Below are 60,948 nucleotides of genomic sequence, written 5' to 3'. Positions count from 1 at the left end.
CTTTGGCTTTCGGCATTGGAGATGGAGAGAACGAGCAAGCATATACATGGTTTTTCCAAAACCTGAAGGATGCCATCGGAGATTTTCCAGATTTGGTGTTTGTGAGTGATAGACACCCCGCTATTGAAAGGGCATTACGCAAAGTTTTTCCCAATGCATACCATGCGTTGTGCACGTACCATATAAGCAGAAATATTAAAGCAAATGGACATGCGAAAGATGAATCAATAATACAATGTTTCATGCTCGCAGCTAGTGCATATTTGGTTGAAGATTTTGAGTTTTATATGGGGCAAATTGAGGCAAAAAACAGTAGGGCTGCCCAGTACATTCGATCATGTGACCCTACAAGGTGGACACGTTCTCTTTGTCCATGTAGAAGGTACACTATCATGACCACCAATATTGCAGAAAGCTTGAATGGCATTCTGCTAGATGCTAGAGAGATGCCAATAGTAGCATTAATAGAGCACATACGGGATTTACTGCAAAGGTGGTTTTATGAGCGACGTACTACAGGTGCAAAATTGACAAAGCCTGTGACTGACCATATGGAAGAGCAACTCACACTACGAAATTTGGAGTCCATCGGACTACGTGTGAAAGCCATTAATATGCATGAATTTCTTGTGGAAGGTGGGAGTTTGAGGGGTACAGTTAATCTCCAATCAAAAACATGCTCATGCAAAGTCTTCGATCTTGATCAATATCCTTGTGATCATTGTATTGCCGCTTGCAGAGATCGAAAAATTGCTCCTTATGGCATGTGTTCTCATTACTACACCGCGGATGCATATCGTGCAGCTTATGCTGAGTCCATTTATCCTTTGTTAGATGAAAAACAGTGGCATGTCCCGGATGACGTGGCAAGTCGCATTGTTCTTCCACCAAGATGGACACGTAGGCGAGCCGGTAGACCGAGGATGCAACGCATACCATCCGAAGGTGAAGATGTTATTGGACGTAGATGTAGCCGATGCGGTGGTGTTGGACATTATAGGCAGAGATGTACGAATCCATTATCTTATGCTTCGAATTAAAAAGTTTTAATTTAGTGTTATGGTTTAATATGTTTTGATAATTATTTCATATCTTTTTTTTTTTTTTTGAATTTAATCCTAAATGAAAAGATGCTTTCTGGAATTGATTTTCAATCTTTAGTTTACATATCATTTTATGAAATGTTCAAATGATTTTGAAAATAAAAACAAACATACATCAATTTTATTTTTATTTAAAATGGTTATTGATTTTAAATGTCACTACATTTTTTGTTAATTCCATCTTCATCTTAATATAATATTTGTCTCCACTCCCAATTTTTTTTACCCTACTATTAACTTATATAATCTATTAGAAATTGATTTTCCAAGTGAAGGAAATTAGTTTCTAATAGGAGTAAAAATTATTCAACGATTTCCGCTTGGAGGAAATGTTTTCCAACAGGAGGAAAACTATTTCCGCTTGGAGGAAAATTTTTCCACCTGGCGGAAATTTATCAAGAGGCTTCAATTTTTCTTCATATGGGATTTCCGACTGGAGGAATGTTTTTCCTCCATTTTTCCTCCAGTAGGAAAATTTTTCGGCCTATAGGAAATATTTCCGACAAGCGGAAAATTTTTTAAAATTTGAAATTGAGCTCTTAAGGCGTTTGTGCATAACGGAATTCTAATAAATAAACATGGCACATTTCCTATAAGGTCAATTACTTATCATTACATCAATACCACATTGTTATCTTTGTTAAATGAACATTATAAGCCACCATTATATTTACAATTAAAAGTCAAATATAATAAATAATATGCATCTATAAACATGAAAAAAGGAAAGAAAAAAGCATCACCACGCAGCTCATATGCTAAGTTCTTTGTTGTAAACCTCATATGCATACTTCTTCCTAAAGAACTCCATGTTATCTTGTGTGAATGTCAATGGTAATCTAGCATGTAAGAATTCGATGGTCTTGAGTGTAAATATGCCACAGTCACCACTACAAAAACAAACAATTATTATAACATATATTAGTATTATTAGAACCATATTCAATAGTTAATATTTATTCAACAAACATGTAAGTATTAAGAGATTTTACCCGTTACTTTGCTGAGGGGTATTTTGTGCCAATTCACATGTAAACTCGTCAACGGAGTCTACAAAATCCGGCCGCTGCTCATAAAAGGATGCAGACCGCAGTAAATATGGTAACATTATGCATAATTTCTGGAAATAAATTTGTCCCTTGTATCGGTTACCAGTCTTATCTGAATCATATACAGTCATGCGACGCTCTTTTAAGTCCACGTGCCCTACCACCCAATGTATGTTGCGCTTGTTTAGTGGAATCAACAACTGTCAATACATTACAGAATTTCAGTTAGCACAATAAATAAAGGAAGGCACATGAATAAATGAATAGTTAACATTACACAATTTAGACATGTATATATTACATGATTTACGTATTTCCATGGCTTGGACTCCTTCATTCGAATCCCCAGCACATATTCTTGCATTGCGTATGAGAATTGGAACTTAGATGGATTGTCGATGAACTTTCCATGACATTGCTCAATGTATACCTACAACAAAATAATTTATTAGTTATCTAAAATCACAATAGCCACATATAGGACACCTGGCCGTTACTTACCCAAAATCCTCCATCTAGCACCTCAAAACTAGGATAAAAAATATCAGGAAATTGATTGGCACGTACACGAAATAGGTAAGGCAGGACTTCCATATGCTGCATTGAAAGACGAGTTAATTTTAAATTACATCCATGCAGTTGAACAACTATCTATGGAATTTATCAAATTATAAAATAAAAATCTTGATACTTACATCGTGATTCAGCCACTTTTCACTGTTTATAAGCAACTGGAAAAAGTCTTTACCCGCAGTCAAAATGTCCATATCAACCTTTGATGCCCAACCAGACTTCATAAATTTGTCAAAATTTTTTACAAGTCGCGTAGGTACTGGTTTGTATGGGTCGAACTTCAAAGTAGAAGATGCACCAGGTAAAGTGCGCTGTAGTTTTTTCCGCAAGCCTCCGACACTATAAGGAGTTGTAATAGCTGCTGCCGCCTTCCTATCCCTCCTCCCAATATCTATGTTTTGCTTAGCAGCTGCTACCTTTCTTGCACATCTCCCGGCAGGAAACTTTGATGGAGACACTTTCTCAATAATCGTAACACTTGGTCCTGCATCGTCGTCAACATATGGCTGTGACTGTCTATCAACGGGGGTCGCATCGGGACCATACTCTCCTTTATTTTCATCCCCTTGACCGTCCATTCCATCTCCCAACCCGTCAGCACTAACTCCCACTCCTTGGTGCTTCATTAACTTATCAAGCTTGGTGTCCAAACTTGCAAACTCTCTAAGCATGGCGATTCGTAAATCCTTAACGTCTTGCCGTACACTAGCCACTTCGCCTTCAAGGATTGTTAATCTCTCTCTCAAAGGTACCTAAAAGAAATAATAATTATTAATACTTGCAATAATGAAAAAAAGATAAACATTCATACAATTTATTCAAACCTCATCATGGGATGGAGTCGTTGGAGGTTGGGATGGAGTCGTTGGAGGTTGGGATGGAGTCATTGGTTTAACATGAACATGAGCAGCAACTCCTGCAGTCGATGAACAAGGCTGGTCTGTCGGCTTATGTCCCATTCGCCGCCTCCCTCCTTTTCCCATAATTTCCACAGACGCCTCTTTCCGTTTCTTACTTATTCCACTTCTTGTAAGTGGAATACCTTCATCTTTTTCATCATGACTTGCCTGTGGTGGCTTGTCTCGAATAGCAGGTGCAACATTGTATGGAGTACTGTCATGATGTACATCCAATGCCAAGTTGCCGATATATGCATGCTCAACTTCAGTCACATTCATTAAGCCATGAACGGGATACTGCAAAAGACAAAAGGGATTATAATCAAGTGATTAGCAAGTAATACTAATATTCATACAAATACTGCAAAAGTGTATAAATAATATTATTATGTTGGAATGTATATTTATATATATATATATATATATTTGTACATATAAGTGGAAGAACTCATAGACTTACATCACGATGATCGAAGAGTTCAGTGGCCTTCTCAAATCTTGGCACTTGTGAAAAATGCCAATTAAGAATTCGAGGGAATGCCATGTCCGACAACTTCTTTCCGAATGCTTGACCCAACGAAGGAACTGTCTCAAAACCCCAAATCTGTCAAACAATTAATTAGTAATCAATAAGTAACAAAATATACACCATACATACAAGTGTAACAAACTTTAAATAATAGTGTAACAAACTTACCATGAAAGCCAAAGGAAACCCACAAAGACTATAACTCTTTGACTTGTTTAAAGCGATGGACTCTCTATGCTCAAAAGCACTCTTCAACGATCTAATGGTGGTAGTATACGATAAAGTACCCCATGGATAGTTATTGAAGTACTCTAAATCGTCCACCATCTCCAAGTGATTATGAGGTGCGGTGGCCATGCTTTCTTTGCCTAGAAGAACCGTCTCTAGGAAATATAATAAAGCCAACTTCAATCTATCATCGTCGGCTTCATCATTGTCTTGACACTGTACAGTCAGGAAAGCTTCGGTTATCTCCGAATTAGTGACCTTTCACTTTCCGCCAAAATACGTGTCACTAATACGAGTAGAGATGTTAACCTGCCTATTGGGTTCGTAACCAAACCGTAGACCTGTAATTATGGTGAAGTCCCTCTGTGTAAATCTAGCACCACGCCCTCCAAAATTGAATACCATAGAGTCCTTGTCGTCGCAAACACATTGCCTATACAGCATGCTGTTGACGATGTGGCCACTAAATTGTATCTCGTTGGCCTTCAAAAAGTGGCCAAAACAGCTATCCTCAAACTTCTTTATTTGGGCTGGAGTCAGTTTGAACTTAATATCCGACACGGCTTTCCAGAAGTTCGATCTACAATTAACCTTTGCCCTCGATATCTCCGAGTCCCAAAACCTTCGTTGGTAATCTGAATCCATTTATCTGCAAATCAAATACAACAAAACATAACAGATGGAGGAAACGTTTTTTCCGACACGAGAAAAGCCTGAAGGACAATTTTTCCGCCTGGAGGAAAAGGTTTTCCGCCTGGAGGAAAACATTTCCTCCAGGAGGAAAAGGTTTTCCGCCTGGAGGAAAAAATTTCATCCAGGAGGAAAATGTTTTCCTCCTGGAGGAAATTCGCCTGGAGGAAAAAATTTCCTCCAGGAGGAAAACATTTTCCGCCTGGAGGAAATTTTTTCCTCTAGAAGTAAAAAAATTCCCACCAGGAGGAAAAAAAGAGAAAATATTTTCCTCGGGGTGGAAAATTTTCCAGAACCAAAATAACATACACCTAACGGGATTTTCAAACCAGCGCATAATACATTATACATTAGTAGTGTACATTATACATTGCTTCGTAAAGATAACCTATAGATATATTATGGTTTCACATTCAAACCTCCCATTATATTCAAACAAAAACACAACTTCACAATATTAGTAACCATGCAGCAATCAAATTTAGCATATTATATGTGTAAGATGTGCATATGAACAAGAGCATATGAGAAATTTGGAAATTTTCCACCAACAGAAAAAAACCACAAGAAGCATAAACCCTTTTAAACAAATATAATCCATACAATTAGTTATGTCTAACCAGTCATAAGCCAGATCTCAACATGAACACCAAGAAAAACAACTAACACTCCAGTTAAAATCTCTGTTCTGGTTGCCTAAATATGACCTATCAGTATCACAATAATGCAGCCTAGATACAAGTGAATCAATAGCCTTGCAAGAAAGAAAAATAAGAATAACAAACAATTGACAGAAATCTACTAGTAAATAAAAAAATAATAACAATAAATAAAATTAAAAATAACAAAACTAAGGAATCAGCAACGAGAAATTATTTGCCTTTTCATGTTTCTGAACATACAAAATGAACAAGGAGTATACACATGCAAAAGGAATCAGTTCAATAGGCATCCTTACAGCAGGACGAAGAGAGCAATACAAAGATTAAATGTCCACAATGGTGAATATTAGGAAGAATAATGCTAATTCACAAAGAACAAATTTCAAACAATGGAAAACTGTAACTTTTGCCCCAACAACTGAAGATAATTGTTACTGCAAGCCTACAACTATTTTGGTTGTACTCATGCTATAGGTGATGCATAAAAAATAAAAATTTCTATCCAATTAGTGATTAGACCAAGGACAGAGTATTATGTTGAAATGCAAGACAATAGAACTTGAGGTATAAAGAGAAGCGCACATCATAACTATTCCCTAGTCATGTTGCAACAAATGCTTTAAGCATGCAATTGAGGTTACCGGTGGGTCATTTTGAGCACAAGGAAAAACTTAAATCCAACCATCCATATAGAGTATCTACAGAGATCACATACTGGTGCAAAAAGTAATTAAAAAATAACACAATTTACATCATCATAGCTGTAATTGAATTTGCCTTGTACTCACCTGTATTTCACCATCAACATTTGGAGAATTACTGGCAATATGAGCATCTCCTTGAGACGTGGACTTAGTTTTGGATCTCTCTGTAGCTTTGGCCTTCTCCAATTGTAAAATTTACATCATAGTACATACTGATCTAATCCAAATAGAGCATATATATATATATATCAGAATTTTACCTGGCAAAAAGCTGTAATTAATTCTGGTCTCAAGATACAAAATCGAGACCCAAGTCCAGTGTAGTTTGCATCACGAGGAGTGACTCTCATCAAGTCAAGGAGATAATGCCTGAATCATAAGATATCAAAGAGAAAGAGAAAGATAGAGTTAGATGTTTAAGTTGTTAACACTTTAATACTACACCTAAGATTTTCCCCTGCAGAGACTTCAATATTAGTTAAAACATTTAATTGCAGAAAAAAACAGCAACAAAGAACGCTGAGAAACTGAGTCTAGAAATTTTTCACCATGATGCAAACTTCAAGCATCACATGAAAGGATATATGCAAGCACTAAACTGGGGTGAAAAGCCAAATACACAGAAAGAATAAGGTTTAAGGTGATCCGAAGTATGCAAGGATCGGGATAGAGGAAGACCCAACTTCAAGAGTAAGAAGTTTTTATGATAGAAAGACAATAGGGAATAGGGAAAGGGAAAGCAGAAAAAGTGGGTTCGCTGCACCTTCCTGTGTTTCAAAAAAGAATAGGGAAAGGGAAAGCAGAAAAAGTGTTTTGGTCGACGAAAAGAGATAAAAAATAAAATAAAAATAAAAAGAAAAATTAGTAATAGAGGGTATTTTAGTCCGGATATTTTAAAAGTGGGTTACTTTTAAAAAAAAAAAGAAAATTTGCTATTCTTCAACAAATGATTTATAAGATGGTTATTTTTGAAAAAAACCCTATATATAATACTATAGGCCGGCCCTAAAAGCATTAAACCAAGACATTAGACTCCAATTTTGTATATATAGTTCTTAACTTTGGATTCAGTTGGACCACCGATAAAATTGTTGAAAAATAATAAAAATAAAATAAATATTTTGTTATTAAAAGAATTATAAAATGTATACTCAAATCAGGGGGAAAAATGTTTCAGGTTTATTTTATCAGAGTAATTAGAATGGAAAGTAAAACAAAAGTTTGGGAGAAACAAAAGTTTGGAATGAGAATGTGGATTATGAAAATAAATATTGCCATGTAACAAATATGGACATCATTTTAAAAGAATTAGTTTTTAATAATAATGTTTAGAGTGTATATCAAATGGATGAGATTTAATATTATTCAGGTAAATATTTATATCAAAAGACCTTGTAAAGTTATTGACATTGTTGCACTCCAAACTATAAGGGGTAATTGCAATTTGCATTCCGATTTTTTTACAATTTTTTTTCACAATCTCAGCTCCCTGTTTGTTGTCCAGTGTTTAGCCAAAGTGTCTACGATTGATTTGCTCATCCTTGCAAAAACATTTGTTTATCCATCCCTTCCAAATGCCCCAGAGTTTTTTTGGTTTTTCAAGCGAGGTATCAACCAGCCCAGACAATAGAAATTGTGAAAAAGTTGACACACGAAGGTTTCTGAATCTTCATCTTGAGATTTCGATGTGCAATCATGTTCATAACAGCCTTTTGTCTGCCTCCGGCATCAAATGCTTCAGAGCTAGCCCTTCGAGGAGCGATATTGCCAAAAGGTTCTTTCGCTCTTCTTGTGCAGATCCTTCATTTGAGCTACCTTTACCGGACAAACTTCGTTCAGGCGGTTCAAATCCACCAATTATAACAGCCTTCTCAGGTATCGGCCATATTCCTGCTTTTTCAGTCAGCACAACCCATGGCCCTTCTTCACCATCATCAGTGGAAGGAAGAATTGAAGCATCTAGAACTTTTCCAGCATCATAAGGCAGGTTAAATTGATAGAGACTTGTAGAGTTTCTATAATAATGGGATACCGTTGCCATTCCATCACCAAAAAGTATAACTGCTGAGCTTGAAGGCTTGCCTCCTATGCAAAGTCTCATGGAGAACAGGAAGTCTTCATCTTCAACACTTGCTTTTGGAATTATCACTTGGATAGGAGCTTTCTTTTCTAAAACCCTTTCATGAATAGGTTCTTCAATCACCCCAGATTTATATTGCATGGTGAGAAGAGAATATTGTGTGTAGCTTGAACTGCTAACCCGATCCTTACAAAACGTAGCAACAAGAATGGTAATAACTTTACCATAATTATCTACCTGCACATCAAGAGGCCAAATTTTGTTTCTGTCCAGCCAGATCCTTTTTGATTCCCAAATCACCATCTATGCCAATAATTTCTTGAGACCACACTTTCGACACAGTTATATCAGGATTAAGCCCAACACTAAAACACTGTAACTCATGATTTGTGAGAAGAAAAAGCTGTTGTTTGGAGCCCTGTGCCGATAAATGTGAGTTAGACCAGATCAATGACCTTGGATACCCTTTGCTACATACAATTTGACCACTATCACTACATTGGAAGGATACACTTGGAGTATCCTGGTATACTTTGATACGGTTAATGCCAGAACGGCTGCGGTTGAACTGCTATAACTCACCGTTTCAACGGTTAATTCAACTCACAAGTCTTTAAAACGAATGTCAGCGTTAGCAACGAAGTGATTATGAATAGACTACTAACCATGAACACGCTTCTGCAGCAAACTAGTCTGCTCATCACGCACCACTTGGGGGAATTCTCCAACATATACAGGCTTAATTGGATCAATCTCCCCCCCTTTCTCATTTTTGCACACTGTTGGAATTCCAGTAAAAAAAGTTCATTTTGCAAAATTATTGAAAATTATCCAATTACATTGATAAAAAGGAACACAAAACAAACTCATTCTATATCTGGCCAATTAAGCTGAAACTCTATTATATTTAGTTTCAAAATATATATATATATATATTTCTTTTAATAACCCTAGAGATTTTGTTACGGACCTACAGCTACAACTTAGCTGCACAATATTTTGTAACCAAATAGCTTTCATCTACAAAAATCGTTAATTTGCTAAAAAAAGCTCGTAGTAGATGCTCACTTTTTTTTTTTTTTTTTTTTTTTTTTTTTTTTTTTAATGATAATCTAATTCTCTCATTTTCTTTCCTTTCATTTCATATCATTTTCTTCTATTAATTTTAACAAACCAAACAAAGAAACTGAATCATTTAGTTTCTTTTATCTCCTGTTCCATCAATCCATATTAACATGCGGAGACAGAAACGAAAGAGGAGCCAGGTGGCACAATTAATAAGATATGCAATTTCCATTGAAATAAACAGAAAAGACTAATATTATTATATTAATAAAACATCAACTAAAATACGAAATTATAACATGAAAAATAAAAAAGAAAAAGAAATAAACATTTAAAGTCCTCAATATTAATTATACCGTCAAAGTTCAAGAGTCAAGACTAAAAATTTATAGCTCTACAAGTTATTATTATTTTTATTCACCGAAAAGAGACTACAAATTTACAGTTTGTCTGCCCTTGAGCTGTTGGGATTTCCATCGGTGGTAAAAGCTGACAGATAAAAGGAACTGACCAAAGAAATATTACCGACGTGACAAAATCTAGATTGTAGGCGTCTGGTAGACTAGTATTCAATGCGTAATTATTGTTATGACCAGCGCAAATCCTTGACAAATTACAATGACATACTCATTCCCAAAGAGAATATATATAATAATAGTATATAGTTTAACAAAGTATATGTGTATATATATATATATATATATATGGAGACGAAGGTACATTATAATTAATTCCTCTAGTTAAAGTATAATACTATCAAGTTTTTAATTTTTCTAATAAATAAAAAAAAAAATTAAAACCATAAAACTTTTTTGATAAATGTTTTTTAGTTTTGTTCACTCAAAAGAACATATTGAAAAGAAGGCTTGACAAAATAATAATACTAATAATAGATAGATAGATAGATAGATAAATAGATGGAATGAGAATATTGTAGCAAAAAAATAATCATAATAAGATGAGACCAATAGAACTGTATATTTTTATTTATTGAATTGGTAGTGTATGCTGTAAAAGATGAGAGTTTACCCTTGGCCTATGCGGATCAAGGGCCCAGCTAACGTGTGAAAATTGACGGTGGCATGCATAAGGGTGGTGGAGCATATGGTTTAGTCCGATAACGCACAAAACTTGACCATATATGAGAGGGAGAAGAGAGAGAACAAGTGAAGAAAGAGAGGAGGGAAGGTAGAAAGTGCAAAGCGGTAGATACAAAGACTTGTGATCATTGTCAAACAATGGGAACATCTTAAAAGGGTATGAATTATCTCTCACAAATATTTTGGAGTTGGAAATTTTTGATGTGTGGGGGATAGACTTCATGGGTCCATTCCTAGCGTCTTATGGAAACTAATACATTTTGCTTGCAGTGGACTATGTATCAAAATGGGCTGAAGCAATTCCTATCACAACAAATGATGCAAAGGTTGTTTTGAAATTCCTTCAAAGGAATATATTCTCAAGGTTTGGAACACTGAGAGCAATTATTAGTGATGAAGCCGAAGTGTCTAACCGAGAAATTAAGCAAATTTTAGAGAAGATGATTAGGATAAACCGTAAGGATTGGTCTTCAAAGCTTGATGATGCTTTGTGGCCATATCTAACAGGCTTTCAAACTCCAATAGGCATGAGCCCATATCATCTAGTCTATGATAAGGCTTCTCATCTTCCAGTGGAGTTGGAACGTCTTTCGTTTTGGGCTATCAAGAAGCTGAATTTTTGATTTCCAAGTTGCAAGTGAAAATTCAATGGAATTTTTGATTTCCAAGTTGCAAGTTGCAACTGGTACTTTGACATCTAACTCAATGGAATTTGTCAAATGTTCTATAGCTGGCACTGCATATGGTCGCGGTATGACAGAGGTGGAGGTGGCGCTGGCAAGAAGGAGGACAGATGGGCCAACTGACGATATTCCATCTGATCGACTAAGCCATGATGCTGATACTAGGGGCTCTGAAAAGACAGTTAAGGGTTTCAACTTTATAGATGAGCGCATCAATAATAGCCAGTGGGTTAATGAACCTCATTGTGATGTTATCCAAAAGTTCTTTCGGGTTCTAGCAATATGTCATACAGTCATTCCAGATAAAAGTAAAGGTTCGGGAGAAATTTCTTATGAGGCTGAGTCGCCAGATGAAGCAGCTTTTGTCATAGCTGCCAGGGAGCTTGGATTTGAGTTTTTTGGAAGGACGCAGACAAGTATATCTTTGAATGAGTTTGATTTTAAAACTGGAAAAAGAGTTGACAGGCGAGCTCCTTCTGCAACCTTTCTATTTTATTTTATAGCTTCATTTATGTCTCCACGCATCTAGTTGGCTGTAAAAACTGTAGTTAGTTGCTTCATCTGTCATATCGAGGGAGCATTTTTAATTTAGTAAGAAATATTTGTTTATGAAAAAATTTGGACTGGATATCTTTTTCTTAGAAACATTTGCCGAATGGTAGTAGTCTTTATCAATATAATAGAAGAAGTTTTGGTTAACCATATTTTAGCAGATAATAAAGCTCTCTGTACTGGTATCTATTAATAGTCTTTCTGGGAGTAATCTCTAGGAAAATTTGTAATGTTTCAACCCTTTCAATTAGAAAGTGGCATTTTTATGAAATATCTAGAGACTTATAAAGGAGGGAAAATAATAAGTGAAAGACATTTCTGTCCTACAAACAACATGGAAGAAGTTAAATGTGCTTTATTGCATTTTATTTGATCTTGATGACATAGAAGTGTTCATATTGAGTAATTTTCTTATTGATTTATTTACTCTCTAATGGTTTCTTTGAGTTCCACGGTATCTTTGTCTGTATTACCATTCTGTCTTGATGTCACTTGTTTTCTATATGGCAGAGTATATCAGCTTCTTCATGTCTTAGAGTTCAGTAGCTCCCGCAAAAGAATGTCAGTAATTGTGAGGAATCCAGAAAATCAATTATTGCTCCTTTGCAAGGGTGCTGACAGGTTAGACTCTTGATGCATTCGTCTCTACTGTAATTATATAAAGTTGCAAGTTGGATGTCGCATTATCAGACTATTTATCTATCAGCATGTATACAGTGTAATGTTTGAAAGGCTTGCAAAGGATGGGAGGGCGTTTGAGGTTCAGACCAAGGATCATATCAACAATTATGCTGAAGCCGGTCTAAGAACCTTGGTAATTGCATATCGTGAGCTCAGTGAAGAAGAAAATAAAAAATGGAAAGAGGAGTTTCCGAAGGCGAAAACATCTGTCACTCTTGGCCGAGATGCATTGGTGGATGCAGCTGCTGATAAGATTGAAAGAGATATGATTCTTCTTGGTGCTACAGCCGTTGAGGAGAAACTGCAAAAGGGTGTAAGTATCAAATATGAATAATCTTAGATGGATTACATGGTGAACTTCTTGCTAATACTTTAATTTTTAGCACTTTTAAATATCGCATCGATATGAAGTGGAATCTTGCATGGTAGCATCAAAAATTGGATGCATTTCAATATCTAGCAGCATTTCCTTGTGTTTTCCTGATGGTTAAGTGCAAATTCTTTTTTCTGTGTTCCTGGATTTCAGGTCACTGAATGTATCAATAATTTGACCCGGGTTGGGATTAAGATATGGGTTTTAACTGGTGACAAGATGGAAAATGCAGTGAGCATAGGGTATGGGAGCAATTTTAATGTTGGATTGCTTTTCTAAAAGTTACATATTCAACTTTACGACAATTATATGGTTTACAGGTATGCTTGTAGTTTACTTAGCCAAGATATGAAACAAATCATCATCACTCTTGATTCACCAGATATTATTGCCTTGGAAAAACAAGGAGATAAAGAGGCAGTTGCCAAGGTAAAATTCTAATGTAACTTTGGAATGTTTTTTTCTAGTGATATCTGAAACCTTCATTTTTTTAGGCTTCTCTGGATAGCATAAAGAAACAGCTTAGAGAAGGAATTTCACAAATTCAATCAGCTAAAGAAAGTTCAAGCTCAGTCAATAAAGGTTCAATAGCATTTGGCTTACTAATTGATGGCAAGTCCTTAGAATTTTCACTCAAGAAGAAGTTTAGAAAGACATTTTTTGAGCTCGCTGTTAATTGTGCTTCTGTTATATGCTGCCGCTGTACACCCAAGCAGAAAGCTTGTGTAAGTTTCATCTGACCATGCTCAAGTTCTGTTTTATGTTAATCATCTAAGTTGTTTATGTCATAATGGTTTCTTTTGTTGCTTACAAAGGAATAATCTGATAGAATTATAGAAGATTTGCAGGTTACAAGATTGGTAAAGCTAGAAACAGGTAAAACAACACTATCAATTGGTGATGGGGCCAATGATGTGGGCATGCTTCAAGAAGCTGATATTGGAGTTGGCATTAGTGGTGAAGGGATGCAGGTGATCATGCTTTTGTTTTTGTTTATGTAGTATTTCTACATTTATGTATATAGTCCCATTTCTCCTATGTATATATATATATATATATTTATTGTAAAATTTTTATTTGTATTCTCAACTTGCCCTCGTTTACAATAATTTCCTTAGGAATTTAAAAATTGTCTTTTATGGGCATTCAACATTTTCGCTAAATGGGATCTTTTGGGGTTTCCATATTCGTGTTATTATTTCTGTTTTTACTGACTAGTGCACATTTGATACTGTAACTTCTTCTATTGACTTCTATGGATGCTAGAGTTTCATTCCGCGAATTTGAGAATGCCTTTTATTTCCAAATATTATCGCAGATCTTCTAATATTTAATTTCTGGACCTAGAGATGAAGACAATAAATTGATGTATAGTTTCTGGACTAAGAGGTGAAGACAGTAAATCGATGAAATGAATTTTGCACCATGATCTGACTCTTCTCTCTCAATTTGAAGCCTTTCCTTTTCTCATTCATTTTGTTTCTTTTTGCTCTTGTTTGCTGTCTGAATCAAACATCTGCCTGCATATTTCTTTCTCAAATTTTGTTGTCTAAAATTTTCTGTTATTAGTTTTGTATCTTGAGTTCCATATATATGACAATATTGGTTGCTTTTCCTTTGTTGCCCTGAATTGGAATTTGGTGATGATAAAGATCCAACTCCTGATTCCAATAAATTTTTTGATTGTAGGCGGTTATGGCAAGTGATTTTGCAATAGCTCAATTTCGATTTTTGGAACATCTCTTGCTGGTACATGGTCATTGGTACTATAGGAGCATATCAATGATGGTAAAAACCCTGCTTCAATGTTTCTTATAATTGCCTCCCCCTCACAAAACTTAGAAATGGTCTAACATAAGTTTAGGAAGGAAAGTCACTATTCTTAGGTCACTGTCTTTGTGGCCAATATTTCCTTTGTAGCTTTCTTTTGTCTTTAACTTTTATATACTGGGTGAAAAAAGGAAAATAAAATAAAAGAAAATATGATAAAGGGTGCGAGGATAGATAATCAGAAGTTATGCATGTTTCCTTTCCTGTTCATATTGGGAAAGATCTCATTTCACGTGAAGAATGTTTCTTTTTTTTTTTTTTTTTTTTTTTTTTTTTTTTTTTGACCAAATTTTTTTTCTTGTTTCATGTGGTGATAGCACGTTTATAATGCAGAGCTTATATTTTCTTTCTCCAGAGAATGATATCTCTAGATTTAGAGAGAAGAAGCTTCATCGCTTGTTGATTTGTGCATTCCTGTTATTTTCTGTGTATGCAGATATGCTACTTCTTCTATAAGAACATGACATTTGGGCTTACCCTATTCTGGTACTACGCCTATACTTCCTTCTCTGGGCAACCTTCTTATAATGATTGGAACATGTCATTTTACAACATCTTCTTCACTTCGCTTCCTGTAATTGCTCTGGGTGTTCTTAATCAAGGTGTTTCTGCACGCCTATGCTTGAAGGTACATAACTTATTATAAAAAGATGAAAAGAAGCCTATACGCAAATCTAACTGATATGCTTATAAGAGTTTATAACGTGCAAGTTGGGTTCTGCAATGCCATATTAAGATATTAGTTCTCTTGAGATTTCTTTGTTTGCTATTTGTAACTCTACTTATTACATAACTTGTTACTAGATTTTCCCTCAGCCTTGGGTACTCATTCATCTGCTGGCTGATTTCCTTGTCCGCATTCCAATGTTCTCTATAGCCCTGCTTTCCCTTTATGATGCTTGTTATTTAAGCTAAATGAGTTATTTTTGTCTTTGCACATGCTTTATGTTCACAGTATCCATTGTTCTATCGAGAAGGAGTGGAAAACATATTCTTCAGCTGGCCACGCATACTTGGTTGGATGATCAATGGAGTTATCAGCTCCATAATTATCTTCTTCTTCACCACAAACTCATTGATCAACCAAGCTTTCCAGAGAGATGGTAAAGTAGTTGACTTCGAAGTCCTTGGAGTCACAATGTATACTTGTGTAGTATGGGCTGTAAATTGCCAATTGGTACTTGCCGTTGACTACTTCACTTGGATCCAGCAATTCCTCATGTGGGGAAGCATTGCCTTGTGGTACATATTCTTAGTAGTATATGGTTCCCTTTCACCAAGTGAATCGACTACAGCATACAAGGTTTTTGTGGAAGCCTGTGCTCCCAGTGCCCTCTACTGGCTGGTTACCCTTCTTGTTGTTATTTGCACTCTGATACCTTATTTTTCATTCAGAGCTTTCCAGACAAGGTTCTCTCCAACGTACCATGAGATAATACAACAAGTAGAAGAAGCCCTCAAAGATACTTATAGTGAACTTCCTCTCGCAGTAAGGGGAAAACTACAACCTCTGAGAGAGAGACTCAATAACAAGAGGGATCCTTGAAATATATGACTTCAGGTTCTGCAGATTTTTTCAAGTGATTAAGATATCTTGTTTCTGTGTAGGTTGGAAAATGAAATTTGTAGACTGCACATGTATACAACTTACCCCCTCATGTACATCAACAATGTAAAGCGGATTTAAGATGAGAAGGTCTCAGTATGTAAATCTGATGTATCAAAATTACCAAAAGAGAACTGGCTTATTTGTATTTTACCCATGCTTTTTAGCTATGTTATGTCAAGTATGATGCATCATTATTCAAGTTCCTTTCATTTGAATTTTTTAACATATTTAGGGCGTACCATTTTTGCAGGTTGCCCAAATGGGTTGGTTTTTTGTTTTTCTTGCAGTTACTTGCAAGATTCAGCAATATCGTAGTCCATAAAAAGTCGCATTTTTATTTTCTGTCTTCTAATGGGAAGAGTAAGTGATTGACAAAATAAAGATGATATGTATAGTTCATTTAGCAGTGAGATAGTTGGTGAAGAAAATTAACCTGAGCCGCCTATAGAAGTCCTATAGAATCAAAAGTCTCTCGACTCCATTATTGGAAATAGGGTTCTTTTTTTTTTTTTTTTTTTTGCTGCTAAAACTGGGATTCTATTAGAAACCAAAAGAAAGGGTCGGCAATCACCAAATCCCAATTCAGGTAGCTACACCACTATCACTTTCCTGAATCAATAACATTACAAGAGAAGAAGACAGGGAATTGATATCCACCTCCCCATAGAAACTGAGCTTTTTAGCCCACTGACCTACTAAGTGAGCTACTCTATTAGTTTCTCTAGCAGACCAGACAAAAGAAACATTAACAAACGTAGAAATCAGATGAAAGATTGTATTAACAACGTGTTCTGCTTTCTAGTGAAGGGACTTCATATCTTTGGTGGCTAAACCCTCAATGGCAGAAAGAGCATCAGATTCATAGACATTGTTCCACCCGTAGCTAGTTGCCACCTGTAAAGCCTTAAGAATTGCTTCCATCTCCGCTACCTCTACAATATCAATCTCAGATTTGAAAGTTCGGATGAGTAGAAGATTTCCTTTGTCATTTCGAGCTACCATGGCCAGACAGCTTCCTTTTTTGCTCAATGCTGCATCGGTATTGATTTTAATTATTCCTGTGGAAGGTCTGCTCCACCCCTGTCTGTCTCTCTAAAGGCTACCAAGGCTCTTCCCCTTAGATCATGCCAAATGGAGTCTTTAATTTCATAAACTTGTTGATGATTGTGTGCATGGAAGATTCAACACTTCTAGTTTCTTCCCTGTGCACAACTCTATTTCGAATCCACCATAGATGTTCCAAGATAATAGAGCTGAACATAAAGAAGTTCTCTTTGTCCTCTGAATGCACTGGGAGCACTCCCTTCAGTTCCATTAAGCAATTTAGATAGGACGATAAATTGCTGCAGGTTGTGCTCTCCCATCTAATACTCCATGGGCTTGCAAACCAAAGCCTCTTTGCCAATTCTCATTGGAAAAACATGTGTACTTCATTCTCACTACTCTCACATCCATGAATGCATGATTGGCAGTCCACTTTGACTCCTCTAAAAACCAGGTTGTCCATCACCTGTAACTCGCCGTCAGAGAGTTTTCAAAGAAAGAATTTTGACCTTTCATGCAAGTGACTTTTCCAAACAAGCTTCCACCATTCTTTGTTGCTTTCCACATTCCCTTCTTCAAGTTTGTATGCTGATTTGATAGAAAAAGAACCTGTCTTGGATCCCAACCAAATAATCTCATCCTTCTCAGAATTTTTTGCCCAGAAAATGCTTTTAATGTTCTCCACTGTAGTTTAATCAAATAAGCTAGAAAGGTAAGCCTCATTCCATTCCCCATTACTCTATTTTAAAGAGTTAACCATACATTATTAAGAGTAAGGGGGTGTTTTGACTTAGACATGAAGTCCGGGTTATTCGAGATCCAAGGGTCTTCCCAATAATTTCTAGCATCCCCTTTACCCACTCTATAACAGACTCCTTTAGCTAAAAGAGGCTTAACTCTTATCACACCAAACCATAACCATGAGCGGTCTTTCTTCATTTTACATTTCATGAAAGAAGTATAAGGGAAACATTTAGCCTTAAGGGCTTTCACCCAAAGTTTATTCTTTTCAGTAATCAGGCTCCACCTTAGTTTAGGTATTAAGGCCTTGTTAAAACTCCACAACCTTTTGACATCGAGGCCTCCACAAAATTTAGGAGGACAAGCTTTCCTCCAAGCAACCGGTGTAAAGCTTCTAACCACCTTAGAATCATTTCTCCAAAGAAAGGCTCTGGCTAGTTTCTCGAAATTTTCACACCACACTTTAGGAAGAAGGAACGTTGACATGGAGTAGACAGGAACCAACATGGCTATGTGCTTTACAAAAGTAGCCCTCCCTAATTGAGACAGAAGTTTAGCTTTCCACCCTTGAATTCTTGCCTGTACTTTTCTTCTCAAATCTTCAAAAGCAGTCAATTTGTATCTTTCCACAAAAAGAGCGATCCCTAAATACTTAGCTTTTTTATCAAGTTCTTTCATTCCAAGGTAACTTTTAATCTAAGCTTTGGATTTTCCAGTAACATTTCGTGAGAAAAAACAACATAACTTTTTGAAATTAATGGATTGTACCGTCCATCTACAATAAAGTTGGAGACACTTGAAGACACTTCTTAGCTCCCCTGAATTAGCCCTGCAGAAAATTAGTATGTCATCCGCGAACAAGAGATGCGAGATTGAAGGTGAAGACTATCCTAACTTAACTCCATTGAATTTTCCTTCCCTTTCCCAAGTGTGAAGCAATCTGGAAAGTAGTTCAAAAACAAGGACGAAAAGGAAAGGTGATAGTGAGTCTCCCTATTTAAGGCTTCTTTCCATGGGAATTTTCCCAAAAACACTACCATTTAGCGGGAGCTCCATAGAAGCAGATGAGATACAATTCAGGATCAGTTTGACACATCTATCCGAAAAACCAAAAAGGGTAAGGATTCGTGTGAGCACTATCCAATCTACCCTATCATAAGCTTTCTGCATGTCCACTTTAATCCCAGCTATTCCTTTAATTCCTTTCTTTTGACTCATAGAATCCACTATTTCACTTGCTAGGATAGCGTTCTCTTCTATCCAACTTCTAGGCACAAAAGATGATTGGTTCAGAGATACCAGCTTCTCCAGAAGAGGTTCAATTCGGTCAGATATGATTTTAGAGATAATTTTATATGTAGTATTACATAAGTTTGTCAGCTGAAGATGCTTGAATTCGGAGACTCCATTAACTTTGGGAATTAGGACAAAGAAAGATCTGTTGATATCTCTTGGAAGCATTTCGGACCTAAAAACATTCAGAACCATCTTCACCACATCTCTTCCTACTATGTTCCGGTATTTCTAAAAAAATAATGCAGGCATCTCATCTGGCCTAGGAGCGTTGGTTGGTTGCATACTTTTAATAACCTTCCAAATTTTAGATTCCATCGGGATCGATTCCATACTTTCATTCTTCTTTCTAGAGATATATTTGGTAATGAAATCTCCAAATCTTTCGCTTCTTCCTGGATTATCAGCTTTGAAAACGTCTATAAATTCCTTGATCAAAAGAGAGCCAATGCCTTCTCTAAACTCCTTCCATTCTCCGTTACTATCTTTCAGAGCAAGGATAAAAATATTCCTTTTGTTAGCAATAGTAGCAGAATAGAAGAACTTGGAATTTATGTCTCCTACAGAAAGCCACATTTCTCCGGATTTCTATCTCCATAGAATTTTGACTCTTTTTCTCCACTCATTTAGCTCCAACTGCATTTTCCTCTCTTCGGAGAAAACCATCTCCATAGGGTACTGACCTCGAAGCATATGAATCTTCCTTTCCAGATCATTCACTCTTGACTGAAAAAAATCGAAGACATCTTTGTTCCACTTTCTTATGGCCAAGTCCGTACTATGGATTTTGAATTTGACTAATGCCGTTCGTTCTCTGTAATCAGCACTTTTCCAAGCCTCACACACAACTTCCTCACACAAGGGGTCACGAGTCCAGACCTCAAGGAACCTGAAAGTTCTAGGTCTTGGGAGGTGGTCCAAATATGTTTTCCGCTGAATAGGTGAGTGGTTCGAAGATTCATTGGAGAGGTGTAAAACTCCAACTTGTTCAAAATTAAGTCTCCACTCCGTGCTCACAATAACTCTATCTAGTCTGTCTCTAATATTGGCCTTTCCTCTGTTTTTGTAGCACTAAGTGTATGCATTGCCATGAAAAGCCAAATCTAAGGCCCCTACATCATAAATAAAGTTTCTGAGGAAGTAGTTAGCCTTGGTCGATACTTTCTTGCCTCCCATCTTCTCCTCTTGATAAACCACATCATTAAAGTCTCCTATACACACCCACTCCTTCAACCCGGCCTTCACCTTCAAAGTTAATTCCTCCCATAAAGCTTTCCTTCTCACTCTCTCAGAGGGACAATGACAAAACCAAACCATCCAATCCCCTTTTGCAAAAGATTCCACTAAAACTCCAATGATCCAATCGGATACAGAGATGATAGACCACTTCTAATAGTTATTCTAGAAAAAGCCGATCCCCTTTTACTACCATTCGCCTCAACAAAGAAAGAATTGTCAAAATTCAAGCTTCTACCAATCTTTTCCAAACTAACCATATTTGACTTTGTCTCATAAAGGAAGAGACCATTTGGGGAGTACTTTCTCATAAGGCCACGGAGGTTCTCCCCAACCCCCGACAGTCCTAAGCAATGGCATTCATTGGTGGGAGGGGGCATGGTAAAGCCCACCTCCTTAGCCTTTGAGTCATCCAGTTCTTTGCATAAAGTCTTTTCTATTGAAAATTCCTTTTGAAACTACCAGCTCCGGTCACTCTTCGGGCAAGATTTTTAACCCTTATTTTCTGAGAAGAAGAGAAAGTTACCTGGGGTTCAACTGTCACCAGTCCTTCTACACTATTTGTTTTAGAAGCTTCCTCAATAACATGATAATGTAGGCCCATAGGTTCAGTAGATTCCACACTTGGGTTTTTCCCATAGATAGCCACCTTACAACTTCATTTTAGAAAAATAGCAAAATTTTTTTTTTTTAAAACTAGCCACCTTGGGACAAAAATACCCTTGATAAAATTGAAAATTACACAAAAGGTTTTTTTTACACCCTTTCCTTTCTTCTACACAGCCGTTCGTTCGTGGGGGTGGGGTTTCTACAAAACTGTTCGTGGGGTTTCTCTAAACTCTTTGCATCTCATCACCTCTCACTCTCATTTTTTTGTATTTTCTCATATCTCAAACTAAAATCAGGTAAAATTTTTATCTTTTTTCTTATTAGATGAAAGTAAGGAAATATGTGTTTTTTTTGTTTTTTCTCTTTCTCTTTTTCTTGTAAGTTTTATTAGTTTAGGGTTTTTTAAGCTTTTTATTTGATATGGGTATGCAAGAAATTGATTTATGAGATGTTCTATGTGATTTTAAAGATACTTTAGGTGGCATATGGTTTGAAAATGGGAGAAATTTTGTGTAAAACTGAAAAATTGCGAAAAACAGTAAAAACGGAGAAAATTTGACGAAAAAGATGAATTTCTGCCAATTTCCTCCAGTTTGTCAGTTTTCGCAAATTTCCGCCAATTTTCCGCCAGTTTTCCGCCAGTTTTCTGCCATTTTTCCGCCATTTTTCCGCCAGTTTTCCGCCAATTTTCCACCAGTAGGAAAAAGCTATATTTGGCCCGAAAAAAAAAACAGAATCAACTTTTTTAATACAGTTAATATGTTTGTTTAATATTATTCAAAATTTTATATATTTATTGATTTAGTTTAACGTTATTCATTTAATTTTGTAGTAAAATGGAAGATGATGACATTGTAATTGCGGTTTTATACAATGGAACATTGGTACAAAATGATAGTGGTGATTGGGAATATCGAAATGGTAAAAATGTAATGGTTTCCGTCGGCAAGAGATGCACAAAATCAGAGTTAGAGGATGAGATTTTCAATTCTATTGAGATAGATCGAAATGAATATTTGCTAAAGCTAAAATGGATATATGGACGATGTGCAGAAAAGTTGGATCCTACAGAAATACGATGTGATAGGGATGTGAAATGCTTTCTTCAAGAAGTGAGGAATGGAGGGATGACAATGATGCGGCCTCCATTGTATGTTGAGGTGATTTCAAAAGTTGAACATGTATGTAGAAATGTTCATCAAACAGCATTTGCTTCGGATAGTGGGAGTAATCTTCATTCTTTTTCTTGTCCTCCAATTGGCGGTCGTCTACCACAAGCTTCCGGTACTGAACCAATTCAGGCTACATCTTAGGAAATTATGGTTCAAGAAACTCAGTTTAGAAATCAAGTTGATGTTCGTGGGGCCTGAACATCATTTAACATTCATGAAGGAGTTGATGTTGGAGGTGACTATGCTGAACGGTTTCCTAACGACGAGGAGTATGAGCAGTTGCATCATATTGATCATGATGAGAATTACAATGCAGCAGGGGATGATGTTGGTCATAATGATGTAGATTTTGATCATGAGTTGCCGGACAATGATAATGATATGCATCCTGAAATGAACAATGAAGGAGTTGATGATGTTAGGGTTCATCGTGCTACAAGTGACCACATATCATCGAGCAACAGAAGTGGTTCTATGGCCATATTTTCGTCAAAGTTCACTGGCTGTGAGAGCATAGTAGTTGGACAATTATTTCGCAACAAACGTGACCTACAGAATAAACTGAGTATCTATTGCATGCGAGAAAATAAGGAGTTCAAGGTGACACAGTAAACTACACAACGGTATGAGGTTGTATGCTTGGAAAATACTTGTAAATGGAGACTACGTGCAACCACATTTAAAAATGGAGAAATATTTGTTGTGAGAATTTTTGATAATGTACACAGTTGCTCGTTAGATATCGTGCATCGAGAACACAAGCAAGCCAGTAGCCGGGTTATCGGGCAATGTATCAAATCTAAATATGAAGGTATTGCACGTGTTTACAAACCCAAAGAAATTCAACATGATTTTTTGCAGAAATATGGGGTGAATATAAGCTACAACAAAGCATGGAGAGGTAAAGAGTATGCACTTAACAGTGTTAGGGGATCTCCAGAGGAGAATTTTGCTAAGTTACCTGCCTACTGTTTTGAGTTAGTGTCGAAGAACCCTGGGACTGTTACACGTATCAAAACAGACGATAATAATAATTTTGTATATTTCTTTATGGCGATTGGAGCAATCATTAGGGGATTTAAATCCCACATAAAACCCGTATTGGCTGTTGATGCAACTACATTGAAAGGGAAATACAAAGGGTACATGTATATTGCATCGGGCATGGATGGCAATAAGCAAATATATCCTTTGGCTTTCGGCATTGGAGATGGAGAGAACGAGCAAGCATATACATGGTTTTTCCAAAACTTGAAGGATGCCATCGGAGATTTTCCAGATTTGGTGTTTGTGAGTGATAGACACCCTGCTATTGAAAAGGCATTACGCAAAGTTTTTCCCAATGCATACCATGCGTTGTGCACGTACCATATAAGCAGAAATATTAAAGCAAATGGACATACGAAAGATGAATCAATAATACAATGTTTCATGCTCGCAGCTAGTGCATATTTGGTTGAAGATTTTGAGTTTTATATGGGGCAAATTGAGGCAAAAAGCAGTAGGGCTGCCCAGTACATTTGATCATGTGACCCTACAAGGTGGGCACGTTCTCTTTGTCCATGTAGAAGGTACACTATCATGACCACCAATATTGCAGAAAGCTTGAATGGCATTCTGCTAGATGCTAGAGAGATGCCAATAGTAGCATTAATAAAGCACATACGGGATTTACTGCAAAGGTGGTTTTATGAGCGACGTACTGCAGGTGCAAAATTGACAAAGCCTGTGACTGACCATATGGAAGAGCAACTCAAACTACGAAATTTGGAGTCCATCGGACTACGTGTGAAAGCCATTAATATGCATGAATTTCTTGTGGAAGGTGGGAGTTTGAGGGGTACAGTTAATCTCCAATCAAAAACATGCTCATGCAAAGTCTTCGATCTTGATCAATATCCTTGTGATCATTGTATTGCCGCTTGCAGAGACCGAAAAATTGCTCCTTATGGCATGTGTTCTCATTACTACACCGCGGATGCATATCATGCAGCTTATACTGAGTCCATTTATCCTTTTTTAGATGAAAAACAGTGGCATGTCCCGGATGACGTGGCAAGTCGCATTGTTCTTCCACCAAGATGGACACGTAGGCGAGCCGGTAGACCGAGGATGCAACGCATACCATCCGAAGGTGAAGATGTTATTGGACGTAGATGTAGCCGATGCGGTGGTGTTGGACATTGTAGGCAGAGATGTACGAATCCATTGTCTTATGCTTCGAATTAGAAAGTTTTAATTTAGTGTTATGGTTTAATATGTTTTGATAATTATTTCATATGTTTTTTTTTTTTTGAATTTAATCCTAAATGAAAAGATGCTTTCTGGAATTGATTTTCAATCTTTAGTTTACATATCATTTTATGAAATGTCCAAATGATTTTGAAAATAAAAACAAACATATATCAATTTTATTTTTATTTAAAATGGTTATTGATTTTAAATGTCACTACATTTTTTGTTAATTCCATCTTCATCTTATATAATATTTGTCTCCACTCCCAATTTTTTTTACCCTACTATTAACTTATATAATCTATTAGAAATTGATTTTCCAAGTGGAGGAAATTAGTTTCTAATAGGAGTAAAAATTATTCAACGATTTCCGCTTGGAGGAAATATTTTCCAACAGGAGGAAAACTATTTCCGCTTGGAGGAAAATTCTTCCACCTGGCGGAAATTTATCAAGAGGCTTCAATTTTTCTTCATATGGGATTTCCGACTGGATGAACGTTTTTCCTCCAGTAGGAAAAATTTTCCGCCTATAGGAAATATTTCCGACAAGCGGAAAATTTTTTAAAATTTTCAATTGAGCTCTTAAGGCGTTTGTGCATAACGGAATTCTAATAAATAAACATGACACATTTCCTATAAGGTCAATTACTTATCCTTACATCAATACCACATTGTTATCTTTGTTAAATGAACATTATAAGCCACCATTATATTTACAATTAAAAGTCAAATATAATAAATAATATGCATCTATAAACATGACAAAAAGAAAGAAAAAAACATCACCACGCAGCTCATATGCTAAGTTCTTTGTTGTAAACCTCATATGCATACTTCTTCCTAAAGAACTCCATGTTATCTTGTGTGAATGTCAATGGTAATCTAGCATGTAAGAATTCGATGGTCTTGAGTGTAAATATGCCACAGTCACCACTACAAAAACAAACAATTATTATAACATATATTAGTATTATTAGAACCATATTCAATAGTTAATATTTATTCAACAACATGTAAGTATTAAGAGGTTTTACCCGTTACTTTGCTGAGGGGTATTTTGTGCCAATTCACATGTAAACTCGTCAACGGAGTCTACAAGATCCGGCCGCTGCTCATAAAAGGATGCAGACCGCAGTAAATATGGTAACATTATGCATAATTTCTGGAAATAAATTTGTCCCTTGTATCGGTTACCAGCCTTATCTGAATCATATACAGTCATGCGACGCTCTTTTAAATCCACGTGCCCTACCACCCAATGTATGTTGCGCTTGTTTAGTGGAATCAACAACTGTCAATACATTACAGAATTTCAGTTAGCACAATAAATAAAGGAAGGCACATGAATAAATGAATAGTTAACATTACACAATTTGGACATGTATATATTACATGATTTACGTATTTCCATGGCTTGGACTCCTTCATTCGAATCCCCAGCACATATTCTTGCATTGCGTATGAGAATTGGAACTTAGATGGATTGTCGATGAACTTTCCATGACATTGCTCAATGTATACCTACAACAAAATAATTTATTAGTTATCTAAAATCACAATAGCCACATATAGGACACCTGGCCGTTACTTACCCAAAATCCTCCATCTAGCACCTCAAAACTAGGATAAAAAATATCAGGAAATTGATTGGCACGTACACGAAATAGGTAAGGCAGGACTTCCATATGCTGCATTGAAAGACGAGTTAATTTTAAATTACATCCATGCAGTTGAACAACTATCTATGGAATTTATCAAATTATAAAATAAAAATCTTGATCGAAAAATACTTACATCGTGATTCAGCCACTTCTCACTGTTTATAAGCAACTGGAAAAAGTCTTTACCCGCAGTCAAAATGTCCATATCAACCTTTGCTGCCCAACCAGACTTCATAAATTTGTCAAAATGTTTTACAAGTCGCGTGGGTACTGGTTTGTATGGGTCGAACTTCAAAGTAGAAGATGCACCAGGTAAAGTGCGCTGTAGTTTTTTCCGCAAGCCTCCGACACTATAAGGAGTTGTAATAGCTGCTGCCGCCTTCCTATCCCTCCTCCCAATATCTATGTTTTGCTTAGCAGCTGCTACCTTTCTTGCACGTCTCCTGGCAGGAAACTTTGATGGAGACACTTTCTCAATAATCGTAACACTTGGTCCTGCATCATCGTCAACATATGGCTGTGACTGTCTATCAACGGGGGTCGCATCGGGACCATACTCTTCTTTATTTTCATCCCCTTCAACGTCCATCCCATCTCCCAACCCGTCAGCACTAACTCCCACTCCTTGGTGCTTCATTAACTTATCAAGCCTGGTGTCCAAACTTGCAAACTCTCTAAGCATGGCGATTCGTAAATCCTTAACGTCTTGCTGTACACTAGCCACTTCGCCTTCAAGGATTGTTAATCTCTCTCTCAAAGGTACCTAAAAGAAATAATAATTATTAATACTTGCAATAATGAAAAAAAGATAAACATTCATACAATTTATTCAAACCTCATCATGGGATGGAGTCGTTGGAGGTTGGGATGGAGTCGATGGTTCAACATGAACATGAGCAGCAACTCCTGCAGTTGATGAAGAAGGCTGGTCTGTCGGCTTATGTCCCTTTCGACGCCTCCCTCCTTTTCCCATAATTTCCACAGACGCCTCTTTCCGTTTCTTACTTATTCCACTTCTTGTAAGTGGAATACCTTCATCTTTTTCATCATGACTTGCCTGTGGTGGCTTGTCTCGAACAGCAGGTGCAACATTGTATGGAGTACTGTCATGATGTACATCCAATGCCAAGTTGCCGATATATGCATGCTCAACTTCAGTCACATTCATTAAGCCATGAACGGGATACTGCAAAAGACAAAAGGGATTATAATCAAGTGATTAGCAAGTAATACTAATATTCATACAAATACTACAAAAGTGTATAAATAATATTATTATGTTGGAATGTATATTTATATATATATATATATATTTGTACATATAAGTGGAAGAACTCATAGACTTACATCACGATGATCGAAGAGTTCAATAGCCTTCTCAAATCTTGGCACTTGTGGAAAATGCCAATTAAGAATTCGAGGGAATGCCATGTCCGGCAACTTCTTTCCGAATGCTTGACCCAACGAAGGAATTGTCTCAAAACCCCAAATTTGTCAAACAATTAATTAGTAATGAATAAGTAACAAAATACACACCATAAATACAAGTGTAACAAACTTTAAATAATAGTGTAACAAACTTACCATGAAAGCCAAAGGAAACCCACAAAGACTATAACTCTTTGACTTGTTTAAAGCCATGGACTCTCTATGCTCAAAAGCACTCTTCAACGATCTAATGGTGGTAGTATACGATAAAGTACCCTATGGATAGTTATTGAAGTACTCTAAATCGTCCACCATCTCCAAGTGATTATGAGGTGCGGTGGCCATGCTTTAATTGCCTAGAAGAACCGTCTCTAGGAAATATAATAAAGCCAACTTCAATCTATCATCGTCGGCTTCATCATTGTCTTGACACTGTGCAGTCATGAAAGCTTCGGTTATCTCCGAATTAGTGACCTTTCGCTTTCCGCCAAAATACGTGTCACTAATACGAGTAGAGATGTTAACCTGCCTATTGGGTTCGTAACCAAACCGTAGACCTGTAATTATGGTGAATTCTCTCTGTGTAAATCTAGCACCACGCCCTCCAAAATTGAATACCATAGAGTCCTTTTCGTCACAAACACATTGCCTATACAGCATGCTGTTGACGATGTGGCCACTAAATTGTATCTCGTTGGCCTTCAAAAAGTGGCCAAAGCAGCTATCCTCAAACTTCTTTATTTGGGCTGGAGTCAGTTTGAACTTAATATCTGACACGGCTTTCCAGAAGTTCGATCTACAATTAACCTTTGCCCTCGATATCTCCGAGTCCCAAAACCTTCGTTGGTAATCTGAATCCATTTATCTGCAAATCAAATACAACAAAACATAACAGATGGAGGAAACGTTTTTTCCGACACGAGAAAAGCCTGAAGGACAATTTTTCCGCCTGGAGGAAAAAATTTTCCGCCTGGAGGAAAAGGTTTTCCGCCTGGAGGAAAACATTTCCTCCAGGAGGAAAACATTTCCTCCAGGAGGAAAAGGTTTTCCGCCTGGAGGAAAAAATTTCCTCCAGGAGGAAAATGTTTTCCTCCTGGAGGAAATTCGCCCGGAGGAAAAAATTTTCCTCCTGGAGGAAATTTTTTCCTCCAGGAGTAAAAAAATTCCCGCCAGGAGGAAAAAAAGAGAAAATATTTTCCTCGGGGTGGAAAATTTTCCAGAACCAAAATAACATACACCTAACGGGATTTTCAAACCAGCGCATAATACATTATACATTAGTAGTGTACATTATACATTGCTTCGTAAAGATAACCTATAGATATATTATGGTTTCACATTCAAACCTCCCATTAAATTCAAACAAAAACACAACTTCACAATAGTTTTAATTTCACATTTCACATTCTAACCATGCAACACAAACATTTCTGTCACACCAAATAAAACAATATTATAAGCATAGCGCATAATGACAAGGTTCAAAATTGTAAAACTCATTCAATACAGCACAACTAAAGGTTTTCAGATAAGTTCGTTACATTAAAGCAAAATTAGTTTGCAAAATATTTTCTATGTTGTACAGAGAAGCAACTTACATTAATGGGGGACAAACCACCACCAATGCTTCTCTATCTATTTATATATATCTCTCTCTCTTTATCTATCTCTGTGAGTGTATGTGTAATTTTATCAGCTTGCACTTGTAACTCCACGATCGCAAATTTTGTGCTTCAATTTTCTGCTCAGTCCATCAGTTGCTCCTCCAATGCTGAAAGAAATAGAAAATCAATATTAGTAACCATGCAGCAATCAAATTTAGCATATTATATGTGTAAGATGTGCATATGAACAAGAGCATATGAGAAATTTGGAAATTTTCCACCAACAGAAAAAAACCACAAGAAGCATAAACCCTTTTAAACAAATATAATCCATACAATTCCATATCATTTGCCTTATTGAATAAGTTGAGCAAATTATCAGGCTGGTTAAGATAAACATTGATAGCTAATCAACCTCCTGTTTGGCATGGAATTATTTCTACCGTTTGCTTTGGCCAAAAACAAAAGAAGAAATAAAGAAAAAAAAAAAAGAAAAAGAAAAAAAGTTCAATGCTCAACTGAACATAGTAGAGAAGTACAAATTGCAAACAATTAATGCATATATAGATATGGAGCTGTCTTTCTTATGGAGAATATAATAGCAAAAAAACAATGCAACTGAAAATAAAATTGAAAACGAAAAATTAATGAAAAAGGTGAGGATGGTAATGCGGTGGGAACATTTGTGACATAAAAATTAATTGAAGGTCCAAAAGTTAATGACCAAAAGTTAATGGGACTGAGTTGATAGAAGTAAGAGGCCAGGAAATATGTAATTTTGTAATAAAATGGTCCATACATAAATACATGTATGTAGTTCGTCTCCAAATTGAATGCAACTTGCATGCATTTATGATCTACCTTCCATGAAATGTTCATGTCTTTCATGAGAAGACATATATTGTTGTATTCCAAAATTTGCCTCTCATCCATCACCATCTCAAAGATATTATTTCTACCTAGACAGGAGGCAGATATTTCTCTCTCTTTAATTTCATTTCAAATCCTTGTCTCACTTTCTTTTGGACTCTACTTGCAAATCTTTACCATTTCTCTTATAATATCGTACTATATTGTAAAATTGTTAAATTGGTCTCCCTAGAAAACTGTATATATAACATGATGAAGATATAGCAGTTAAAATTTAGGTAAGATTGGAAAATAACAAGCTCAGACAGACACATATTATTAATATATAGATTATAGATACATGATATAGATATCTCTGATATTTTAATGAATATATATGCATATAATATATAATATCGGTTGGGACCTAGCAAGCAAGATAGATTGCATTGATAGCTAAACCAGATCATATGTCATGTTGAAGATTCATATCAGGATTAAATACTCAAAATGACATAGTTTTGAATCTATCACATGCGTAATAATCTTTTGGTTTTGATTGCTCAACAATTTTATTTATATGTATAAGTGGGTTCATGATAATCCGTGGACAGCAGTTTTTCTAAAACTGAGATAATATATATATATATATATATATTGGTGTAGAGTGGACAAAAAATGTGATGTTTTTATTAAGAAAGTAAACAAAACCACCAAAATAGTTTGGCAAGATTGTAGTGTGAACTGTGAAAGTCGCTTCAAACACCTTGCTATCCTATACAACTCAACAAATTCCATTTACAAATTCCATTTCTAGATGGCTTAGATCTAAGTATAGAAATTATTTTCAAAGAAGCTCAAGACTAACTGATTATTTAGATGTTTCGTATTTATACATGTATTTGCGCATTGCTGATCCATAAAGAATTTGCAATTTGCCAGCATGACAATGTTATCATATATATTATATATACAAATATATATTCTATAATATAGTCATCCAAAAAAATAAAATATTCTAATATATATATATATATATACACACACACATTTCCTACCATATATGTATGGCTCCCCTGTCTTCTGCCACTTGTTTCTTTAGAACTTCAATAATGCACAATTTGCCAGCAGATAATGACATATGGGTACCTAGAGTACTATTTCATCATGCAAGAGTAAGAAAATGTATAAAAAAATGAAAAATAATAATATAAATAAATGTACAAAGCTAGCAACTAATCTATCTAACATCTATATTTTCTGCTCTTGATGACCTTGACACTTTGATGAATATTGGAATCCTATTTATCCATTAAAAAGAAAAACAGAAAACGTAGAGAAAGAATGAGAATCTTTGTTATTACCTTTAGAGGACAAATAATTGCTCAAAATGCCATTCTGCCTTTGGGAAAATGTCACTGTTATAACAGATGTATATACATATACGTTACACATAAAAATGGCAACGGCTAGCCCCTGGTGGGAGGACGATGACGGTGAACGGCACTATAGTGGTGCGAGGACGATTACGGCAGCAAACGGTATGGAAGGCGTTGCCTTTTGTGTGTCTCCTCTGTCTCTGGTAGCTCTCAATCGAACGACTCTTGCCCACACAACAATGGACGAGGACGATGCCGGCGAATGGGAGACGAATGTCGGTGAAAATGGTGGCCGGGATGGTAATTTTTGAAATGCCCTAGCTGCGTTTTCAAAGGGAAAGTAAAAAAAAAAAAAAAACTGAAACCAAAAAGGCGTTTTGATAGAGAAAAGAACAAAAAAAAAAATAATATAGATAAGGGTACTTTAGTCCAAACGGGTAAAATATTGGTTAGTTTTTAAAAAAATAAAAAAATTTGCTATTTTTCTAAAATAGAGTTGTATGGTGGCTATTTATCGAAAAAACCCTTCCACACTTTCCTTAGAGAAGCCCGAGGCCGCTTCCTGACAATCCATTGATGGGGATTCCAACGGATCTCAGCCTTTCTGCAAAGTATCTCTTTCCTTCGATAATATAGGCCTTTCTTCAGATAAAACCATTTATTCTTCCGGAGGAGCATTATTTTGAAAGCCCAGTTTAGCCCATTTGGACGGGCCTTGTGGCCTAAAGGAGTTAAGTTTCCTTTTCCTTTTGGATCCCACGGTCGTCTTAACTTTAGCCTCATTCACTCTCACAGACCCAAATTTGAAACACAGCTTGTTTGAGCCAATGGATTGGGAAGAAGTCTGTGATGGTTTGGATTTTTTTTCCAACGTATCTCTAATAGCAACTCTATCTTCCTCTATTTTCAGATTTCTTTATGAGGAAAAGGGAATAGTCTCATTCTGTTTCATAGGTGATAGCTTCCTAGGGATTATTTTATCCTTGTTTGCCGTGTCTGCCACAGTCTTCTTTTGATTACCAGAGTTTATGAAATATACAAAATGGAATTTCTATGAAATATCTTCTTGACATGTTTCAGTACTTGGCTATTGAAAGTCACTGACTAGTATAGTGGATCCGTTAGAGAATAAGTCAAAAGAATAAATAATTAATTGATTAACATAAATTATTATCAATTAATTATTGATATTTTACGAAAGAAAAATATATTATTAATTTTGGAGTTCACGTCGGGGCTTTTAGTGGAGTAGCACCATATAAGATCATGGTCCTAGACTTGCTCCTAAGCAAGTGAGAGATTGTTGGATTTATGCTCTAGAAGCAATCTAAATTGTTGATCAAGAGTCTTAATTAATAATGGCTATTGGATCCCCAGACTAGCTAATAAAGTAACAGAGTCAATTAACTAATTGTTTAGGGACAATGGCCCATCTGTTGGGCCCAAGGCGATAAGGAAACCCTAGAGGCCACGATTTGGAGTTTATAAATGGACTGGTTTCTAAAGAGCCTCAGGGACAGAGTGTTTCTGCCATTTTAGTTTCCAGATATTGAAAACCTTAGTGGAAAACCAAAACACCTTTGAGCCTTCTTGTTTCTAGTAATTAGGTATGCCCACACATAAATCTGTTGCAACTAGAATAGCTTGGAAGATCTTGTGAAAAAGGTTAGCAAGATTTAATGGATAATGAATTGTTTATCACATATTTTATTCAATCTCAATCAGACTTCCGCTGTATGCATATTCCAACAATTGATATCAGAGCCTTGATTGAATCGATGTTTGATAAATCGAATCCTTTTTTTTTAACTGTTTTATTTTTCATGTATATGTGATGTATATTATATATATGATACCTAGGATTCTATTATTCATGTTATTTATAATTTTGTATTGTGAATGAATGATTTGTTTTTGGCTTTGATCTATGGTAGATTTTTGCTTGTATTTTTTTTTTTGGTTGCATATAACAAGGAAGCTAATCATAATATTAGATTTTCTCCTTGATTGATTTATTTCTTTATTTGTCCTGCAATTTTTTATTTGAAATTTTAGATGTAAATTCGGATTTATTAGAAAAATATGTAAAAGTACCCAAGCAAAACTATATACATGTTGTTGTTCATCATTTTTCATGCTGATTAATGCTAAGTTTTGACAAATCAAAATAAGGAGCAGATGCAAGACACGAAGGAGGATCAGTGGGAGGAGGACTGCCGCCGGAGGCCGTTGCACGTGCCGACACACACCACCCAAAGTGGGTATGAGTGGGTTTCATGCGATTGACATTAGCCAGTGTGTGGGCATGTACAGCATTGAAATTGGACCATTTTTGGTCAGTTGGTTTCTTCGGTGGTGATTTACTTCTCTGTAAATTTTTGTGATGATCCACGTTTTGTGTGGTGGCTAGTGGCATTTTTTGTGCTCAATTTCAATAGGGAACATGTTAGGGTTTGTGTTTTTTGGGCTAAAAACCACCCTAGAAACAAATTCTAACTTGGGTCACACCCCATAAACTTGCAAGACTTAAAAAAAAAAAAAAGTACGGGCCAAATATCAAGTTGGGCTTCTTAGCCCTATTGGACTTGTAATTTTCTTTTCTAGGAAACATGGATTAGGGCTTATTGATTATTCTATGTTTATAATATTTAAATTATATAGATATAACATATAATATGTGCTTAACATGCATTTAGAATAGGTGGTGCCATATAATTGCATCATTTGATATATACATGCGCATAATAATATTAGTTTTATCTGGATAATATTATTATCGAAAATCTTAATTAATTAATTAAAATATTGAATGGGAGAAGGTTAAAATTAATTCAATTAATTTGAAACTTGCGGGCTCCATTAAGGGTCTAATAATGAAATGGTTATATGATGTGATGCGAATCCATCTATACCCCGTACAATTAACTACGTCCTAGGGTGCTGGTTCTGTGCAATTGAAGATGCGACAATTTACTAGGGCACAAATTAAGAGATTTAAGGACAATCTAATCAACTTCATACAAGGTGTAATTAACTTTCAAGAAGGCATGATTATATCCGAAGATTCTAGGCCCGTGCTAAGCATCCAAGTTGTGAAGGTCGAAATGGATCCGGGAAGTTGTTTTGGTGTATCCTTGGAGCTTGGGCAACAAGGGATGGGTTTGCTAACTTGTGAACATGGTTAAGCTCACCAAGGGATCATGGAATCATGCCAAGGCAGAAGCAAAGCTATCAAATACCATATTTGTGCACAAGTCTTCAACTTGGTCAGTTTTGGTGGTTTTGGCGTTGTGAAAGGTTCTATTTGCATTTCAAGCAAGCTTTGCTTATTCCAACTAAGGGCAACATATGGGAACCAATTCTAATCATATTCACTTTCAAAAAATGCATTTGTAATGTTTATATTTGTAATATAAGTGGAGTTTTTCAAATTATCTATCGAGCCATGAAAAAGATTCAACAAAAGAAAGAAACAAATCCACTATCTGCTTTACGTCAAGCAATACTTGGAGTAACTCCCGATATAGTAGTAAAAGCAAGACGTGTAGGCTTATTTAATTAATATATGTTTAATAGATAAACTCTGTATGCTATATAATATATAAATAGAAAAAATAATATATAAATAGAAAAAAGAAATAGGGAATCCTTTGTTACAATAGAAGTAGAAGTGATGTGGATTGTTCAAGAATTGAAGTCGATTTGCTTTATAAAAAGAAGATATCAATGAATTTCTATGAAATGGTTTTACGGGGATTCAGACAATTGTCATTGTACTGTATAAAGTTTACCGTCTTCTTTTAGTTTGAAGAAATAAAAAAAAATTTATAAATGGTGTAAATTGACCTATTTGTTTGTAATTTGTAAGTTTGTAATTTGTAATAGGGGCAGATGTAGCCAAGTGGATCAAGGTAGTGGATTGTGAATCCACCATGCGTGGGTTCAAATCCAATCGTTCACCCATATATTTAAAAACAAAAAATATTAAAATTTTTTAAAATAGTTAACTATATATACTATATATATTAACTAAACATACTATAGATATTAACTAAATAAAGACTAAATGAGGCTGCTACCATAGTAGCAACGTGTATAAGAGTGGAAATAGGGGTAGGTCCTTCCATAGCATCGGGTAACTATACATGAAGAGGGAATTGGGCGGATTTAACAACTGCACCAGCAAATAATAGACAGGCACACAAAGTAACAAATAAAAAATCAACTTCATTATTATCAACTACGTTATTGAATATTTCAAACAAATTCCTAAATTCTAAACTACCCGTTATCCAATAAAAACCTAAAATTCCTAATAATAACCCAAAATCCCCTACACGATTAGTTACAAATGCCTTTTGACAAGCAGTTGCCGCAATAGGTCGGGTGAACCAAAAACCTATTAACAGAGAAGAACACATTCCAACTAATTCCAAAAAAAAAAAAAAAAAATTTGTATCAAATTTGCATTTCCTGATATATTACTTAAAAGAATCAAAATAATATGCCTGGTTGATTGGAATTGAGAAAATTCTATACCTTCTGTTACAAACATATGATTCACAGTGAAATAAAGAAATAGATTGAACCGATTGCCTCCATGTCCGCCTTCCAATCCCCCATTCTTCCATCAAATATTCTGCTTTTCCCGGATACTCGGGTTCAAATACCCATGGATTCGCTGTTTGCTTACTAGCTTCATATAATTAGAAAAGACTAGTTTTCTCGAAGCCTCTTTATGAGATGAATCATAGACCTTATATATTGAATGTCTATCTAGCAGACTTCCCGTTAACTCGAGAGAGCATTCAAATATCTGGCTTACATTCATGAGTGAGGGTACTCCTAATGGCGGTTTTCTAATTCAAGAGATTTTTTTTCATTAAAAAATATTGATATATTTCTTTTTCTTTCCAGTAATGCTTTTATTTTCACTAGCATTTTCATTTATATTCAAATTAAAATGAATTAATTTGATTGGAAGGGCCCATGGTTTAATCGTTCCCATCGCTTCTTGATCAATGGTTAAGTCTGACTTCTACAATGAAGCCCCTAACGAAATTTGATTTGTTCTTGAGTCAATCCTCTCAGTATTTATTGGCTCAGGGTTCTTGATTCTTTTTCTATGAACAGATTAGTATAATTATAGACCAATCAGTATTAATGCTTTATTACATTCCTCATTATGAGATGAATCATAGACCTTATATATTGGAATCATATATCATTGATATATTTTTTTCGCTCTTTCTTTCATCCTTCCATTTTTCCGCATATTTTTTTCCTTTACAACTCAGATTCAGATTAGTTTTTTCTTTTTTGTTATTGGTTTATGCAAAAAAGATTTCAGTTGCTATGTTGATATGACCAATATATCATATCTCGACTGGTTTTTTATATCCAGATAATGCAAAACGATGAGTTGGTTATTAGTTCTATATCTATATTAATTCTGTAATAGTTATTAGTTCATACTATGGGCTGGTAATTCTTTTTTTTTTGAATCCTAATCCTAAAAAAACCAACGAGTGACACACTAAGCATAGCAATTATATGAAATGATTAATTGAATTTTTATTCAACCTTATAGAATTGTTCATTTTTGTTTTGAGTTAAGAGAAAAAGAATGAAAGAATTTGTCATTTTTTGTTCTATTACTGGATGGATAGAATAGAACTAAAGATAAGTCAAGTAAAGGCCTATTATTCCTCTTCTCTAAATATCCAAATTTTGATGCCTAATACCCCATAAATAGTTTGAACTGTATAGGAACAGTAATCAATTTTATCTCGAATGGTTTGTAGAGGAACCCTTCCTTCTCTGATCCATTCGACACGTGCAATTTCTTTTCTGTCGATACGCCCTGCAATTTGTACTTGAATTTTGGCCCAAATTGGCATTTTTTTTTTTTTTGTTTTGCACCCCGTAATTCTTCCTCAGCCAGTCTGGGGCAGAATAGCGGAGAAAGTACATGTAGTAGTAGCATAGCTATATTAATGCACAATTTTTCAGGAATCAACAAAAAAAGTTCTTAATAAATATATTTACAATGATAAATATTAATTAAATTTTAATTTAATACTAATTTTGAGAAGGGCTAGAATGGCAGTTCCATCCTGCACCCACCCCACCCCTCGAGTATATGCTTGAACAAGAATCACACAAAGGTAGATTGATACAATAGAAACCTCTGGTAAAATACCCCTGATAACCCAGCAGATAAAGTACATTACATAGTCCATTTTAGGGATTGGCAACTTACCAATTCAGTGACTTTGGCGTTGGACATTCCCAAAATGGGTACTATCCGATCGGGTGAATTCAATAATAGACGCTTGTTGGCATTCCAGCCTTCTTTCTCCTTTCAAGGTCCTTGGGCAGGTGTGGTTATGTGATAGCCATTGGGCAGGTGTGGTTATGTGATAGCCCTTGGTAGGTGTGATTATGTGATAGCCTTTGTGCAGGTGAGGTTATGTGATAACCTTTGAATATGTATGGTTATACATAGCCCTTAGACGAATTGTACTAATATAGTTATTACTATCATGAAAATGTTTACTATTATTATTGTTGGTGTGGTGATTGGCTTGTAGACCTTTTTCTATATTACGATATTTGTAAAACGACATTTGAAATGTATTTGAAATTTACAGCACTAAGTGTGTGGTGTGAGCGGACGAAAATCAATGATGGTATATTTTGGTTGGCTATTCACTAAATTACTTCCATTGTATAAATATTTTATATAAATGTACTATCGAAGTGCTGCAATCTGTGGAATTTATTGTAGTAAGGAGGGAGTGATAAGGTGGCACGATATAGGAGTGCATTTTTGTGCAGGTAAATTTTTGGGCATGTTCTACCCTTAGGGGAGATGCTGTCGGATTTTCCATATGACGGTCCAGTAGGGTCTCCCTGGGATCAGGATTTGTCTAGGGTTCCAGAAAGGGATTCTAGATGGGTACTGACATTAAAACCCAAAATATGTATAATACACAAATAATTTAATTTCCTTCAATTTTGGCATAAAAGTTCAATTATAATTTTCCAAACAATTAACACATGAAATATAATTTCCAAATATATAATCAACACAAAAATATATACAATTTATCAACCCAAAATAATTTTGAAGGTGGGTCACTCACCTTGAGCACTCAATCCAACCAAGATCCTCCATAGGATCAATTACATGACTCACACGTGCTCCTAGAACAACAATATTACACAAGGTCAAATAAATTAATATTTTATTCGGGTAAATAATATTCGGTAACTGGGGGCTAACACAAACAGTGTCCAAAATTCACAATTGAGGTGTCTATGGAAAGCTAACGAAACGAGGATCACATTACCGACCTTCGTTGGACTTAACTCGACCGGAGGTGGTCGCAAAGTGGACGGAAGGTTTCGGCCGAACTTCAACTTGTCATGTCTCCCAAATGGTAGGGAATTGAGCTGAATGAACCTCAAAATCGAGCTCAGGAGGTCCAAAATAGGGGAAAAGAGTATGAAATCGGATTGGGTTGGCCGGAAAATAATGAAATCGCTGGAGAATCAAAATGGGTCATCGCCAGCTTCATCCGCCAATCTGGTTGAGTTGCCAGTCGACCGGCCGCCAAACTTGGCAACTGAGCTCGCCGACCACTGGGCTTCACTGGTAACCGGTGGGTGTGGCCGGAAATGGTGCAGACCGAGAGAGAGATAGTGACAGGAGAGAGGGAGGGGGAGGGAGAGAGAGAGAGAGAGAGAGAGAGAGAGAGAGAGATAGAGGGAGGGGATGATGAATAGTACCCCTTCCCCCCTCTTTTTCACGTACCCAAAAGAAAAGAAAAAGAAAAGAAAAAAGAAAAGGAAAAGAAATTAATAAAATAATATAAAATAAAATAATAATAAAATAATGATTATTAAAAAACCTTGCAGACCCATAACTTTTAAACCACATATCCGTTTCAGGTATGCTACTAGTCTATGAATTCGCATCGACGAGTACTTCACAACCATGAATAAGTCAAAGCTCAACTTTGCATGAACAAAAAGTCAACTTGGGCACCCCTTGGACAGTTCGGACCTCAACTTGTTTTGCCCATATCTTTCAAACTGTAGCTCCATTTTTTACGTGCTGCTAGTCTATGGACTCGGATTGATGCATACTTTGCAACAATATCCCAGTTAAAGAGAAATTCCATCCAGATCAAAAAGTTAAATTTTGACCCTTCTAGGTCAACGGCGGTCAAACTAGGTTAACCTCGGTCAATGTGAAGAAAATTATGATGTTGTTCGGGACGAGGTGTTACAATACACCTTATTTTGTTTGCTTCTGCCTATTGAAATTGAATAAGAATCAAATATAATCAAGTAGAATTGACTTCTAGTAAAACAAAAAAATATTTAATTCGAAATTAAATAGATATATAGAGTAGGATGAAAAAAATACAAAATCAATAAAAGAGCATGAGTAGAAAAACTTATTAGAGACTATTCATGCTGGTATCGAATAAGTTCTACCTACTATGGATTTGAACCAATGACTCCCGCCGTATGAAAGCAATACTCTAACCACTGAGTTAAGTAGGTCATTTATCATCACAAAGAGAAACAAGTGTGACCTATCACATTGATAGATTATAAATGGAATATTGTTTATAAGCAATACTAATCAAACAAATCAAAGAGATATGATGTTGGATCATGTAATATTCATCTTGACAAGAAATTATCTACATGAAAAAATATGTATCACAAGCATAAGGGCTATAGCTCAGTTAGGTAGAGCACCTCGTTTACACGCACGCCAATGTTTTTCAGAGGAGTCCATCATGGAATCAAAAGATTTGATCTTATTGAAAAATGGATGTCTTACTCTATGACGTTTAGGGAACAAAATAACAGAACAATAGCCTGAAAAATGGTTTGGTCCGATTCGGATTGGGGGTGCAGCAATACATCTAAGAAATTATTCCAGCGAATATATTCCCCCCAGCTTCTGGAATAGCGACATGAACTAAATGTCCTGTCCAAGCCAAGGAACTTACTCTGAATAGTCCTGATAAATGATGATTGAGGGAAGATCAGAAGAACTCATCTATTTATGGATTACCATTACAAGTAAATAATAACCAAGAAATTTTTTATAATTACAGTACACATAAACAAAAATATTTTAATGTGCTAAGAGATATCCCTATCGATAATTATCTAGTCGAAGATGAAGAAAATTATGTTTTAATTTAGAATGAAATAGTTTCTGTGTTCCACCAAAATAATTCTTTATTTCATTCTCAAGAAAAAAAGTTGTTCCATTATATTGAAAAACGGATCTTAACTTATATCAGTTAAGGGTTGAGGGTTGTTATAATTTGTAAAATACATATGCTTGTGACGGGACCATAGCCCGTTGCCTTACCACTTGGCCACGCCCCATTTCTATTCAACCTTATTTTTGAATATTATAATATTAATGTTTATAACATAAAAAATATGAAAAATATTATAACTATTATAATAAAGAATTAATATTATAATAAAAAATTTCCTTTTTAGTTTATTTTATTTTATTTTATTTTTATTTTTATTTTTTATGTTATTTATGTTATTGTTATAAAAGGTCTACCCTAAGAAAAGGGGAAGAGGAAGAAAAAAAATGAAAAATAAAAGTGCAATCCAATATATATAAACACAATCCAAATCATAATGAAATAGGAAGTACCACTTGTGGAACCTTGATATCCACGGGCTTATTGGCTAAATGGCAATTGGCACATACAATATGGTCGATTGCTTCTCGTTGATTTTCATAAACCTGCTGTGCAAAAATGGGATATTTGAAATGGCTGCCCAAGTTATTATATATATCATGAGCAAGACAGAAATAGATTGAGTAATCTCTTCCTTTATCCAAGAAAAGGTATTTCTAGTTTGCATGGTCCAATCATCGATCCCGAAAATTTCTACAATAAAATTAGATAAGTTGCTAGTATAGTTCCCTATTTATGATTCTGCTATTTATTGAAGTAATTTTACTAGAACATTGAAGGAAGCCCCTATATGGGTAGAAAGAATAAGTATAATTTTGAATGGGTTACTTATGTACAAAATAACAAGCATTATAATTGAATCTATCTATCATTTTTCAGTCATTCAGAATGATAAATGACTCAAGTGATGGAGATACACAATTTAAATAATGAAAGATCCAATATTTAAAAATTGTATCTAAAATGACTGGAAAAGTAGAAACAAGACCTTTGGGTTTGAATCACTTTTTATCTATTTTTTCAATTAACACAAAGGGTGAAGTAAAAAAAGAAAAAAAGAAAAAAGAAAAAGAAAGAAATGTTGTTTGTTAGAAGTGCGTTCGATTGATTCAATATCAATGAACCTAGAAAAGAGCATTGAGAGCTGGAATGGACATATAACAAGAGTTCTTGGAATTCCTTAGGGATTCTTGATTGGTGCTAAGCTAACTATAGTGCAAAGTCATATTCGAGAGGATGATCAGCCACACTAGGATTGAGACACAGCCTAGACTCCTACGAGAGGCATTAGTGGGGAAATTTTCGCAATGGGCACTTTCACATCTTCTTAACCTGAAATGACTGGGGAGAGAAGGGATTTCATAATTGGGGTTTTGAATAAGACGACCTTTTCATTTTTTATTATTTTTTTTTCATATTGAAAAAATAAAGTAATAAGAATGAGAGGTGGTAAGCTTTTTATCATCCTGGCATCGAGCTATTTTTCTGTAGGACCTCCCCTACAGAATCATCACTGCAGTAGAGTTTAACCACCAGGTTGTTCAAATTGACGTAACATGAAACCTATTAGTCCGAAAGCACCATGATGAGCAGCAAAAGTCCACAGACCACTAATTAACACTAACGAGTAAAATCTCCTTGTGCTTCAGGGCCCCATAGTAACAACAAAGAGTGTGCTAAACTATTAGAAGGAATAGAAACTGCAGCGGTTAAGAAGTTACAGCCTTCCATATAAGAACTTGCTAATCCATGGGTATACCATGAAGTTACAAAGGTTGTACCTGTAAGCCAACCCCCTAAGGCGAAATAGGCACAAGGAAAGAGCAATAGATTGGACCAACCTACAAAAACGAAACGGTCCCTCCGTAACCAATCATCCGTAATATCAAATAAATCATTTTCGTCTTTGGTAAATTTACCAAGGGCCATAGTCATATTTTTAATATGGGCCCCCTATACAGATAGACTAAAAAATTGTTACTGAAAGGAATTATAGATATTTTATGTTAAATATTTAACATTTAGGGATCATAAATGGATCCAACTATATCTGCGTGTTATTTGAACACTATTCAATTTGTGAAAAGATATGATTCAGAGAAGAATGATTAACAATACTAATAAATTTTTTCCAATCCAATATACTCTTATTATTATACTCTTAAATAGAAATGTGTTTTATTTTGAAAGACGATCTTTTTCCTGATATATAGCATGATATGGGTTAGGCATGCTCTGGGACGGAAGGATTTGAACTTATGAATAGCGGGACCAAAACCCATTGCCTTACCACTTGGCCATGCCCCAATCTTCCTTTTTTTATAAACTTATTCTATCTATGAATAAAATAGGATAAAGAACAATACTATTAAGACAATAAATACATTGTTACGCTTTCACATCAAAGTGAGCTATAGTAATTAATTTTAATGCCTATTGGTGTTCCAAAAGTTCCTATGAAATGTATAGATTATATTGGAGTAGAGCTAGGCCAAATACTCTCTTTCATTGTTATATTTTATGTTATTTATAGTATATATAATTATACATATAATATAATTTTATATAATTTTAAAATTTATTATATTATGATATATTGTGAATAAAAAAGTAAATAACCTTTTTTTGTTTATATATTATTTGAACATGATTCAATTTGTGAAAAAGATATGATTCAGAGAAAAATTATTAAGAATACTAATAAAATTTTTCCAATCCAATATTATACTCTTATTATTATACTCTTAAACAGAAAGGCAATCTTTTTCAAGACATATAACATTATATATATTTATAATGCTATAATGGGTTGGGCATGCTTTGGGATGGAAGGATTCGAACCTCCGAATAGCGGGACCAAAACCCGTTGCCTTACCACTTGGCCAGTCTTCCTTTTTTATAAACTTATTCGATCTATGGATAAAATAGGATAAAGAACAATATTATTAAGACAATAAACACATTGTTACTCTTTCACATCAAAGTGAGTTATAGTAATTAATTTTTATTTCATTTAATGCCCATTGGTGTTCCAAAAGTTCCTATGAAATGTATAGATTATATTGGAGCAGAGCTAGGCCAAGTACTCTCTTTCGTTTTTATATTTTATGTTATTTATAGTATATATAATTATATAAATAATATAATTTTAATATAATTTTAAAATTTATTATATTATGATATATTGTGAATAAAAAAATATATAACCTTTTTTTCTAAATGAAAGAAATTTTGTTGAAATAAGCAAAATAAGCAAATAGGTCATGGTTGCAGGAGTCTATCCATCGCATATAGGCTTTAAGGATATCATGAAATAACCATCGAGGCAAAGTAGGGACAAAAGATTGAACGGAATGATACATAGACAAGTAAATACCTCATGAATTCTAAGGTCCTCCTTTACTTTAATTAAAATTAAGGGGACTCATCATTCGAAGGGAAGTAGACTACTCAAGAATTTCACATTTCATTTATTTTATTATGCCATAATTAAATAAAGAATTCAATTAAAAAAATATACTAAAACAAATAACTAAAATGAATCAATGAAATGTTGCTTGATCTTCTTTTGGAACTTGAGTAAGGAGTAGATTTTTTGGGGTTTTTATAGAATTTGAAAGTGGAAACGAAACCCCTTTCTTTTCTTTAGCTTTTTTGGTGTAACTACTTAAGTTGGATGAGAGACGTCCAATTTTGAAGAAAGAGGGGGGGGGGGGGGGGGATTCAATAGGATCCTTTCTAAATTTTTCTTTTTCTAGGCCCATAACTAAAAAACCCACTTTCTTACGATTATGAGGTTCATTCGAATACGAGATCCAATCCTAGAAATACAGCATCCCATTTTTTTTTCACTACCCAAGGCTTCGAGACATTTCAAAATTGAGAAATTTTTACTAGAGCAAGTGCTATCCAAGAACAATTAGCTGATATGGATTTGGGAATTATTATAGATTATTTGTTGGTAGAATCGAAAGAATTAAAGGAAGAAGGCAGTATATTGATAAAGAGGTTTTTTTTTTTTTTTTTTCCAAAATCAAAAGAGCGATTGGATTGCAAAAATAAAGGATTTCTAACCATCTTGTTATCTTAGATTGAACATAAACCACTTAGATGAAAAAAGAGAGGATAGAGAGTCTGCCGATAGTCTTACCTTTTTCCGAGGTATCTATTTTTTTTGTATTATAATACCTTGTTTTGATTGTATCATACTATGTATCATTTGATAACCTAATAAACCCCTTATCTCCGGTTCAAATTGAATTTCAAATGGAAGAATTTCAAGGATATTTTGAACTAGATAGATCTCAGCAACACGATCTCATATACCCATTTATCTTTCGGGAGTACATTTATGCATTTGCTCATGATCATGGTTTAAATGGATCGAGTTTGCTGGAAAATGTAGGTTATGGCAATAAATCTAGTTTACTAATTGTAAAATGTTTAATTACTCGAATGTATCACCTAAATCATTTGATTATTTCCGCTAATGATTCTGACCAAAATAAATGTTTTGGGTACAACAAGAATTTGTATTCTTAAATGATATCATAGGGATTTGTAGTCATTATGGAAATTCCATTTTCCTTAAGATTCCTACGATTAGTATCTTTGAGGCCAAAAATCATAAAATATTCTAATTTACGATCTATTAATTCAATATTTCCATTTTTAGAGGACAAATTGATACGAACCTAGGTCGACTCGCGTCTAAATCCGTATTATATTTGTCCGGATCTCAATTAAATTCAAGTCCTTATGGAAAAACTTTAACCCCTAAACAACCTGTGATTAGAAACATTGGTATAATGAAGACACCACAATAGGTTATGTAAGTCCTATTGATAAGTCAAAACTAAAACACTCACTCTCTAATGGTGTTTTAGGTGTTCAAAGAGAACAAAGAGAATTCTATCTCACAATTAATTTTCTGAATAATATTGAAGGTGTGTTCTTCCTCAAAATTAAGCCCTTAAATAGGCTAGAGTCATAAAACAATAAAATTTAAAAAACTAGGACAAAATCGGCCACATAGAATAGGAAACCTAAATTGGTCGAATTTTCTCTCTCGTTTCCTAATCTAATTTTGATTAATTAATTCCTTTATTTTGAATTAGGAATTAATTAATTTACAATAAAAATAATAAAATAATAGCTTTCCTAAGTTGATTTTTCCAGCAAAAATAAAATCAAAACCAAATAGAAGACTAATATCCTAAAACAAATTAGGAAACTAAATAACTATCTTTTTGACTAAGCTGTCTTTGACCATTCTTTAACTAATTTAAGCTCCAAATCAGCTCCCATATGCTTTGTAAGATACCAAATAGGATTATCATTGAGCCCCACATGTTGCGCTTGATTGGAACAAAGCGACTCAGCAAAATACAGTAAAGCCAGCAACAAAATACAGTAAAATTGGCCAAACTCCCTTCTATGCGCACACCTCCTGTTTGGATGCTTTAGCTTTTGCCTTGTCTTGATTCTATGGTCTCTTAGAGATATTCATTGATCCCATGAAGTGTTGGAACCATTTCTCGCTACCAGGAGTCCATATTTGTACTAAAACAGCTACCCGGGTCCATATTGACCTCCACCACTTGGATACTGATAATGGGTCTTGTATCTTCAGGTATTGACAAGCCTAGTCTTCATCCGTATCGGGTCAGCACCCTAGCGGGTTGTAGGTTGTGCGGGCACGGGTGGAATCTCATCATTGCGCTCCTATTGAAAAGGATTTTCCCTCAAATCAAAATCATCACCTAAAGCAAAAAGAGATATCAGAAATATTAAATGGAGCACTAACATTATACTCATCCGGTAAATCAAGTTTGTAAGCATTTTTATTAATCTGCTCCAAAACTTGAAAAGATCCATCTCCATGCGGCATAAGCTTGGACTTCCTTTGTTCAGGAAACCGCTTCTTCCTTAAGTTCAACCAAACCAAATCTCCTGGGTTAAACACTATAACAAAAAATCCTAAAAATACCATTTTATCTTTATAAAAAATCACACTTTTTAAAGTTAACAAATAATCTCTTCCAAAGTTTCAAATTTCCACTAAGTAAAGTTCTTAACAATACAGATAAAGTTCTATACAACAAAAACATCTTTATAAATCATGACCAGCATAGGTTTATTACTCACAAATCCCTTTTTAAGTTCACCTAAGCTAAGATAAAAAAATTTCTTTTTCTTTTCTTTCCTCTGTTTTTCTTTCCACACTCACAGGTTCCATTTGTTTTCTCTCACTCTCGGCTTTTTCAAGTTTCTTCTCACTCTCAAATTTATCATTGTTTTTCCCCTCACCATTGAGTTTAGGACACTTACCTAATTGTTCTTGAATGGCCTTGTTCCCTTGAATAGTTGTTGAAGCTGTGGGTGCGATACTAGCCTTTTCTTTAAGCTTTTCGGTCTCCCTCCATTGTTGCATTTGAAGTTGATTTCTAAATACTTCTTTTAGAGTTAATGGCTCCACCTTAACCTTTTTCCCTTTAAATTTAAATACAATGGAATTCTCTTTCCCATAATGTATGGCATCCTTGTCAAATTGCCATAGTCTACCCAACAAAATATGCCCACATGCATAGGAACAACATCACACAATACAACATCCATATATTTATCAATGCTAAATTTTACTTTGGCTTGTTTATTTACTTTCATCTCACCACTATCATTAAGCCATTGTAATTTATATGGTTTAGGATGTTTAATTGTTGTTCAGCCTAATTTATTAACCACAACATTATTAATCACATTAGCACAACTTTCACTATCAATTATCATGCTACAAATCTTACCTTGGATTTCACATCGAGTGTGAAAGGTATTCTCTCTTTGAAGTTGCTCCTCATATTTGTATATGGTCAAAACTCTCTTACTCACCAAGCTTAGTTCGGCATGTGAAGCATTCAAGGTTTCGGTTTCATCTTCAAATTCTTCCTCTTCTTGCTTGGTTTCACCTCTGCTATCTTCACTTTCGGATTCTAACTCAGCATTACCTTTTAACACCATGATTCTTTTATTGGGGCATTGATTGGCAATGTGTCCTCATCCCTAGCACTTAAAACATACAATTTCACGAGTTCTAGAAGGTTTAGGATAAGATTTATCTTCATTCTTTGGTGCATGGACAGATTCGGTTTTAGCCTCCCCTTTTGGCCGATTGGTGCTTTCATCACCTAGCTTCGGTCTTGGCTCATTGTCATATGTGGGATTGCTTCTCCAAATACTTGGATTTGACCTCCTACTGTTTGATACTCCTCCAAACCGTGTACTTGTGCCCTTCCTCTTGAATTGATTCTCAAGTATAATAGCCACATGTAACATTTCTTCCAATTCCACATATTGTTGCAATTCCAATTGATTATCTATCTCACGATTCAACCCACCTAGAAACCATGCTATCAGGACCCATCCAGAATTCCTTCTCGGAACCTAGACAAATCCTGATCCCAGGAAGACCCTACCGGATCGTCATATGGAAAATCCGGCAGCATCTCCCCTAAGGGTAGAACATGCCCAAAAATTTACCTGCATAAAAACGCACTCCTATATCATGCCACCTTATCCCTCCCTTCTTACTACAATAAATTCCACAGATTGCAGCACTTCGATAGTACATTTATATAAAATATTTATACAATGTAATTTAGTAAATAGCCAACTAGAATATACCATCATTGATTTTCATCTACCCACACCACTCACTTAGTGCTGCAAATTTCAAATATATTTCAAATGTCATTTTACAAATAAGCCAATGCGTAATATAGAAAAATGTGTACAAACCAATCACCACACCAACAATAATAATAGTAAACATTTTCATGATAATAATAATTATGTTAGTACAATTCGTCTGAGGGCTACGTATAACCATACATATTCAAAGGTTATCACATAACCTCACCTACATAATGGCTATCACATAATCACACCTGCCAAGGGCTATCACATAACCACACCTGCCCAATAGCTATCACATAATCACACCTGCCAAGGGCTATCACATACCCACATCTGCCCAATGGCTATCACATAACCACACCTGCCCAATGGCTATCACATAATCACACGTGCCAAGGGCTATCACATAACCACACCTACCCAATGGCCATCACATAATCACACCTGCCAAGGGCTATCTTTCTCACCCATCGTTCAAAGTTACCGTATAGTAATAACGATGATAAAATTTATTAATAATAATAAGAATATTTAATAAAATCAATAGTAAGAAATCAGATCACGAATAGACAATGTAGCATAAGATAAAATATTATCTTAAAATCTGTAACACATAATGAAATATGCACAATCATAACAGAGATATATACGATACCATCTAACATACTGTGCGATCCATGATTCTAGCTGTCGTCGATACTCTGCTACCCATACAGTTTGGGGTGGTTGCCTAAATTGGCCGTCCGATCCCCTGGATTTGTAGGCAACATATATACGAGGCTAGCTCTACATGGACCACATCGGATCGTCTCCCCATACGGTGTGGTATATAAAACATAATATAATCAGACATAAATATGTTTATATATATATACACTAAAAAAAATACTTGATGCACACACTATATACCAGTAGTGCCCGAAGATGTCCAGCGTCCCAAGGCACCAACTGACAGGGAGGTTAAAGAGAGAAAACCGGCATCCAGGCCGCTCTGGCATCCCAGTAGCGCCGATGCTAAAAACTCAATCCCGACTATGGAGGGGGGCGGCTATGGCCAATATCAACTTGCCTGTCCTCGGTCCGATGGCAACCTCGGGAGAGTATAAACCTGCATGCTCATCATACTAAATGTCAATAGAACCACATACAATTCCACAAATAATTAAGCATATAAAGATTCATTCTATTAGATGCCATAACCTCACGGTAAAGTTAACAGTAATTTAACAACAGTTTAAAATCTACAGCTTTCCAAATTTCAGAAACATTAATACAACCCATATTTATGCAATTCAACACAATTTGACATCATCAATATAAATAGCAATTATTTAAATATTAAACATACATTTTTCAGATTACCACATTAACATAATATTATTTTATCAAAAAATGATATTTTTCAAAATACTCAATCACAATTCACAAATAAGGTGCCAAATGAAAGCTAAGGAGACGATGAGTGTAAAACCAACCTTCGTTCAGCTTGGAACTATCGGAGTTGGCCAGAAAATGGCAGGGAAGTTTCGGCCGGACTCCCCCTCCACTTATCTCACTAGTGGCTTGGAATTTGGGCAAATGGATGTCATTTTTGGAATCCGGGGGTCGAAAAGTAGGGGGAGGGACCAACCTCGGGACCCGTGGCCTCCGGAAAACCGGCCACCCACCACCTCACCTACCATCGGCTTTGGGCGTCGATCCCGATGCTTCTGCAGGCCAACCGACCGGCGACTCGAGGCCCAAGCTCGTCCAGCCATGGGCCACCACATCGTCGGGCGCGTGTGGCCGTGCGATGACCGGAAGAGGTGCAGTAGAGAGAAAGAGAGACTGGTGGGAGTGAGAGGGAAGGAAGAAAGAAGAAGAAGGAAAGGGGGGGGGGGCTATGTTTTTTCCCACATGGGGAGAAGAAAAAGAAAAAGAAAAGAAAAAATAAAATAAAATAAAATAATATTGAAATAATTAAATGATAATATAATATTTAATTAATACGACACGTGGCAGTTTTCCATCGTGACACATGGCTCTCTTTATCCATGATACATGGCAACTTTCAAGTGGTGACACATGGTGCAACTTTAAGGACTCCCTCAAATATTGTGCTACCCAGTAACATTCCAACCGTAGGTCCGATTTAAGTGTGCTACCAGTTTACAGACTCGTATTGACGAGCACTTTCATATAATCTATGGGTCAATATTGAAACCCATATAAATAAAAAGTCAACTCTTAGCTCGTCGACCAGTCTGGAGCGTATCTTGTTTCATTTATAACTTTCAAACCGCAACTCCGTTTTCAATATACTACTAGTTTATGGACTCAAATTGATGCGTACTTCGCAATGGTACCTTGGTTAGTGCAAAATTTCCTTAGAAGCAAAAATTCAACATTTTGGTCAACGGTCAAACTTGGTCAACCCTTAATTAACGTGAAAATTTCTGATGTATTTCGGGACGGGGTGTTACAATGCCATGGTTACTTCTTTTTCTTTATTCATGCTCAATCTCATCATGAGCATCTCCATCTCTTTGTAATAATCTTCCATGGACCTACTACCTTGTGATAATATTGTAACCTTTGATGCAGTAACCTATGGTAATAAGTCGGTACAAATCGCTTCCTCATGGCTCCTTTTATTTGTCACCAAGTAGTAATCAATTCATCTCCTACTCTTCTTCAGGTACTTTGTTCATTAGTCCACCATTGGAGTGCATAATGTCCAAATTCTGTTGCTGCCAATTTTACTTTTTTAGCCTCTGAATAGTTGTGACCATTAAAGATCATCTTTATATGCTCCTCCCATTCCAAGTAAGCCTCCAGGTCACTTTTTCCCATGAAAGGTGGTATGTTGACCTTAATATTCCCAAGATCATCATCCTCATTCCTTGATGGTCTCCCACGTGATGAGAACCCACCCGAACCTGCACAACCGACAATCCGCTGGGGTGCTGACCTGATACGGATAAAAACCGGACCAATCACTAGGGCTTAAGCTAAGAGGTTTATGGAAAACCTTGTTGCCTTTATACAGGGGGTAATTCATTCTTAAAGGGGCTTGTCCATATCCAAAGATACAAGGCCTGTTTTGACCGTACAAGTGGTGGAAGCCGATACGGACCCGGGTAGCTGTTTTCTTGTAATTATGGACCCCGGGTAGCAACAAATGGTTCCAATACTTCATGGATTCAATACATATATCTAAGAGATCATGGAATCAAGTAAATTCATCTTCAAAGGCAAACAAAAAGGGGCTGTGTGCATAAGGGAGAAAGATGGCCTGTTTTACTGTATTGCTTGCTGGCTTTATTGTATTTTGCTGAGTTGACATTTTCTCTTTAATCCAAGCAAGGGCAACGTGTGGGACTCCATGATAATCCTATTTTCATCCTAAAAGGCATATGGAAGCTGATTTGGAGCCTAAATTGATCAAAGATTAGTCAAAGACAACTTAGTTAAAAAGATAGTATTTTAGTTTCCTAATTTGATTTCTACTTTTTGTTTTCGGAAATTAGTCTTTTATTTAGTTTCTATTTATTTATTTTCTGGACAAATCAACTTAGGAAAGTTATTATTTTATTATTTTCTTTGTAAATTAATTAATTCCTAATTCAAAATAAATAAATTAATTAATCAAAATTAAATTAGGAAAGGAGAGAGAAAATTCGGCTAACTTGGTTTCCTAATCCTATTGGCCGGTTTTGTCCTATATTTTTAAGGTTTTTTTGTTTCATGTCCTGAACCTATTTAAGGGTTATTTTTCAATGAGAAGGAAGCTTTAATATTTTTACAAAAAGTTAATTGTGAGATTGAATTTCTCTTTGTTCTATTTGAACACCTAAAACACCATTAGAGAGTGAGTATTTTAGTTTTGATTTATCAATAGGATATCCATCACCTATTGTGGCGTCTTCATTATACCAAGGTTTCTAATCATAGGTTGGTTAGATGTTGAGGTCATTCCATTAAAATCTGAACTTAATTAAGATCTGAGTTAATATAATACGAGTTTCGATGCGTGTCGACCTAGGTTCGTATCACCATGGATTGGTCTTCCTTGAGGTTCAAAAATTTCATCAAACCCCTCATCCAAGTCATCTCCAAAATTGCCTTCCCCAAATTTTTCTCTAAGTCACCCTCGGCCTCCTCGACCTCGATCTCAGCCTCCATGAGCATCGAATCTTGTATTTGGCCCTCCTTGTGATGTTTCTAACCTGTTAATCCTTTGATGTATGTGATCAAATCGAGCATTCATATGTTGTAATTGCTCCAAGATCGCCCTTATGTCCATGTGCTCATCTCCACTCCCCGTAGCTCGGGAATCACCTTTGAATCCTACGGATTCTTCTTCATTAATTCTTACTGGTGGATCTCCTCTTCTCACCCATGAATTTGCCATGTTAGTATGAATAACACAAAAATAAAATAGAACATCACTGAAATCACTTCCTTACGTGTTTCACTCAAACAAGGTCTCAACACTCGTGTTTGCACACTATTTTCGGCTTTTGACCCTCTTTTAAGCTCACACACTCTTGCTTTTTTGCACTTAAAGAATTATCTCAAAGTTTTAATTAAAACACCCACTAAAAAGCAATTAGATCATAAGTATATTTTAATTAAACTTATCAACAAAACAGTAGCATAAAGTAAACAATACTGAGTGAATTAATAAAACCTCGTTCTCGACTTTTCTAAGTAAAAACAAGGTAAATCAACAAACAAATTTTTGGAACGAAATAAAAGCTAACAAGAATATGAATGAACCAATAATTCAAGGATAAAATATAAGGAAATAATTCAAACACGAACAAGAATCAATTTGAACAAAAATATATGATGGTTGTTGGTTGTTCTTTGTAATTCAAGTTTTTGTATCAAATCGTTTAACTAATTTTTAATCCAACTAATTTAGCATCCAAAATTCAAAAATCTAGCAGCAAAAATAAATCTCCAGAAACTCCAAATATTGAATAAATAGTCAACAACTTAGCAGTTCAAAGAAATTTCTAGCAAACATATTTCAACACCAAATTCAACAAAACCAGCCTTCTTTTTTTTATTTGGCTTTTCTTCTTCTTTGTTTTTTTTTTTTTTACTCAAAAATATAATCTCATCTTCAGTAGCAAGAATTATAAACTAAATTGCAATTCCAACACCAAACAACTACAAACCTGAGGCCACTCAATACAAAGTTTGCAAAATTTATGAATTTTGTATTTGTTGCCGCAAACTCACTTTTTTTTTTTGAATATATGAATGCAAATATTTAAGATTAAAAACAGCAAAGAAAATTCAACAATAAACTAAATTACTAAGAACAAGGATGAAAAACAGCTAACAAACTAGGAAATAAAAAATACGGTAAAATTAGGAAAACCTAATTCAACTAGGAATGAGTTTTTCTTTTCTTTTAAGATGCAGAATGTGTAGGAGTATGAAAAAACCTTAACCTAATGTTAAAATTGTAGAATAACATAAAAAAAAATAAAGTAAATAAAGATAGATCAAACCTAAACAAAATTCATCTCTGATACCAAATGATATGAACCTAGATCGACTCGCGCCTAAACCCGTATTATATTAACTCGGATCTCAATTAAGTTCAAATTTTTATGGAAAAACCTTAACCCCTAACCAACCTATGATTAGAAACCTTGGTATAATGAAGACGCCACAATAGGTTATGGAAGTCTTATTGATAAGTCAAAACTAAAACACTCACTCTCTAATGGTGTTTTAGGTGTTCAAAGAGAACAAAGAGAATTCTATGTCACAATTAATTTTCTAAATAATATTGAAGGTGTGTTCTTCCTCAAAATTAATCCCTTAAATAGGATAGAGTTATAAAACAATAAACCTTAAAAAACTAGGACAAAACAAGCCCTATAGAATAGGAAACCTAAGTTGGCTAAATTTTCTCTCTCCTTTTCTAATCTAATATTGATTAATTAATGCCTTTATTTTGAATTAGGAATTAATTAATTTACAATGAAAATAATAAAATAATAACTCTCCTAAGTTGATTTTTCTAGCAAATAAATAAATAAAAACCAAACAGAACTAATTTCCTAAAACAAAAAGTCAAAAATAAATTAGGAAACTAAATAACTATCTTTTTGACTAAGCTATCTTTGACTAATTTAAGCACTAAATCAGCTTCCATATGCCTTTTAGGATGCCAAATAGGATTATCATTGAGCCCCACACATTACGCTTGATTGGAACAAAGAGCAAATGTCGATTCAGCAACATACAGTAAAGCCAGCAACAAAGTACAGTAAAATCAGCCAAACTCCCTTCTATGCATACACCTCCTATTTGGATGCTTTAGCTTCTACCTTATCTTGATTCTATGACCTCTTAGAGATATTCATTGATCCCATAAGGTGTTGGAGTCCATATTTGTACTAAAACAGCTATCCTGGTCTGTATCGGCCTCTACCACTTGGATGCTTAAAACGGGTCTTGTATCTTCGGGTATTGACAATTCCTTCTGAGAATTAATTACTCCCTGTATAATAGTAGCCAGGTTGTCTTTAAATCTCTTAGTTTGAGCCTTAGTGATCGGTTCGGTCTTCGTTCGTATCGGGTTGGCACCCTAGCGAGTTGTTGGTTGTGTGGGCACGGGCGGATTCTTATCATAAATTTCCACATTTAAATTATGTATCAGATGTACGAATACCCTACCCCATTCATCTGGAGATCTTGATTCAAACCCTTGGCTATTGGGTCAAAAGATGCCTCTTCTTTGTATTCGTTACATCTTTTTCTTCATAGTATTATAATTGGAATAGTTTTATTACCCCAAAAAAATCTATTTCTTTTTTTTTTTGAAAAGTAATTCAAGATTTTTCTTGTTCCTATATAATTCTCATGTTTATGAATACGAATCCATCTTAATTTTTCTCTATAACCGATCTTCTCATTTACGATTAACATCTTCTAGGTTATTTTTTGAGCGAATTTCGGAATATTAATGCACAATTTTTCAGGAATCAACAAAAAAAATTCTTAATAAATATATTTACAATGATGAAGATATTTCTAATTCTAATAATGAAATAAATCAAAAAAGAATTTATAAAAAAAATAAAAGTCTAATTCACTTTATTTCGACTATAAAAAAATCCTTTTCTACTATTAGTAATAAAAGTAGTAAAAATACAAGTATAAGTTAACGGCTGAGGGTTGTGATAATTTGTAAAATACATATGCTTGTGACACGTAAAATAAGTAAAAAAAAAATTCTGTATGCTTTTATTACTAATAGTAGAAAGGGACTTTTTGATGTGATTCCGCCCGAGTCCGCTCAACCGATAACCCACTGGGGTGCTGACCCGACACGGATGAAGACTAGGCCAATCACAAGAGCTCAAATTAAGAGATTTAAGGACAAACTGAAAATATTTATACAGGGGGTAATCAATCTCAACAGAGCTTGTCCATACTTGAAGATACAAAGCCTATTCTAAGCATCCAAATGGTGGAAGCCGATACGGACCCGGGTAGCAGTTTTGGTGCAAATATGGACAACGGCAGCATGAAATGGTTCCAACTCTTTATGGATTAAATACATATTTCTAAGAGGATATAGAATCAAGTCAAGCCAACTTCAAAGGAATTCAAAAAGGGGTTGTAAGGACAGCTTCAAATTTGGCCTGTTTTTTACTGTATTTTGTGCTGGCTTTACTGTATTTTGCTGAGTTGACTTTTTCTTCCTCTTCCAAGCATGGGCAACGTGTGGAACTTCATATTCAGCTTATTTGGCATCCTACAAAGCATATTAAGCTGATTTGGAGCTCAATTTGGTCAAAGATTGGTCAAAGTCAACTTAGTCAAAAAGCTAGTATTATAGTTTCCTAATTTGATTCTACTTTTTGTTTTAGGAAATTACCATTACTTTATAGTTTTTATTTATTTATTTTCTGAAACAATAAGTTTAGGAAAGTTATTATTTTATTATTTTCATTGTAAATTAATTAATTCCTAATTTAAAATAAAGGAATTAATTAATCCAAATTAGATTAGGAAAGGAGTGAGAATTTCGGCCACCATAGGAAACTACTATGTATGGCCGGTTTTCCCTTTGTTTTTAGGGTTTTATTTCATGGCTTTGTAGCCTATTTAAAGGCTTATTTTTCAATAAGAAGACAACTTTGATTTGATTAAGAAAATACTTGTGAGATTAATTATCTCTTTGTTCTTTGAGAACACCTAAAACACCATTAGAGAATTGGTTGTTTTAGCTTGACTTATCAATAGGTTTTCCATCCCCTATTGTGGCGTCTACATTATACCAAGGTTTTTAACCACAGGTTGGTTAGGGGTTGAGGTCCATTCCATTAGAACTTGAACTTAATTGAGATCCGAGCTAATATAATACGGGTTTAGGAGCAGGTCGTCCTAGGTTCATATCACTTTTTTATAGTCGAAATAAAGTGAATTAGACTTTTATGTTTTTTGTAAATTCTTTTTTGATTTGTTTCATTATTAGAATTAAAAATATCTTTATCATTGTAGATATATTTATTAAGAATTTTTTTGTTGATTCCTGAAATAGTAGAAATGGACTTTTTTATAGTCGAAATAAAGTGAATTAGACTTTTATTTTTTTATAAATTCTTTTTTGATTTGTTTCATTATTAGAATTAGAAATATCTTTATCATTGTAAATATATTTATTAAGAATTTTTTTTGTTGATTCCTGAAAAAATTGTGCATTAATATTTCGAATATCAATGATACCTAAAAAGATATGATTCAGAGAAGAATTATTGAGAATGCTAATAAAATTTTTAGTATTAAAAGTTGCTCCTGCTACTCAGCCTAGAGCCTTGAGCATTGTTCAAGGACGTGCTGTAGGAGTAACCCATTACCTTCTGGATGGAATTGCCCCAACATAGGTGTTTTTCTTAGCAAGAATTATTGCAGTAGGATAATGGCTAGGAGGATTTGAAAGGCATTATGGCATTAAGATTTCCAAGGTTTAGCCAAACCTTATCTCAAGACCCCACTACTCATTGTATTTCGTTTGGTATTGCTACCGCACATGACTTCAAAAGTCATGATGATATTACTGAGGAACGTCTTTATCAGAATATTTTTGCTTCCCATTTTGGGCAATTAGCAATAATTTTTCTGTGGACTTCTGGAAATCTGTTTCATGTAGCTTGGCAAGGAAACTTTAAGGCATGTGTACAGGACCCTTTACAGGTAAAACCTATTGCTCATGCAATTTGGGATCCTCATTTTGGTCAACCGGCTATGGAAGCTTTTACTCGAGGGGGTGCCCTTGGGCCAGTGAATATCTGTCAGGACCCATCCAGAATTCTTTCCCCGGAACCCTAGACAAGCCCTGATCACAGGGAAATACCACCGAACCTTCCAACGGAAAATCCGGCAGCACCTCCCCTAAGGGTAGGACTAACCAAAAATTACCTGCACTGAAAACACACTTCTAAAAACATCCCCTTATTGCTCCCACAATGCTACAAGTTGGTTCCACAAATTTCAGCACTTCAAAATAAATACAGTAAATCAGTGCATAAAGAACAACTACACGTCCAATACAGTATACAGAGCATTATACAATAAATGTGGAATTAATACCATGACAGATAAAAAGCAATACAAGATAGAGAGGAAAAAGGGAAGAAATACTTCTTGGACTTCGGCAACGAACTGAGACGTTAGGCTCGCCCCGGACAATCAACGTCTCCAACCTGGACCTAGGGGAACGGAATTTAAGAGTGTGAAATGCTAATCATCTCAGTGAGTGACCCTATCTACTGTACACCTTTAATATTAATAATATAAAAATAAAGGAATTTAATTAACCAGTACCGAACAATTAAATAAATAAATAAATAAACAATTGAAGTAATGCTTTCTCTCAAAACCCTCACTATTCACTCCATTGGAAATGTTCCCCTTTTAAAACATTTTTACAAAACCCGATATTCGTACTTCCCGAAAACCAATGAACCAAATAATTTAATAAACAACAAATAAATAAATGAATAAATAAATAAATACCCCAAATATAAATAAACTGCAATAAATTATAATAAATAATTTTAAAACACCTTTGGGGTTTAAAATATTATTTGCAATTTACACCTGACGCACCACACCATATACCGGTGATGCCCTCCGATACCCAGCGTCCCGAGTACCGACTGGCGGGGAGGTTAAAGAGAGAAACCTGCAACGGTACTTCGGCGTCTCGACAGTACCGCTGCTAAAACCATCTCCCAGCCAAGGGAGGGGAGGCTGTGGCCAATATCAAACTTGCATGCCCAGTCCAATGGCAACCACGGGAGAAATAATAACCGCACGCTACCACGTGTCCATACAATATACACCAGAACACCAATACTGTATGAGTGCGTCTAAAAATAAACATTATTAACTAACCGTACCGTTTTCCAAAATTACCGTGGCAAATATATTAAATTATCACACTTACCATCCCACATATTTTATTTAACCAAACCGGTACGAAACAGCGATAACAACAAACCACAATTTTCTCGAAATACGAAATGCAACCATAAAAATACCGCGGGCATAATTTATAAATTTAAACAAATATTTTCATAAAATATTTAACCCAATTATGCCCGAAAAATCATATTTGAAACCACGTACAAATACTACCGAAATACACTTTGCTCATGCACAATAAATAAATTAAACCACAATAAAACCATAACTAAATTGTACCACATGAGCATAAATTAAATACCAATTTAAATACCAATTAAACATAATTAATTGCCCAAAAATGATATAAAATCCAGACACAATCAATTACTGAAAATACTTGCTCATGTGTAATAAATACCGTTTAATCACAATATAATAATAATCGGGAATTTCTAATGACCCAAAATTTCATTTAGCACCAATGGGTAAATATATATATAAAATAATATTTTTCCCGATTATATTTAAAATACACCACATGAGCACAAATTATAGATATCAAATTAATACCACATAAATACAATTAATTACCCCAAAAATATTTTTAAAGGTGGGTCACTCACCTGGAGCACGCAATTAAACCACGATCCACCACGGGATCAATTCTACGACTCACCAGTGCTCCTAGAAAAAAATTCATAGACAATCAAATAAATTAATATTTTAATCGGGTAAATAATACCCGGTACCCGGGGGGCTTAAACGCAAACGTTATCCAAAATAGGCGAATAATATACCGAATCAAAGCTTGAGCGACGAGGATTACAAATCCAGTCTCCATCGACCCCAATTCCGCCGGAGGTGGCCGGAATTTGGTCGGGAAGCTTCGGCCGGTTTTCAACTTGAGGGATCTTTCAAACGGTGGGGATTTTGGGCAATCTAACCCCGGAAATGGACTCAAAGGGGTCGAAAATAGTGGGATAGAGGTATGGGACGGGCTGGGTTGGTCGGAAACGGCAAGAATCGCCGGAAAAACATAACCGGCCGCCGCCGGCTTCGCCGGCCCGATCTGGGCGCGTCCGGTGGCGACAGGCCGGGAAATTTGGGGGTCGAGATCGCGGCGAGGTGGGCTTCCCCGGTGGCCGGCGCGTGTGGCATTCCGACAACTGAAATCCGGTCAAACAGAGAGAGGGAGAGGGTCAAAGGAGAGAGAAAGGGAGAAAAAAATTTCTGCGTGTTTTTGTCTCTCGGCTCGGGGAAGAAGAAGGAAAGGAAGGGAAAAGAAAAAAGAAAAAAAAGAAAGAAAAAGGTGTTTTCCCACGTGGGGAAAAGAAAAGAAAAAGAAAAAGAAAAATAAAAGAAATAAATTCAATTTAATTAAATAATATTAATAATAATATTATTATTTAAAATAATAATAAAAATAATTTGATTTTAAACATGGTTGACATGTGGCTTCTCAACATGGTGACACATGGTCACCTTCATTAAGTCACACGTGGCACATCATTACGTGTTTTAAAAATAATATTACAATAATACAGTATTTGAAAAACTTTACAGGTCCATAACTTTCAAACCACATGTCCAAATCAGACGTGCCGCTAGTCTACGGACTCGTATCGACAAGCACTTCACAACCATGCATGAGTCAAAGCTCCACCTTGCATGAATAAAAGGTCAACTCCGGCACCCCTTGGATAGTTTGGACCTCAACTTGTTTTGCTAATAACTTTCAAACCGTAGCTCCATTTTCAACGTGCTACCAGTCTACGAACTCGTGCCAACGTGTACTTCGTAACGGTACCTTAGTCAACCTAGAATTCCAACCGGGTCAAAAAGTCAACTTTTGACCCCTTGGTCAATGGTCAACGGTCAACCTTGGTCAACGTGCAAAAATTTCCGACATGGTT

General features: G+C 35.4%; 6 protein-coding genes and 1 long non-coding RNA gene across 7 annotated transcripts; 1 reads left to right on the top strand and 6 right to left on the bottom strand.

Annotated features, from left to right (window-relative positions):
• Positions 1–1,672: 1,672 nt before the first annotated feature.
• Positions 1,673–4,174, bottom strand: LOC125420585 (uncharacterized). The gene is made up of 7 exons (XM_060816760.1): positions 4,085–4,174; positions 3,550–3,921; positions 2,848–3,477; positions 2,654–2,749; positions 2,454–2,582; positions 2,096–2,352; positions 1,673–1,993 (listed from the first exon to the last, which is right to left on the bottom strand). The coding sequence occupies exons 1-7, from the start codon at positions 4,166–4,168 to the stop codon at positions 1,855–1,857; spliced, it is 1,707 nt and encodes a 568-aa protein (XP_060672743.1). The 5' UTR covers positions 4,169–4,174; the 3' UTR covers positions 1,673–1,854.
• Positions 4,175–4,626: 452 nt separating this feature from the next.
• On the bottom strand, positions 4,627–7,061 carry LOC112492759 (clustered mitochondria protein-like). The gene is made up of 3 exons (XM_060816619.1): positions 6,698–7,061; positions 6,522–6,614; positions 4,627–5,030 (listed from the first exon to the last, which is right to left on the bottom strand). Exons 1-3 carry the CDS (start codon positions 6,785–6,787, stop codon positions 4,968–4,970), a joined length of 246 nt encoding a protein of 81 aa, XP_060672602.1. The 5' UTR covers positions 6,788–7,061; the 3' UTR covers positions 4,627–4,967.
• Positions 7,062–11,330: 4,269 nt separating this feature from the next.
• Positions 11,331–16,588, top strand: LOC107416975 (probable phospholipid-transporting ATPase 8). The gene is made up of 10 exons (XM_016025528.4): positions 11,331–11,830; positions 12,428–12,538; positions 12,635–12,911; positions 13,125–13,213; positions 13,292–13,400; positions 13,466–13,696; positions 13,820–13,942; positions 14,661–14,759; positions 15,238–15,429; positions 15,757–16,588. Exons 1-10 carry the CDS (start codon positions 11,331–11,333, stop codon positions 16,345–16,347), a joined length of 2,322 nt encoding a protein of 773 aa, XP_015881014.3. The 3' UTR covers positions 16,348–16,588.
• Positions 16,589–19,188: 2,600 nt separating this feature from the next.
• Positions 19,189–19,683, bottom strand: LOC107416974 (uncharacterized). Its single transcript, XM_016025527.3, has one exon. The coding sequence runs from the start codon at positions 19,681–19,683 to the stop codon at positions 19,189–19,191; it is 495 nt and encodes a 164-aa protein (XP_015881013.3).
• Positions 19,684–25,504: 5,821 nt separating this feature from the next.
• Positions 25,505–26,616, bottom strand: LOC112491180 (uncharacterized). The gene is made up of 5 exons (XM_048472474.2): positions 26,535–26,616; positions 26,333–26,428; positions 26,133–26,261; positions 25,775–26,031; positions 25,505–25,673 (listed from the first exon to the last, which is right to left on the bottom strand). Exons 1-5 carry the CDS (start codon positions 26,604–26,606, stop codon positions 25,535–25,537), a joined length of 693 nt encoding a protein of 230 aa, XP_048328431.2. The 5' UTR covers positions 26,607–26,616; the 3' UTR covers positions 25,505–25,534.
• Positions 26,617–26,653: 37 nt separating this feature from the next.
• Positions 26,654–27,879, bottom strand: LOC132803547 (uncharacterized). Its single transcript, XM_060816759.1, has 3 exons — positions 27,749–27,879; positions 27,294–27,587; positions 26,654–26,671 (listed from the first exon to the last, which is right to left on the bottom strand). The coding sequence occupies exons 1-3, from the start codon at positions 27,830–27,832 to the stop codon at positions 26,654–26,656; spliced, it is 396 nt and encodes a 131-aa protein (XP_060672742.1). The 5' UTR covers positions 27,833–27,879.
• A 1,422-nt stretch (positions 27,880–29,301) lies between these two features.
• On the bottom strand, positions 29,302–31,569 carry LOC132803465 (uncharacterized). The gene is made up of 2 exons (XR_009638733.1): positions 31,341–31,569; positions 29,302–29,600 (listed from the first exon to the last, which is right to left on the bottom strand). It is a non-coding gene; the product is annotated as an uncharacterized LOC132803465 (long non-coding RNA).
• Between the last annotated feature and the right edge of the window lie 29,379 nt (positions 31,570–60,948).

Source organism: Ziziphus jujuba, chromosome 4 (assembly GCF_031755915.1).
Source record: "Ziziphus jujuba cultivar Dongzao chromosome 4, ASM3175591v1".
NCBI lineage: Eukaryota > Viridiplantae > Streptophyta > Magnoliopsida > Rosales > Rhamnaceae > Ziziphus > Ziziphus jujuba.
The sequence above is the reverse complement of the archived record's forward strand: the minus strand, read 5'-3'. Positions and strand labels throughout refer to the sequence as shown.

Bases quoted from the DNA above. Each gene is read 5' to 3' on its own strand.
- LOC125420585 (XM_060816760.1), bottom strand. From the start codon at position 4,168: ATGGCATTCCCTCGAATTCTTAATTGGCATTTTTCACAAGTGCCAAGA. The intron at 2,750-2,847 runs GTAAGTATCAAG...CTTTCAATGCAG, and splicing joins AAAAGTGGCTGAATCACGAT to CATATGGAAGTCCTGCCTTA. The intron at 2,583-2,653 runs GTAAGTAACGGC...ATTTTGTTGTAG, and splicing joins TGCTAGATGGAGGATTTTGG to GTATACATTGAGCAATGTCA.
- LOC107416974 (XM_016025527.3), bottom strand. From the start codon at position 19,683: ATGGTTCTGAATGTTTTTAGGTCCGAAATGCTTCCAAGAGATATCAAC.
- LOC107416975 (XM_016025528.4), top strand. From the start codon at position 11,331: ATGGAATTTTTGATTTCCAAGTTGCAAGTTGCAACTGGTACTTTGACA. The intron at 11,831-12,427 runs GCGAGCTCCTTC...TCTATATGGCAG, and splicing joins ACTGGAAAAAGAGTTGACAG to AGTATATCAGCTTCTTCATG. The intron at 12,912-13,124 runs GTAAGTATCAAA...CCTGGATTTCAG, and splicing joins AGGAGAAACTGCAAAAGGGT to GTCACTGAATGTATCAATAA.
- LOC132803547 (XM_060816759.1), bottom strand. From the start codon at position 27,832: ATGGCATTCCCTCGAATTCTTAATTGGCATTTTCCACAAGTGCCAAGA. The intron at 27,588-27,748 runs GTAAGTCTATGA...TGTCTTTTGCAG, and splicing joins AACTCTTCGATCATCGTGAT to TATCCCGTTCATGGCTTAAT.
- LOC112491180 (XM_048472474.2), bottom strand. From the start codon at position 26,606: ATGGACATTTTGACTGCGGGTAAAGACTTTTTCCAGTTGCTTATAAAC. The intron at 26,429-26,534 runs GTAAGTATTTTT...CTTTCAATGCAG, and splicing joins AGAAGTGGCTGAATCACGAT to CATATGGAAGTCCTGCCTTA. The intron at 25,674-25,774 runs GTAAAACCTCTT...TTGTTTTTGTAG, and splicing joins ACCCCTCAGCAAAGTAACGG to TGGTGACTGTGGCATATTTA.
- LOC112492759 (XM_060816619.1), bottom strand. From the start codon at position 6,787: ATGAGAGTCACTCCTCGTGATGCAAACTACACTGGACTTGGGTCTCGA. The intron at 6,615-6,697 runs GTAAAATTCTGA...CAATTGGAGAAG, and splicing joins TAATTACAGCTTTTTGCCAG to GCCAAAGCTACAGAGAGATC. The intron at 5,031-6,521 runs GTGAGTACAAGG...TTTGATTTGCAG, and splicing joins ATGTTGATGGTGAAATACAG to ATAAATGGATTCAGATTACC.